A 72,089-nucleotide genomic window follows, 5' to 3' on the forward strand; every position below is an offset into this window, starting at 1 on the left:
TTGCCCTTCACACCCGCGTGTAACAAACCATTTGTTGGGGGTTGTGGATTTGACACCTCAGCATTGTGAAAGTGGGGAAACATGTTTCTGGCTGTGCATAAGATTTCTGCTTACAACTTAGAATCTCAGTTCTAAATGAAATTCAGATGTTTTTTAAGTATGGCTAATGTATTAATTGACTTCTAAGGCACGCACACACACACGCACACGAACAACAACACCAACACAGAGAAGAAGAAGAGGGGGTCGGCAGACTATGAATAAATCTACATACTCTGATATATGGTATGTGTTTTATAAAAACCTACTCTACACCAGCTGAGGAAGTAATTACGTAAACACAATGTTTTGCCAAGTTTCCCCTCTGGGAAAAAGTCTGTCTTCATTTATTCAGTTATTGTACTAATGTATGCACATTTCTATGCTATTAAAGGTACTGAAAAGCTTTACTTACACAATACTTTGGGTACTGAGTTGACTTACAACAAAGATTATGCTGAAATGCTGAAAAAAAAATTATATATATATATATATATATATATATATATATATATATATATATAATAAACTATATAAATAAAAAGTACTTTTAATAAATTAAATTATTTTTTCACATGAAAACAATATTTATATTAATAAATTCTCGTTTAACAGAAATCTCTGATAATGTTTGTGGTGTCAGCTTTTTCCTTTTCAAACTGTGCGAGAGAAGAAGTATCTCATGACATTCACGCCTAATGTGTTCAGCATATTCTGCACAGTCTGCATCGTCACTGGTACCTGTTTAAGGCTGACGGGGGGTTGAACAGCAGGCTCTGGACACGGACCCCAGTGAGGAACCTGAGCCCTGATGATGGGGAGGGTGAGTGCAAACACCAGAGCCAAAGGTAGCTTCATGGTAAAGATGTGGCTTTATTACCTAAAGAGAGTATGAAAGAAAAGCAGGTAAGGTAACACAAACCAAAAGAAACATGGCCAACGCAAACAAGATTACTGCTACATCAACTCAGGCAACATTTTTCTTGGCAGAAATAATCTAATATTAACTAATTTATAGTTTAATCCTTCGCATGTATCTCCACAGATTTCTCTTACCTCTGTGTTCCAGTGGTTCAGATATGTGCTCTGTCTTTAGAGATAGAGAGACAAGGCCGTGTGACCGATGGTGACATGGAACTGAATCTGAGCCCCAAAGAGAGAATAAGAGTTATGCTTTTGCACCATATTGTGTTTTCACCATTCTTTCATAGCAAGAAGAATGATTTTCAGTCAAATGATCCCTACAATCAGTATATTTAATTTCAAAATCAGCCACCCTGGAAATCAACCTACCATCTGGATAATTGTCAGATACTTCTTCCACCACAGGTACTTTTGGATCTTAGGTCCACAGGAGGCAAGACTGTAATACAGGTACATCAGGACATGGATCATCGCATTCATATGTGCACCAAAGAATGCTGCAGTAGAAGAAACAATAAGTTTTTAATTTTGTTCTGCTTACTATAGTTAAAAAAAATCTTAAACTGAGTTGCTCTGAACTCCTGCTGTCTGTATCCAATAAAAAGACAATAGTTGAGGGGGTGGGAGATACAAACAAGTGTAGGTCCAGGGGCCCATGAATCCAGATTAAACTATCCAAGCTACATATGACGATACTATGCTTGTGGGTTTCAGTGAAATTTGTCATCTAGCTTCCTCATCAGTGTTCAGACTCAGTTTACTCTCAGTCACAATCATCTACTTGCAAATATACATATAGCTGCACCTGTGTTTACTAATTAGCAAGTGATAGCGTGTTATCATGCTAAATACATACTGTGAACATGATAAACATTGTACCCAATAGTAAACTTCAGCGATTAAATGCTATTACTCTCAACATGTTGCCTTGTTGGCATTAGCACTTAGCTCAAAGTGCTCCTCTGCCTGTGGTATACCTTTACAGAGTTGCTAGCATGGCTGTTAATATGCAGATGCATATTATAAAAAAAAAAAAAAAAAGCTCAACAAACAACAATAATGAATACATTAACCAGTAGTGAATAAAAGGTTTATAGACAAGTAGCTCCACATGTTTGGTTTAGCTTCCTGAAGCATCCACCAAGGCATTTGTGTCTCTTCCCAGCCCTCACCCAGTATAAACCACAAAACTACAGAGCCGGTGAAGGCTTTATCAACAGCAATGCTGATAAATTCATATATATATCATATAGCTGATGTCTGCTGTGTTGTAAGCTACTCACACTGTCCTCCTGCCACCCACTTGATGCCAATCCACCAGAGCGTGAACATGGAGCAATGATGGTAGACGTGCAGGAAGGTGACCTGGTTAAATTTTTTCCTCAGGATGAAAAACACAGTGTCCAGATACTCAATGCCTTTGGAGATGAAATACCTCCACAGAGCTCCTGCCACCTGACTCCCGCAGAAATAAAGAAGGGGAAGAAAAAGACTGTTAACATATGAACATATATGATCAAGAGCTACATGTGTGTGAACTCTGATTTTGGAAATCCTAACCTCGACCCGAGACTGACTCACTTGTGGTTTCTGTTTCAAACTACGTCATAGAGCAACAGGAAGGAAGGTGAAACTGAACACCATTCAACTCCGGCTTGTACTTTTTTCTGATAACAGGCCCGTGCTCTAAATGTATGGATGCCTCTCATGTTTCTAAAAGCTCTCTGAGTGACGTGTCCCTGGCAGGCTGACTGTAATTTTCTGAACCATGGGTACAGTGGAGAATTATTAACAGGTAGGGATCTGGTTCCAAGGAAACTAATTATTGTAGACACAAAAGTCTTAAGATAGTTACATAAACAGCTGAAGTCCCACTACTATATTCAGAGTTTATCTGTGTGTGTGTGTGTGTGTGTGTGTGTGTGTGTGTGTGTGTGTGTGTGTGTGTGTGTGTGTGTGTGTGTGTGTGTGCAGTTGGGAGAGTTGGGGTATCCAATTTCCTTTTTTTTGAATGCCTTCTTGTGAACGCTGTCTGTTTTCCACATTCTGCAACGGTAAAATACGACTTAGAGGCGGATATTTGTTTTACCTTATGGGCAACAGTTGTCTGGCTTTGTTCTTGCTGTTGACAAAACTCGCCTCATGATTGACTCTGAGAAAAAAACTCTTTCCCACAGAGGGGAATAAACTTATTCGAATATGAGCTTTTTTCCACTAAGACTTGTTTTATGGGGAGATGTACGAAATTATTTACCGGGTTACAAGCAATGATAATATCGGATGTTGACTCCTCAGCGTCATCATTTTCTATCTATTGAGAAATCCCATTGTAAAAGTAATGAAGAAAAAAACTATTCTGCCGTCTCACTCCTCCTTGACCCGCGGTGGGTGTGTGTGTGTGTGTGTGTGTGTGTGTGTGTGTGTGTGTGTGTGTGTGTGTGTGCGTGTGTGTGTGCCTTCTTGCGAACGCCGTCTGTTTTCCACATTCTGCAACGGTAAAATACGACTTTGAGACGGATATTTGTTTTACCAAATGGACAATTGCTGTTGACAAAACTCGCCTCATGGTTGACTCTTTCCCACAGAGGGGGGTGCTTTAATAAACTTATTCGAATATGAGCTTTTTTCCCCGCTAAGACTTGTTTTATGGGGAGATGTACAAAATTATTTACCGGGTTACAAGCAATGATAATATCGGATGTTGACTCCTCAGCGTCATCATTTTCTATCTATTGAGAAAACTTATTGTTAAAGTATTGAAGAAAAAAAACTCCTCCTTGGCCCGCGGTGTGTGTGTGTGTGTGTGTGTGTGTGTGTGTGTGTGTGTGTGTGTGTGTGTGTGTGTGTGTGTGTGTGTGTGTGTGTGTGTGTGTGTGTGTGAGTGAAACAAGATCGCCTGTCGCTGGTTTGTTTTTCAGTCTCTCAAAAGGAAAAGTAGTATTCACTAAGGGATAGTTATTCGTTTTTTACACATAGGCAGCCTGTAGGTTACAAGCGGATAGAAAGTTCTTCTTTTCATCACAAGCTATGGTGTATCTTAAAGGTTTTTTTACAGCGTCTGTATTATAGGAAAATAAAATACTATTGAAATCTCTACAGGAAGTCACTCTTTATTTCCATTACAAACGCCGGTGCAGCTTAAGAAAGTAAAATTACATCCGCTCTGTCTCTCTATACATCACAGAATCATCTGCTGCATCACCGCTGTGCTTAGGGAACATGACGCAACAGGTCTGAAAATGACTAGACACTTCCGGAGTATTTCCGGTAGGGTCATAAGGTCCGGATCGAGGCCTTCCATAGTAAATATGCTGTATTTGAATATGTCATATTCAAAGCCTTCTTCTTTGGGAGAGCAGATCTCATCGGACACAGGAACGCTGCGGGGCTGCAGAAGGAAATCCATCTTGCGTCTGGGCCTTAGAAATTGTGACGGACTCCACCTCTCTGCTTTTTTATTCCCCTCCAACAGATGGCGCGCTTCCGGAGGTTTCCCCCTCCCTCTAAAAACTTTTTTTCCCAACAACAGATGACGCGCTTCCGGAGGTTTCCCCCCTCCCTCTAAAAACTTTTTTTTCCCAACAACAGATGACGCGCTTCCGGGGTTCACCCCCCCCCCCCTTCTCAGGATGCAATTCGACACGGTTAGCAACAGATGGCGCGCTTCCGGGGTTCACCCCCCCTTCTCAGGATGCGATTCGTCACGCGGGGGGTTTCCCACCCCCCTTCTCCGGATGCGATTCGTCACGCTCATTACACGCTTCCGGGGGGGAGGGGCGGGAGGTCAAAAGGTCGTGATTAGGGCCATCAATCACTTCGGATCAAATTTTGTCATAAGCTGTATGGGATTAACTCTCTAGTGTGGAATTTCAGACCAAACAGACTTTTAATAGCAGTGTGTGATAAAGTAGATAGACGTATCGAAACATTATTTATTGGAGCATTTTCAGGGCAGATCCTATATGTTTTACAGACACCGCATAAGCAACTGAACTGGAGAAACGCGTTAGCAAACGTTATGTGTTGTATATCATTGTCAAATTAATTCTTAAAGCCTGCTGTAGCCTAATTATCCCACTTAAATGAAACCATGGTTGAAAGGATTGCTGTAGCCTCTATTTTCCTGCGGTCGGTCTGTGTTGGTGCATCTCTAAATTAAGATCACATTTCCCATAAAAATTCATTACTTTTTTCAGCAAAGTGGCGCTGCAACTAGTCACTTCTCCTCCTCCTGCCTAGCATTTCCCTGTCCCTGTTTTTCTGCTTTTTTCTTTTTAATGTTTTTGGTAAGAGGATGAAGGTGTTGGAGGCATTTCTAAGCTTTTCATTCATTCTGACATCTGCATATTAAGTTCAGCTTCTCCCTCCGTCAGTTGTGTGCTGTAACATGATGTATATAATGGTGTGCATCCACCTTTGTATTTTCTTTATTTTGTAATATAATGAATTAGATCTAAAGTATTTTGTGTTGTATAGTTGCATTTAATGTGCAAATGAAGTCTACTGGGTCCAGTGAAGAACCCTTTATGTTCACCTAGAAGTTGTTAACTTTGTATGTCTGTGTTTTGTTGCTATGATAGATTGTGTACCATCACTTTATAGCTTTTATGATTACCCCCCCTCCCCTCCCCCTCCCCCATGCATATTAGATAAGTCGAGGGAATTGATTTTACAAGATTAAAGTTCTGGAGCAAAGAAACAAAAGAAATTATTATCAAAAGGCACTTTTCAGGTGAGTAAATCTCTGCGTGTTCCCTTTCACATATAATCGAATATAAATATGAAAATACACATTAGTGCTGCTTCTGTTCTCACGCAGCCAAAATGTACTTTGAACATTTAAATAAAATATGCAAAGTAACTATTGTTTCAGCAGCATTTGTGTTTAATTGTCACATTTGCTTATGAGCTGTCAAACATTTCCCTCCAGTAATGTCACAATTAAATTAACATTTCATTTCTGCTGAACTAATGTTTTCATAATGCAGTCATGTCCAATTGTCAAAGACCGGATTTGCCATGGGAACTTTCAGGAGCCAATCAAACTCAGTTTGTGACAAAGCAAGAAAGAATGCAATAAATGCCAGCAGTCTTGATCGCATTTTGCACCCAACAATCTGTGTGTCATATTATTGATGACACAAAACGTGTCTTTTCTTTGACAGCTTGCTCGGTTTTTGAGCAAATGCAGTACAGCTTCCTCTGAAGATTATACAGTCATTTCTATGGTACATTCATCCTTGGATTCTGCTAATTCTACCTTTTTATCCACTTTCCAATTCAAACATTTTCTTTCTTCCTCGTGACAGCGATGTACGGAAGAGGATTAGGGCCACAGGAAAAAAAAAAAAAAAGAATTCTGACTTTAATCTCAGAATTCTGACTTTATTCTCAGAATTCTGACTTTTTTCTCAGAATTCTGACTTTAATCTCAGAATTCTGAGAATAAAGTCAGAATTCTGACTTTTTTTCTCAGAATTCTGACTTTATTCTCAGAATTCTGACTTTTTTCTCAGAATTCTGACTTTAATCTCAGAATTCTGAGAATAAAGTCAGAATTCTGACTTTTTTTCTCAGAATTCTGACTTTATTCTCAGAATTCTGACTTTTTTCTCAGAATTCTGACTTTAATCTCAGAATTCTGAGAATAAAGTCAGAATTCTGAGATTAAAGTCAGAATTCTGACTTTAATCTCAGAATTTTGAGGTGGGCACCTGCAGGCTTCCAGCTTCGGTGACAGCGATGTGTCCAGTTTGGCAGGTGGAGAACTAATTCACTAAATATGGTGGATATAAGTGACTTTTTGCGTGGCCGAGGGGTCCCCGAAGATGCTATTTTATTAATGGAAGAGCAGAAGGTGAGTAACAAAAAAGAGAAATAGTTTGGTGTCTCCTATTTTTACAGGAAAACAGTTACGGTACAGTTACGGTTAGCTGTTAGCATGCTTGTTAGCTTATAATGTTATATAGGAATGAACGTGTTTCACGATGTTACAGTATACTAGGTGAATTGACGTTTTAACTGTTGTTGATCGCAGGATCATCCCAGATGGGTTCGTTGCATTTTATTTTATTGTTCTACTATTTCAGAGTTTTTCAAGGCAGTTAAGCGGAGCTGTGTTACAGATGCTAGCCGCCTGCCAATATCACTGATATATTTGATGTGTACAAGTAAGTTACACTTAGTACAGCGGAGGAGAGAAGCTGTAATGAATGTTTATGCGGATATTTCACTCAGAAAAATGGGTGGCGTTCATACACAGCCACCGACACAGCCCCGGTTGTTGTTCTGACGGTGGCCGACTGACGATCCCCTCACAACATGTTAGCTAACACAAACTAATGTAGTGCATGTAACTGTGTATACGTTAGTGGTACAGTGTCGGAAGAAATGAGCAAACTGTTTATAATGTCAGAATGACATCATCTTTCTCCTATATATAAAAGTGCTGGCTGAGGAGCGCTGCCGGGTTGAACTTTGACCTCGGAGTGACGTGACGTTTGTTCGCACAACCAATAGAAGTGCAGAAAGTCGCAAATCAGGCATATTGTTCGCATAAACACAAAAATAAATAACGAAATAATCCCGATATTGTGCCAAAGACTGATTTACAATGTTACTTTGTGTTCTATGTGTAATACCTTTGCTTAAATGACTAAATGGACTGTGTATTTATGACTCTGCGTTATAGTCTTACATACATAAGTAACATTCATATGTACAGATAAAAATGTACAGAGCTATGTACACAAGCGTGTACACAAAAGTCTACTGCTGATCGAGCTGCTCAGTGGTCGTACAGTCTCATGCAGAGAGCGTGGAGGTGTTGTCCATGGTGGATGTTAGCTTAGACAACATCCTCTCCTCCCCAGTCTGCTCAGTGGACTTTAGCAGACCGCTAAAGCTGGCCCTCCCGACCAGTTTGTTAAGTTTCCCCCTGTCCCTCTCTGCCATTCCACCACTCCAGCAGACCACAACATAAAAGACAGCAGACGCCACCACAGTGTCGTAGAACATCCTTAGAAGACGTACTACCTACATCATAACCAATCAAGTCCCGCTTTTTTTTAAATACAGAAGAGGATTTATTATTTACTGAAAGGCTATGCCTTAGTTTGCTTCTTTCATTATTGTGTTTCGCCCTGCATAAAATAGATAGCTTTTCTGATAACTACAGTCAATACTCTCCTACTGGCATTAGCGGTGACCTAAGAGGCTTAACTTTAATATTGCTTTGCAGTGTAAATGTTGCAGAAAATGACTGTCTTTTCTTTCTTCCTGTGTGCAGATTGACTGTGACGTCATAGCGCTGATGGATGACGCAACTTTGGCAAACTACATTCCCTCGTACGGAGACCGAATTGCCGTCTTCAATTTCTGCAAAAGCAAGCAACCACTGTCAAAAAGAAAACTAGGACTTCTGCAAAAAGTTCACCTCTCAAAGTGAGAGAAACAGTGGCTGACATGTCAGATTTGGATGACTTAATAAGACTGTATTTCAGACTTTCTTTCAGTAACAAAGAAATACTTTCAATTTTAGCACATAGTCATCAGACAATTATAAGTGTTCGAACTCTAAAGAGAATTTGTAAAAGACTTGGGCTTTTTAGAAGGAAGAATCAATCAAACTTGGAGGAAGTGCTAGCCTTTGTCCAACAAGAGATCATGACAAATGGACAGATGCAAGGTTATCGTTGGCTACATCTACGTGCAATTCAACATGGATTTGTGGTGTCACAAGATACTGTAAGATGCATAATCAAATTGCTTGACCCTCAAGGTGTGGAACTGAGACGAGCTCGACGGTTGAGAAGACGACAGTACAGCTGCAGAGGGCCAAATGCTCTCTGGCACATGGATGGCTATGACAAGTTGAAACCATATGGTATTGCTATCAGTGGCTGCATAGATGGTTTTAGCCGCTATGTTTTATGGATGGAGGCTTATACTACAAACAGTGACCCTAAATTGATTGCAAGTTATTTTCTGAAAACAGTTTCATGCATCAGCGGATGTCCAGAAAGGTTACGTGCTGACCGAGGTACCGAAAATGGTTGTGTCGAACAAATGCAGATGTTTTTACGGAGAAACCACACAGACAGTTTTGCAGGTGAGAAAAGTTTCCTTTACGGAAGAAGTACGGCCAACCAACGTATAGAAGGATGGTGGGCTACCCTACGCAAACAGAGTGCACAATTTTGGATGAACTTATTTCAAACTTTTCAGGATGATGGCCACTTCACAGGGGATTTTTTGGACAAAAGTCTTATCCAATTCTGCTTTCTCAATCTTATTCAGGTAAAAGCATGTGCTCATGCTACGTAATGTCTTAGCTGCATAAATAGAAAATATAAATATGGTTAGAACATTTTTTTTCTTTAATAAGAAAATACCATCTGAATGAATTAGTCTTTCTACTAATTACTTACAAAAGTATTTGACTGTGCTGAGCTCTCACACCACACATGGTGCATTAAAGAACGTTTAAGAGCAGTTTAATTATAGTTTATAGATCTTAAGTAATCTTTCTTCATGCTTTTGCTGAAGGTTTCTGTCTTACAGCTGGAAAGCTTGGATTTGGTGAAGACAGCTCTGGATATGGTAGTAAACAGTGTACCTGTTCGTTTTGTTTTGTGACTGTATTATGTAAAACTCAAAATGATAAAAGAAAATGAAATATTAGCCAAAACTAGACTTCTAACAGAGATGAGAAACTTCTCTCTAATTAAAAAAAGTATACTGTATAAGTTCAAAATACATAAAAATACATATTCCTAACATCTCTTTACAGTTATGCTCTAGTGTGCATGAGCAGTTCAAATGTAGCGCATTGCTGTGAGAGTCTAAACAATGTCCATCACCCAGACATTACTTTCAAGAACTGCATTAAATTCAGAACGAAAATCTGGGAAGTTTTCATAGCTGTTAGCTAGCTGCAGAACATTCCCACACGTGCGTCCGACTGGTCTTCTTGTAAACTCTGTCATATCTTGAAATTCCACATAAATACTGTTTGTTACTATAAGGTCAGATCCGGTGCAGAAACGCATAAATTTCTGAAGTTTAATGTTATCCAGCTCTCTGATGAATCTTTTGAGATGATTTTTCACTTCTTTTTGTTGTGGAGTCAAATCCACAGCAAATTTCAGCAGCTGGCACACTTTTTTTGAAGTTGGTTGCAGTTCAGAGAATAACTTGGTCAGTCCCTCCGGACTGAGGGAGATATGGGGGTCGATGATCTCCCGCCAGCAGTCAATAACAAACATTGGTTTTTGGACAAGCTCTTTGTGTGCTATTTCATCAAGGATTGTAGGAAGAGTCTCAGCAGTGATTCTTTTTCTACAGCCATAACTGTCAAGAATTTCCACAAGATCATCCAAGTCAACTGCAGAGAAATCTTTTACTGCTTCCATCAAAACATCACATTCTTGGCTGCTGACAAACTGTAGAAAGTGTGCTTTAAGATCACTGTAAACACCACTGAAAAGCACTTGTTCCATAAAAGGGATTGCAAGTTTATTTGGAAAATACTGACATTCTTGGTAACCTTTCAGGAGTATTCGCCCAACTGCCTTCCATTTTTCAGCAGGAAAATCATGGCGAATGAATGGCACTTTAATGGTTGCACCTAGGGTGCATCGCTCATAAAATTCATGCCAGAAGCATGTGAGTACATCTCTTAGTATTCCTGATCCAGTGCCTGGTTCTTCTGTGTTGTCTGGAAGTATGCGCTTCACATTCAGTGTTTTGGTCAAAATCTCCTCATCAGAGAAAGCAGTAATCATGTCATGTAAAGTGTCAGTATGACGTATGGTGATTGTTATTATGTTCTCTGAATTAGGTGGACTGAGGGGTACAAGAAAACCCTCATAGACTAATGTGTCTTCTGTATCTTCTTCAGCATCAAAAATTGGACCAAAAGTAATTTCTGGATCATCTAAAATTTCTGAACCAGCGATGACTTCATCAAAATTACCCCTGACTTCCCCCACTTGCAATGGATTAATATCACTGCCACTGCTTTCTGAGACAAACACCACTTCAGATGTCTCGCTGGCATCTTCTTCAGGATCTTTTGGTTTTGTTGCAATGTAGAAGCGTAACATTGTCAGTCTCGCTGCCTCATACATATTGCCAATAGACTGGCAGGTATCATCAGTAAGGTGGTTCTGTTTAAAGTCCCAAACCTCAAACTCAAAATCTGTTTCACATCCCTTAGGAGATATGCCATTAGGAAAAAAAAGTTTCTTTCCTTCCTGAAGAATATCTTTTAATCCAGCATCAGTGGCCATTTGAATTTTTCTAGTGCCACCTCCCTGCTTCGCTCTCACCTGTTTGGCTATTTTTCCATCACAATGTATCCATCCTATCTCAACATTGCGTGTTGCTTTTTGCTTCTTTGTCTGTCTTATTCCTGCATCTGTATGTGAAGTGTTCTCCTTTGGACTTTCTTTTCTGGTTTTCATTTTCTCACGAAGTTTTTGCAGAAGTCCTAGTTTTCTTTTTGACAGTGGTTGCTTGCTTTTGCAGAAATTGAAGACGGCAATTCGGTCTCCGTACGAGGGAATGTAGTTTGCCAAAGTTGCGTCATCCATCAGCGCTATGACGTCACAGTCAATCTGCACACAGGAAGAAAGAAAAGACAGTCATTTTCTGCAACATTTACACTGCAAAGCAATATTAAAGTTAAGCCTCTTAGGTCACCGCTAATGCCAGTAGGAGAGTATTGACTGTAGTTATCAGAAAAGCTATCTATTTTATGCAGGGCGAAACACAATAATGAAAGAAGCAAACTAAGGCATAGCCTTTCAGTAAATAATAAATCCTCTTCTGTATTTAAAAAAAAGCGGGACTTGATTGGTTATGATGTAGGTAGTACGTCTTCTAAGGATGTTCTACGACACTGTGGTGGCGTCTGCTGTCTTTTATGTTGTGGTCTGCTGGAGTGGTGGAATGGCAGAGAGGGACAGGGGGAAACTTAACAAACTGGTCGGGAGGGCCAGCTTTAGCGGTCTGCTAAAGTCCACTGAGCAGACTGGGGAGGAGAGGATGTTGTCTAAGCTAACATCCACCATGGACAACACCTCCACGCTCTCTGCATGAGACTGTACGACCACTGAGCAGCTCGATCAGCAGTAGACTTTTGTGTACACGCTTGTGTACATAGCTCTGTACATTTTTATCTGTACATATGAATGTTACTTATGTATGTAAGACTATAACGCAGAGTCATAAATACACAGTCCATTTAGTCATTTAAGCAAAGGTATTACACATAGAACACAAAGTAACATTGTAAATCAGTCTTTGGCACAATATCGGGATTATTTCGTTATTTATTTTTGTGTTTATGCGAACAATATGCCTGATTTGCGACTTTCTGCACTTCTATTGGTTGTGCGAACAAACGTCACGTCACTCCGAGGTCAAAGTTCAACCCGGCAGCGCTCCTCAGCCAGCACTTTTATATATAGGAGAAAGATGATGTCATTCTGACATTATAAACAGTTTGCTCATTTCTTCCGACACTGTACCACTAACGTATACACAGTTACATGCACTACATTAGTTTGTGTTAGCTAACATGTTGTGAGGGGATCGTCAGTCGGCCACCGTCAGAACAACAACCGGGGCTGTGTCGGTGGCTGTGTATGAACGCCACCCATTTTTCTGAGTGAAATATCCGCATAAACATTCATTACAGCTTCTCTCCTCCGCTGTACTAAGTGTAACTTGTACACATCAAATATATCAGTGATATTGGCAGGCGGCTAGCATCTGTAACACAGCTCCGCTTAACTGCCTTGAAAAACTCTGAAATAGTAGAACAATAAAATAAAATGCAACGAACCCATCTGGGATGATCCTGCGATCAACAACAGTTAAAACGTCAATTCACCTAGTATACTGTAACATCGTGAAACACGTTCATTCCTATATAACATTATAAGCTAACAAGCATGCTAACAGCTAACCGTAACTGTACCGTAACTGTTTTCCTGTAAAAATAGGAGACACCAAACTATTTCTCTTTTTTGTTACTCACCTTCTGCTCTTCCATTAATAAAATAGCATCTTCGGGGACCCCTCGGCCACGCAAAAAGTCACTTATATCCACCATATTTAGTGAATTAGTTCTCCACCTGCCAAACTGGACACATCGCTGTCACCGAAGCTGGAAGCCTGCAGGTGCCCACCTCAAAATTCTGAGATTAAAGTCAGAATTCTGAGAAAAAAGTCAGAATTCTGAGATTAAAGTCAGAATTCTGACTTTAATCTCAGAATTCTGAGAATAAAGTCAGAATTCTGAGAAAAAAGTCAGAATTCTGAGATTAAAGTCAGAATTCTGAGAATAAAGTCAGAATTCTGAGAATAAAGTCAGAATTCTGAGAATAAAGTCAGAATTCTGAGATTAAAGTCAGAATTCTTTTTTTTTTTTTTCCAGTGGCCCTAATCCTCTTCCGTAGCGATGAAACAAAACCAAACAAGCTTTTTCAAGTCCTGGCCTACTACAAAACGGCATCTGTCTCGTCTTTGTCTTTTATGTACATCAGCAACAGGTGTTACGCATCAACTGAGATAAAAGACACCAGAAAATCTGCAGATGTCACTTGATACACGTGTATCTTTCTGTTGGTGTTTATGATAACAGCGAGCTTGTAATGTGCTGGAGACATTAATCTGAACGTGCTGTGAAAATCAAAGACCAGCAAAGAACATAAAAGCAAAAAGAGCTGCAGGCAAGCTCAAACTTCTACCTTGGGAAAGTTTAAATGATTAAAAAGCTCACAGCAGCCCTCCCTCCACCATCCCGTGGCTCATTATGCCTCATGTCCTACTATTGGACCTCATCATTTTCTGTAATTGCCCTCATTGGCCGGATTCCTATTTGGCCTATTTTGTCCCATTCTGCTGAGAAATTAAGGCATTCCTCTAGCGACCCTGACCTGTCCCAGGCTTTGTCATTTGACTGACAGCCCATTAGCGAATCATTGATTGGTTGAATCTTGGAATGTGTCAGCCAACCTAATTAGAACTGAGTCCCTCCTCTCTGAATGTCAATTGAGACCCTTGGAGGAAACAAAAGTGCAGGAAAATTAGGCCTTTCTAATCCTCTAGAAGGAGACTGTTTTACACAACCAGATTGGTTTGATTTACAGTACAGAGGCTAAAGAACAAACGTGTTTGTGGATACCAACGTGCAAATGCAGTCTTGCAGAATTTAATGTGGAAAACAGCATATTATGCACATATTAATCACTTATATTCATGCATGCAGCTGCACAAACAATAATTCACCTGGGCAGTGAGTGCATATTTCCTCTGTCTTGCACAAATATATTCACTGAAACCTTTCCAGAGGTCCTGATTAACACTTCACCTCAATCACCTGTACAAACCCTCGGTGTCTCACAGGGAGGTGATTAAGCGGATGCCAACACAAACACACACTTAATTACACACATCTATGCATACATTCACATAAGAAAAACGCACATTCCCACACATCTCTTCTCTCCTGAATACACAGATGCTCAGATTTTGATGTGTGTTAACATGTTTAGAGACACACACATACAAGCTTAAACACACACTGTCACACTGAGTCGGGATACATGTGTGCATGTTTTTCTGGCAGCTGCTTATGCCCACAGCAGGTTGGGAGACTATTTGGGCTAATCAGTGCAGCTCTCCACCACAGATGGTCCTTGACTGAATCTACTACTATCCTGCCATTAGTCATCCTGAGGAAACTCAGAATTCATGAACAACAATAAATAAATATTCTTCTTACCTTGAAGATCTGGGTTTTAATGTGTTTGTGAGTTCGATCATGAAAACTGAGCCACATTTGTTGTCACAGGAGGGCTGAAGATGTCCTTTTTTTCCCTCCTTTTTTTAAAACCTCAGGCAAGATGCTAATGAGTTGTGGTGTTGGTGAGGGATTTGTTATGAAAAACTGGTGGCAGCGTAGATGACAGTTTATTAGGCTGGCTTAAGATAAGATTGATATTTGTGTGGCGGAATATCACTTTACTGTGATTCTAGATTATATTTGCAGGAGTAAGTGATTATTTTTGGAATTCAATTTCTGTGCAGAGCTACAGCTACAGTGAGTGTTTTCTTTTCTTTTTCTTTTGTTCTGTTTCTGAGGGTGCAAGGTCTTTTAGAGGACACAAATGTATTCTGATTTGCTGATCAGCCAAAATTCTCTTTGGAAAAGAACAGAGGGATAGCAGACCAGAAGGCACAATGGGAAATGCAAACTTAGTGTGATGCAAAAACAAGTGTAATTCAGTTCTCAGCTCATATGTATAAAAAATGTACACCTTTTGTAAAATATGCATGAATTGAAGTATTTTCAAACTCTGCTTCTGCATACTTCAATCTCACATTTAATCATTAAAATCTTTTTAGTGTGAAATAATTTACTACTTAAGAGCATTTCCTTGTTTGGATTTCTTATGAAACAACAACAGAAATCTTCATCCTGACTTGGGTAAGGACAGAAAGTTGATCATGCTGATCTCTAATATTGTCTTGTTCATTGTTTACTTTAGCTAGTATTGGCTAATTAACAATAATCACAAAGCCTTGTTAACACTGATGTGAATGCCACTGTTTTTGCAGGTATTTAGACAGAAACCACATTGTTGCACAAATAAAGTCTTGTCTCAGTGATTGTCATGGTCCTGGGTCTCTTGACCCAGCGTTTTAAGTTTGAGTTTATTTTGTTCATTAGGTTATCTAAGTTCATTTGGTTATTAGACTCCTTGTGTTTTCTTCCCCTGTATTTAAGCTTCCCCTCACCCTTCGTGTTTCATGCTGCGTGTCTTATGTTATCAAGTTTGTATTATTATGCCTAAGTGTTTCTAGTTATTATTTTCCCCTCGTGTTTCCAACCATGTTAAATCTCCCCTGCTCTTCATGCGTTTCATGTCTGTGTCTTACGTTGTCAAGTTCGGGTTGTCATGTCTATGTCTCATTATGTTTCCTGTTTTATTGTGAAGAGGTCTGGTGTTCTGTGTTCATCATGTTCAGTTTTACTCTCCCACTGTGACGTCATTATGTTCATGTGTGCCAGCTGTTTCCTCATGTGTCTCCACTTCCCCTAATCACCTCCTGTGTATTTAAGTCCTCTGTTTTCAGTGTGTGATTGTCAGGTCGTTTCTTGTCCACGCCATGTTTCCTATGCCATGCTTCCAAGTTTCTTGTCTAGGTTTTTCTTATTGTTTGTTTAGATTTCCCAGTTTAGGTTTGTGTTAATTTTGCTTCAGTTTGCCTTGCCCTTTGTTTGTACCTTTTTTACCAGCCATATTAAACGGCTCACTTTTTGTTAACATTCAAGTTTTGTTCCCTGTTCCTTGGAGTCTGCATTTTGGGTCCTTTTTCAATTCATACAGTCTGCCCTCGCCAGACTGTGACAGTGATGTTACTAGATAAAAAATTAAGGCATCTCCATGGAACGTTTTCACAATTCAGCCTGAGGGAAGCAATATTTGTTTGCCCCCAAATGCAGTGCGAACACTCCATGTAAGTGTATTTCATAACATTACCGTTTCTACATTTTTGTCTAAAAAAGCCCACTGAAGTAATTATAATCTAGAGGTTATCAGAAACATTTGGCATTATAAAATTATATAATTATGAATCATAGCTGTGGACTGAGTGAACAAAAGCACTGACATACCAATACAGAAATACCCAGATGTTTGAAAAAAAAAAAAACAACCAGCAAATCTCAGCTGCTTTAAAGATAAAGATTTAGACTTTTTAAAGATCTAGTGTTTTCCATATATATTCACTCACTACTTTGTTAAGTACACCTGTTCAACTGCTTGTTTACATAAATAACTAATCGGTCAATCACATGGGAGCAACTCAAGTCACTTTGGCAGACAGGCACGCTCAAGAAAACCTGCTGAAGTTCAAACCATTCCTCAGAATGGGGAAGAAACTTTGTTTCTGTGACTTTGTATGTGCTATAGTTGTTGGTGTTTATTTGGATAGAAAATATCCAGTGAGTGGCAGTTTTCTGGGTGAAAATGCCTTGTTGATGCCAGAGGGCATAGAAAAATGGCCAGACTGCTTCAAGTTGATAGGGAGGCAACAGTTACTCAAATAGCCTTTTGTTACAACCAAGGTATGCAGAACAACCTCTCTGAATGCCCAGCACGTCGAACCTTGAAGAAGATGAATCCTAGTTTCTCTGTGCATTCATCAGAGTCTGAATCTGATGAATATATCAATGTTAGATAGAAAGCACTTAGGCATAGAAAAAAAGTACATTCCTGAACGTGTGTGTGAATTCGTGAATGAGACTTGTACTATAAAGCGATTTGAGTGCTTAAGCTGAGTAGTAAAGCACAATATAAAAACCAGTCCATTTACTGTAGGAAGGCAAATTTGCAGCAACTGTGTGTGAGGCTATCATGTCAATATGGACTAAAATCTCTGAGGAATGTTTCCAGCAACCTGTTGAACCTGTGCCGCAAAGAGTTAAGCCAGTTCTGAAAACAAAAGGTGGTGCAACCTAACATTTGCAAGGTGTACCTAATAAAGTGTCCAATGAGTTTACATATAAATGTATCAGAATATATATTCATGACTTAAAATAAACCAAGAAAACGCATTCACAGAACGAAACACGCATGCACACACCCACACACACACACTATGTGGATTTGCCAGACATGTGCAGAATGTTGCCAGACTGTACACATATACGATTACAAACGCAGACACACTCACTTTTTAAATAGAGGCACACACACACAGACACACACACTGGGCGTACATACACATGCAGAGTGCTTCTGTTGCTTCTAGATAAGTCTCTCTCCATAGACCACTGTCTTTGTACAGTGGAGAGAGCAGAGGGTGAGAGGAAGTCAGAGAAATGAACTCATGTCATTAATTTGTTTCAACTCCAAAGACACAAAGCATGCCAAGCCCAAATCTCACGTAAACATTCGCACTTCTCCACACTTGTGTACTCCCTACAGCCTTTCCAGCTTTGCTACAATCGATTGTCTTTATTTTTTCTGTTGTATTCTTTCTTCTTTTCTTTCTTCTCCACCGTTCTTCTCCTCTCGTGTCACTGTCTTGCTACTTGTTTGTGAATATTGTGCTAAAAGGTGATATTAATGCCTTTAGAGCTGTGCCAGGAATACTAACACACAGCTTCCTAGCATTTCAGCACCCTCTGTGCTACCTGGGTTTGTACTGCCAGATTACTTAGGATTACATTTGCACACAGTCACACAATGACACACTGACACACACACATGCATAGACATAAACCATTTCTCCTCACAGAAGAGCACTCACCCTTACTCAAATTGGCAGTCGTTGTTGGCTCACCCCTCAGTTGAACCACTATGTTCTCCCGCAGTCTTTTACTAGTGTAATTGAAGTTTCGGTTCGGGAATGAATCATTGATGTGGTTTAATAGTGCGGGTTGTATGTTTGGGGGCAAAATGGCAAATTTGCTGTCTACCTCAAAGAGACATGAAATTTGAAAGGAAGAGTAAGGCAGTGGGAGGAAAAGATCAGAGGAAAACCAGGATGAAGGTGAAGGCAGGAGGAAATGGGTGGAGCTGGATAGATAAACGAAAAGGAAACGGATCAAGAGCGGATGTGTGCACATTTAAAATGCAGAGACAGAGGGTTTGGTAGAAGGAGGGCCAGAACAAATAGAGGGCAGTAGGTGTTGAGCGAACAGGAGAAGCGATCTCACACTGTGAAACAGAGACACAGCTCCGCTAGCAAAGATGAAGGGGTGCTTAATTGGGTTTCTGATTCCTGCTTAATCCTATCCTCAATATTAATCCCTTACAATGTACATAATCATAATAAATACATCCACAGGGAGAAACTGTTAATAGGAAACCGTAATGCAGATAAAGAGTGCATGTGGGACACCTGTATACAACCTTTGGGGACACACTGAGGACATGTCTCATTCATCTTTCCCCCCGTGCAGTGTTTTGAGCACCAAATAGAGTTTGAAATCACACTTGAGACTCTAAATAACATCTTGCCCCAGGAACATATCGTGCTGATGAAATATAACTGTATCACTGTTGTATTCTTTAACAATGGTTTATATCCATGCAAGGCAGCAACAAGTGGAAATAAGTCAACTTGCCCCAAAACAAAAATCCATTTTGGGGACCTTGTTTATCAGCTCTGCTTGTGCCAATTTTGAAAAAATACTCTTTCTCACTCATGTTCCCAGTGTTTTAGTTTGTCATGTTGCCACTTACTAGCCTCTAGAGTGTTCTATACCTAGAATTCATGTAACATATTTCACAGTTAATTATTTTTATTCAGGTTTTGGATTTAATTCGTGCTCGTGTCTTTTTTTTGAATGATCAAGCAGGTCTTTCAATAAATTTTTAGAGTGGTTTGTGTATTGTATTTAATTTATTTTGCCCAGCTTGTTTAACGAAATAAATTCTAAGGTCTTGCGGTAAAAATGTTGTACATATAAAAATACAATATGACCATGTACAAATCATCCCAGTATTGGCACAAATCCAAGATTAAACTACTTTTAAACGACTATAACGAATACACATCAGCTTTATTGGTGTTTGATTGACACATCATGTCACGATCGAACAGGGAGGATTCAAACACAGGACTCTGAATAATGCAATTAAGTGAGTTTATTTACAGGTAGACAGCAAATATGGTGGGGGTGGGAAGAAAGAGAGCTCCAGGGAATCCAGGGAAGGGAACACACATCCAAACTCACTCTACACAGATGTCCACTCACACTCATGCTCGCTCGACAGGGTTTGAGAGGAAACAGGAGGGGTTCCAGGAGGGTCTGCATAGGAGAGGAAACACACATTAGAGAATCAGCATAGCACGATGAGGGATTCAGGAATTACAAAGAGAGCTGAGGCTACACTAACTGTGATAAGTACAACGATCCAGTGAAGAACATCACCCAGTAAGCCCAAATGAAGATGATGAGCAGCAGGTGAATAAATTGCAGCCAGGTGTGTTTGCCAAAGGTGGGAAACTGCAAAAAAGAGTACCCCCCAGGTGGGGGAGGAGTGAGGAGGAGAGAGAGAAACAGAAGCACAACAACAAACACTGACAGGGCAGAGGAGAGGACTGGAGGACCACACTTATGGGATGGGCCTAACTAGGAAGGGCATTTATTTGTACCACCCCTCCCTTAAAGTTGAGAGACTCCAGTTCCTCTTTTTCCAGGTAAATAACAATTTAACCCTCCTCAATGCATCATTAATAAGACTATATGATAATAATATAAAATTCTGTCCTGGAACTTTTTTTTTATAACTATACATGCAAAACAATACATTTTAAGCTTTGAAAAAGGGAATCCTCCTCATATGACTTATTGTGGTTTGGTCCAGTTGCAAAGATGAGCTTAAAATTCAGGATGTGTGCGACATTGTTGTTTGCTACTAACTCTCATGAGAATAAAACATATTTATGCTTGTAGCCAGCCTGCATTTTGTTAGCTTCATTACCTCCCAGTTGAATCGAGTTTTTCTTATTGTTACCAGGCAGTCATGTCTCCCAGTGCATGTTTACAAGGTAGTAGGCGCATAGTACTTGTATACAACTGCACTTACTGAATTTTGACCCATTTTATGATTTTTGTGTTTCAGCCAAAGTGAGAAACAACCCTAGGAACATCCCTGGTCTCGTTTACATATGGTATGGCAAAATCTTCTCCCAGCATATTATGTTTCCCTCTTACTTTTAAATTGTCTATAATGTTGTAATGCCATCATAGTACTCAATACATTGCAAAAAGTAGATGAAGGGATAAAGTTATAGAGGGATAAAGTTAATGAGCCATGCCATGAATCTATGGGAAAGAGTTGTTGAAGCTACGTTACAAAGAGTGGTGATGCTCAGCAAGCAGCAGTGTGGCTTCATGCCAAGAAAGAACACTACAGATGCAATGTTTCCTTTGAAAGTGTTAATGAAGAAGTATTGAGAAAGTCAGAAGAAGTTGCACTGTGTCTTTGTAGAGCTGAAGAAAGCATTTGATAGGATGCCAAGAGAGGAACTGTGGTACTGCATGAGGAAGTCAGGAGTGGCAGAGAAGTATGTGAGGATAGCGCAGGACATACATGAGGCAGCAGTGAGGTGTGCAGTAAGAGTGACAGAACAAGTTCAAGGTGGGGTTCGGCTCTGAGCCCCTTCTTGCTTATAAGAGTGATGGACAGGTTGACAGATGAGGTAAGGCAGGAGACTGTGATGTTTGCAGACAACACTGTGATCTATAGTGAGATTAAAGAGCAGGTGGCAGTGAGCCTTAAGAGATGGAGGTATGCACTGAAGACAAGAGGAATGTCAGTAGAAGCAAGACAGAATACATGAGTGAATGAGAGGGAGACAGGTGTAACTGTAAGGTTGCAAGGAGTAGATCAAGTGTGAGTGAAGGAAGATGAATTTACACACCTGGGGTCAAAGCAACAGGCAGTCCAGGCAGAGAGGAGTGGGTGGAGACGAGTGTCAGGGGTGATTTGTTACGGAAGGACAGCAGCAAGAGTGAAAGGGAAGGTTTACAAGATGGTGATGAGACCTGCTGTGATGTACAGTTTGGAGATGGTGGCTCTAATAAAAAGACAGGAAGCAGAGCTGGCAGGGTTGAAAGTGTTAAGTTGTTTTGTTGGGAGTGACCAGAATGAGCAAAATTAGAAGGACAGATCAGGTTGAACAATTAAGACACAAAGTTAGAGAAGCAAGGCTGAGATGTTTTGGACATGTGCAGGGGAGGGATAGTGGATCTAATGGACAAAGGATGTTGAATATGGAGCTGTCAGGCAGAAGGAAAAGAGAATGACCACATAAGAGGACAGTGGAGGTTAGGGTGCTAACAATAGGGTGCGATGAAGGATGATGAGCCACTGTGGTTGGTGACACCTAACAAGAAGATTGTAAGATTTTTTTTAAATTATCCAAATTATTTACTGTGCATGTTTTATGTCATCAGTTATATGTCTCATAAGTGCCAAGAAGCCATACATAATCAAAATATAAAATAATTTTTAACATTTCTTTTTCTCTTTTTATCTAATGCACATAACTACAAATAGCCCTAAGTAACAATGTAAAATGAAACCAAAGAAAAGAGAAAAATGTTTGCTCAAATTGATAATATATCATTTGGTTACATAACAGCTTCAACACCCTGGTCCGCTCAGATTTCCACATTATAATGAACTCGGTTTCCAGACAAACATTATCACATTTCACTACGTAAACAAACAGAAATATATTTGGAAAAACGCGTTTTTCCCTCTCCTCTGCCCAGCTTCAACAGGTACCAGAGGGAGAGTGTGTGAAGAGTCATGCAAGTTTAATGCTGCCGGTTTCTGCCGTACAACAAAGCCCACAGTGTTGGTTTTCATCTTTCCTCTATTTGGAGCAAGTGGAGCATGAGGCGAAGGAGGAAAGGTAAGGAAACACTCTTTTCCCCAACTGTCTCATATTTGTCAGTAAATCGCACTGGTATCACATCAGGTCACCCAGTAGGCTGTGAAATGACTTGTTGATCCCGGGAATATGTGTGTGTGCGTTAGTGATAGACAGTCAGCGAGAGGCAGTGATACTTTTATCTGCAGGTTCGCCAAGGAAACCTTTTCAAGCCAGACCTCACAGTGAAACGGCCCTGCAACTTCACCCCATGCCAAAGCCACAGAGAGTGAGAAAGAAAGAAAAGCAGAGACGGGACATTAAAGGCATCACTGGTGTTTGACAAACAGGGAATTATCAGAAAAAGGGTGTGCGGGGACTATGAGAACTCAGCACCACCAGCCCAGATTTCACCCGGTGGACACAAAGATTTGCTGAATGTTCCGCTCTAACGATGGCAAATTAGATCCGGGGGACAGAGAAGTGAGTGCAGAATGAATGAAAGGAGTACTGAGCACTGTCCCTTGCATGAAGCCATATTAGCATGCACAGTAGATCTCTTTTATGGCATTGGCGCTGTCCGTGGTGCTGAAAAGACGTGGTTACACAACGGGTAATGTTCTACTTGGACCTGGCAGGAACATCGCGATCCGGCCTGCAGAGGTGCTTAAAAGTGGCATATTACATCAGAAAATGAATGGCCACCTTTTCAAAAAGGATTCAATTTGAAAAAAAAAACAACAACTTTCAGTCCTCTTTTTGCTTCGAATCAATCTTTATGACACTCACAGCAGTCTAATACTTTTTGTGCTCGGAATTTGTGCATTTCCGAAAGATCTTTGCCATCAATAGCTCTCTGTACAAATCTAAGTCATCTAGAAGCAGCAAACTTATTTCTGTATTTGATTGTCTGGCTGGCTTAATACTATTGTAATACTCTCTCTCTCTCTCTCTCTCTCTCTCTCTCTCTCTCTCTCTCTCTCTCTCTCTCTATTTAACGGCAAATTTTCCCCGGGACCCGAAGAAGCGGAAGAAAATGTTACCCGACGAATTTTCATTAAAATTCAACAAGAGGCAAGCTCCGTGAGAGGTTAGATTATTGGCGGGCAGGCTCTCTGCGCGCGCGCGCGCGCACACACACACACACACACACACACTTGGAGAGACGCTCACACACACACTTCACAGCTGGTGTGCCTTCCTCCAGCAGAGACTGACAGAAGCGGGGCGACCGCACTAAGCTGTGAGCGCTCTTTTCTCCTCTCCTCCACCAAGCGCGTCTTTTACTGTTGACATAAAAACTTTGAAGAGGTGAGAGTCGAAACGTCAAAACGCCGACAAATCACCGTCGACAGCGCGCATCAACAAAGAAGAAAGGGGGAAAGAAAAGAACCATCAAGTCTGAGAAAAGCGGTGGAGCCGGGAGAAAGAGGGAGCTATGCCATCTCCCGCCGAGCAGAGCCCAGTCCTCCAGTGTTGTGTGTCGGAGCTGCAGCATGGTGTCTCTTTCTGGACTCTGGACCTACTGCCTCGCCCCGGGGAGAACTCATCTCCTTTCCTTCTCTGCCAGAACGCTCCTGCTGCTTCTCTTATTAACCGTCTCTTCCTCCCCGGACGCCTGCTTCCCTCACCCACAACCTTGCCACATTCTCGCCCGGATAGGACACACCGTGCGTCTCGGTGCGCTCTTGCCTACCCGACAGCCGGCACGGATACAAAACGCGCTCAACCGCGCCCTGGCCAGCCTCCGGCATCAAGGCGGAGGGGCAGACTCCTCCACAACAACCTCTCAGCCACCTCCTCTGCTGCCCTACAACCTGAGCTTGGAAATGGTGGCTCGATCGCCCGCGGGAGGGGACCCCGAGTCATTGTCCCGTAGTGCCTGCCAGGACCTGGTGGTCAGGGGTGTGTCAGCCGTGCTCGCCTTTCCCCGCTCCAGGGAGGAGCTGATCCAGGTGGAGTTTCTCTCCTCTTTCCTGGAGATCCCCTTCGTATCTATCCTGGAGGACACAGAACCCCTTGTGACTAAGGTAGGAATTGACGCTGTGTGTCTTTCCTGGCCGTCACTGTGCACCTGTAGCAATCATCTTTGAAAGATGACAGTGAAAAATGGTTATGTGTGTATATATCATGGCTTTCATCTTTCCAGCATCTTGCACTTCAATTAGCAGCATGCCATGACCTAACATAATTTCATCTGATTCCAAGAGCTGACATTCACCAGTAAGTCATTGACTGACCCATTAGCCTGTGGCATGGATTTTGTTATCTGAGTTGGTGCAAAATGCTTCCTACTAGCCAGATTTTAAGGCAGGCTAAAGGCAAATGGACAGTGTAAAGAACTGTGATCATCAGAGCAGTTACACTAAAGAATGATTAAAATAATACAGACAGAAATGGTGATAATGTTACATGGATAATTAATTTTAAATAAAGAGACATTTTAGTGTATCAGACTTTAACTTCTAGCACTGTTGCCTTCTTCCAGCAATGTCTGCTGTTCAGACTGATTTTAACTGAGCTCTGGTGAACCTGCAGGCCCTTAACATGCATGTTTAATATCTGGTCACTCTGACTTGGTATTGGACTGAACCCCCGAGCGAGGTGAAAATTTCTCTCTTTCTAAGCTCTTTTCTCTGTGAATCTATGTGCGTATGTGTGTGTTTGTGCCAGAAAGGATGTGTGTACTTAGAGATTGCTTCTGGCACCTTTCTGAGCCCATTCCAGCAGTTGAAATACTGATAGACAGATGTCACGGAGAAGTGTGGCTCACTCTATTAGTATGATCACATATATGCTATGTTTATGTGTGTACGTGCAAATTAGGTAGACAACACAGATCTATGTGTGTGTGCAATGTTAGTATTCCCAGCAGAACTGCCAGTCAGTCAGTGCAGCTTCTGTCACATTTGCCTACATAAAAATGTCTCTATCCCACTGAGCAGCCAACTGCATCTCTAAGTCACCACAAACATATGAATGCATGCACTTTGCACACACATATTTAACTATCACCATCATGTGGGGTGGGGGTAAGTCTAAAATCTTTGTCCTGCCACCTCTCTTTGCCAACAATGGATTGCTTATTTCAATAAAGGTTGCATGAATGAGAAGTCAAACCACTTGATGAATGTGTCGGCAGAGCAGGGAGATAAGCAGAGGAGAGTAAAAGGAGAGAAATTTAGGAGATATGAAGGGGGGAATAGAAGGGGTGAGCTGGAAGAGAGAACAGGGTTCTTTTTTTCTATAGAACTGTGCCAAGCAGTCAGAGGGCAAACAACAATCATCACTCTCTTTCTTTGTCTCTCTGTGTTGTAGCGCTCCAGTATTTTTAGCCATAATTTCAAGCGGCATTTGTGAAATGAAAGCCTTTTTTGGTTAATTTTTGTGTTTAATGCTACACAAAAGCTTCTCTTTTTTCTCCTTGGTGTCAGACTAATCTTTCTTTTTTATTGAAGATAATGTCCAATCTTATGATGGCTAACAGACAAAAAAAGGACCAGAAAGTGGAAATTACTCCCCAGAGAATAGTTCTGAGTACAGCGTGTGACCAATAAGTGCTCTCCAAAACAAAAAAAGACAAATACAGCCATTTTGAAACACTTATTTAAAAAAAACCCTGCATCTACTTCATGTAAAACATTTCTACCTCCTTTATGATCTTGTTTTTTCGAACTTTCATGTCAATTGGGTAGACTGCTGAAAACATTAGCTCGTTAGTTAATAGCTGGTTTCTTGTGATTCTTCTTTTCTTTTGTGATTTCATGTTTTTATATATGTGTTCTCATTACTGTCATAGATTTTGGACTGTGGGTGGACAAATCAAGCAATTTTAGGAGACTGTAAGAAATCTTAAAGGTCAGATTTTCAAATTTCCTGAATTATGAGACTAAAATCAGGATAATTTCACCATTAAAAAATACAGTTGGTTTGGTGACGATAAAATAGCCTTTAGTCACAGCCCAAAAACAGTTTGAATTTCAGGAGAATGGCCTGTGAAGGAGCGTAGTGTGTTTTCTTTCTCTCACACCCTAGGGTGCAACTCTATAGAAAGGGAGCAATGTGGGAATTTAAAGGACGCTGGCAGGAGGTGGGACAGGATCTTAAACACACACAGAGAGGGCAATGACGAGTGGGTTAGGTCAACAGGGAGGCAAATTGTTAGCCTGTACAAACAGGGAACAGTGCACAGGTTTCACTGCTGATAGGGGGAAAACACCCAAATCAGAAGATATGATTCTAATTAAAGATGCTATTTACATTCTAGCATCAGGAGGGCGGAGAGCTCCAGAGATGGGGGAGGTGGGCTGGAGAACAGCAGAGACAAAACAAACGGCTTGGCCAAAAAAAATAATAAAAAATCTGTCACAGATTGATCCAAATGAGAAGGGGAGGGTTTTTGTTTTTTCAAAAGAGAGTCTTTCCTCCTGGGGTTTTTAAATTGTGGAAATTCTGCAGGCTACTGGGAATTGAGCCCATGTTTTTCTGGTGAACAGATACCTTTCCTGGACATCAGAGAGGGATAGAAAGACACAAAGAAAGAATAAAAGAAAGAAAGAAAGAAAGAAAGAAAGAAAGAAAGAAAGAAAGAAAGAAAGAAAGAAAGAAAGAAAGAAAGAAAGAAAGAAAGGTTCATGCACATTTAGAAAAAAACCCAAAACTAATTCTTCCCTTTACCTGCCAAAAGAATACTACATCAATCTTAAAACACCACAGAAAGCTAAAAGGCGACTTGTTGACTTGTTTTCCTCACAGGCTAAACAGACTTCCTCAAGGTCAAAGAAAATGTCAATGAGGGGAAAGAAAATACAGTCTTTCACAAATTAATTAGTGTGTGGCACAGTTTTATTTTTCTTTCGTGACAGCTAATTTGCCATATTTCATGTTTCATCTGACGACAATAACAAAAGAAATACTCTTCCACGTCGGGGGCGTCATGTAGCATGCGTGACATTTCTTGGAGGTTGTGACGATAGATTTTCCTGACTACCTTTAAGTGCGCCCAAAAAACTCAAACCAACCAGATGCTGAGGGGTTGAAGGGTTGTCATCATTATGCAAATTTGTCGCACAAATTGTCACATGAAATTCTCTATTGTCAATTATTCCCATGTCACAAGACTGAAAAATATTTGGCACCACTGATGAAACAGAGACATGAAAGGGCACAGACAGACACGGGGACAGAAAGACAGCCAGAGACAGGGGTCGTCTGTCCGTCTGCGTTCTCCTCTCCCTTCTTAGTCAGAAAGAGCTCTGGGACTATGTGATGTGTCTCAGTAAGGAAGTGCTTATTCTTCCAACCTACTTAAGCTAATTAGAACCACTGTATGACCCCTAACTGTAAATCTCTCTCATCCATCTATGGCATGCAGAATGGGAGGAGAGGAGCAAGGAAGAAGGGACAGAGAGGGGTGGGGAACGAAAAGGAAATGGACTTCTAATTCCCATTAGGGCCATTATGGGCATTTTGGAAGCTGATTTTTTCATCAGTTGCTTTTCATTGATTCAAAGTAAGTAATGAAATTGAGCATATTTGATATTTAAGCAAAAAAGTCCAAAAATAGCTTTGATTAAACCATTATAAAATGGGATGGGGTTTGAAATCGGCATTCTATGGATATGTTGGGGTGTGTTGGTAATAGTAACAATTTAATTCTGTTTTTTTTTTTGTTAAAAGTTGATGCAATTTGCCAACAGACATAATTGAAAAGAACATCTATGCATTTTTAATGTGGCCAGCCTTTTTTCATGCACAGTACTACCAAACAATTCTGGATTTGCTGATGATATCACAGGAATTATTTAGTGAGATCATAATTTCTTTTTTTGAAAGTGTATTAGCGGAGAGAGCCGAAGGAAATGGTTTTGCTGATTTCTGAGTGTGATTAGGTGAGAGGGGTGGTATGAAGTGAATCCATTATTTGTCATTCTCCACAATTGGAACTGAGTTCCTGCAGCTCACTTTACTCCCAGTTGCCATTGAAATAAACCTTGGATTTTTTTCCCCCATAAGGTGGAATGTACAGAAGTCTATTTCACAGACTTTAATCCTGACTAACATTCATATTTTTCCCCTTTGTAGTTCCTTTACCTCAATTATTTCCACAAGGCATTCCTCATATTATTATATTCCTTTCAATAAAGAACGGTGTTTTATTCCTATTTCATAAAGCCTATTTTGTACTAGCCTTGTATACATGCATTATGAGTACAAAGGCATATTTTGCTTGACCCAGCTTGCACCTGTTACATTGCCGGTGTGTTTAGTGATGCTGATAATTAAATCTCAATCTGAACTGAGCTGCTGAACCTCAAGTCCCACAGAATCGCAGCATTAACAGAACGCCATAACTGCAAATGCTGACTATCCCTAAACTGTAATTACCACAATACACACCACAAAGTAATGCAGTGTATTATTCATGAGGTCTTTACTGTTTATGATTTGAAACAACCTTTATCGTTCTGTTGGTGAACTACTTTCCCTTCTGCAATCCATCCATCCCACATTCTTTCATTAAGTCTCTTCTTTTTTTAATGACATACCTCATTCTGCTTAGTAAAATGAAGATTAGTACAGTAAAAAACCCAATTTGCGACTTTGAATGAAATTACATTTTAATCCTGGGACCCTGCTGAATAAGACGCATTGTGGCTCAGAGCTAGCCCTGCTCTCAGAGGACACACATGCTGCAAACGCGTTCGCACACACATCTGCACTCCCGCATGCACATCTGCAGAGAAATGCAAGTACTGGCCTCACGCAAAAAAAAATGTATCTTGCATTTATGAGATTCATGCACGCACAGAGAGTCTGCCCTGTGCTCACTAAAGGTTATTAAGCCTAATGAGGCTTTACAAGGCCATGCTGCCTTTAGTGTTTTCTTTGAGATGATGAGGGGATTTGTGCCGTAAAACCACAGTGGAATAAACGAGTGGAAAGAGAGGGACAAAAACTTGTGCCTAGCCAGCGCTGCAGGGAAACTGACAGCTTGGGACAAGCAGGCCACTTAATGCAAACAGCTCAAAGCTTTTTCTTTATTAGTACTATGATGACAGTTCAGCGCGGTCTTGACTGAGCCAGATTAATTGAGCAGAGCAGAAACAGCGGAGTATGTATTACCAAAAGGACTCTGGGCTTGTTTGAGCTGCTCACTATGGCATTCAAGTTAGTGTTCTAATGTTTGTCTTGTGTTTTTGCCTCTGGTAAAACAAATGTCTCCAGTAGTTCCACAACAATTTTATGTTACTCAGTGGAGCTAAAAAGTAAATGAAGTAGACCAGTGATGGATGGAAGCAAAAAGCACCAGAATGGCTGTATATATCAGCAAGCAAAGGAGATGTGGTTTTCATTATAATGAGTTAATAAAGGAACTGATGGAGGTATATAGGGATAAAGAAAGCAGGAATTGGTCCATTCTATACTCAGAAAGAAGGGAAAACGTTGAATGGGAGAATATGGAAGTAGGGGAAAGTGGTAATCAGGTGCTAGGAAATATGAGAATGGACAGAATATGCGGAATTAGAAATCGCATGAAAAAACTACGCATCAAGCAAAAATTAAGGAACATTTGAAGGATGAATCTTGGAAAAAGGGAAGTATATTTCAGAGAATAAGAACGTGACTATGGAAAAAGGGAGGCACCAGGTAGAAAACAAGGAAAGTAAAGAGATAAGGGAATAAACTTAGTGTAAATAAACAGGAAAGAATCAGGAATGAAAGAATGAGGCATGGGGAGAAAGTAGTTATTTAGAAAAAAGGGAGGGAAAGCAAAAGGAGGGAAGTGGGATAGAGGAATAAATAGAAAAACTAGTGAAGGGTGGAAAAAAAGAAGAGGGATCAGCAGAGGAAGGAGAGTTCAAAGGTTGCAAGAAATGAAGAAGAGAGGGTGGAGGTGCTGGGAGGGAAAGTGGTAATGCTGGGGAAGGCTGACAGCAGTCCCACGACTTGTGTTTTCTCTTCCTTTGCACAGTCTGATGGAGGCAGTTTTATCTACACTGTGCTGGTTCATTAGAGGATTAGTGAGTGATAACTAAAAGTTATCTGTGATTGAAAACACCTTCACTCCAACACGTGCACACACGTGGACATGCACACATGTACACACACATTCTGTTTACACACGAACACACACTGTGCACATATAGATTGTACTCATGCAAACTTATTCAACTTCCCAAACTTATTCCATTTAGGGCTGGGCCATATTATACCGTTCACGGTAATACCGGTATAATGTTAGGCTACGATAGGAAAATGAAATATCGCGATAGAATATGAGTAAAATGCGCATGCGCAGTGCCTTTGTTTTCATACGCACATGGCCGATTGTTGAGTGAAACAGATGAACCAGAATTGGTTTGTAAAAATGGTGCAACTTCAGTGATGTGGAACTGGTTTGGTGTTTTTCCGTCAGATACACAACAAAGCACATTTTTTTTGCAGAACATGCAAGCGGCCGTCGGACTAAGATGCCCTTAAATCTGGGAGTAATCTGGGTCCTAAACTCCGTATGCTTCAGGTCAAACGAACACTGCAGCATCACTAAGAGTTAAAAACTGTCTAAATTCTTTCATCTTTAATAAAACGATCAGCATTGCTGCTTTACCAGGTGTAACTATGAAGTTTAACTTCCAGGCATCCATGAAAACAAAATGTATTACATTTAACGGAGTTAGAAGCTAGCAGGAAGCTAGCGGAAGTTAGCTCGCTAGTTTCGCTAGTTACCTAAGCATGATATTGCATGTTCTGACTGAGAGATTTCTGAAAAAAATCAAACGTACAGCTCTGCTATCACTTCCAACATAAATGAAGACAGGAAACTAAACAGCAGTGACGTTTGTAGGGTTACTGAAGTTGGGCTAGCTGGTATATAATTATGTGCTACGTGATCGCTAGCGACACAGCTATGTTAGCATAACATAAACAGTGAAGCTGGAGGACAAACACTAACACTTTCCCACTTATAAAAGTTAACGTTAAGGTTCCTCATGGTTAGAGACAAATGCAATCGCATGGCAGGATGCTGTAAAAGGACCAATCTTCAGTCAGGAGAACAACTGAGATAATCCATCCACAATACGAGGTTAGTCATTAATATACTGCAACAACATGGGAATAGAGCAGCTGCCAGAGAATTCAACATTAATGAATCAATGGTACAGAAGTGGAGGAAGCAAGAAGAATGAGTTTAATAAAGTTTGATTTATCTGACTGCTTTGTTTCGCTTAATGTGCCTTATAATCCCGTGCACCTTACGGTCCGAAAAATACGTACTGCACACTGCAGTTTAATGTTGCAAAGCACCTCTTTTTAACTTCAGTGGATATTATACATGGTTATGCTCAGGATATGTCAGCCCATTTCTACTGGAAATGCCTTTTGGTTAAACTTTCAGCAAGGAATTTGCATTTGCACTGTTACATTTTTATAAAGCTTTAATGTACATAAAAACCAGCTTCTTGTTTAAGTGAAAATAAATGATAGGTTGTCTTTTTGCGCTAGTAATGTTGTGGAGTTGTATTTTGTCTCGCATCAATTATATCGTCAGTTATATCGTTATCGCAAATTTTCAAATATATATCGTGATAAATATTTTTGGCCATATCACCCTGCTCTAATTCCATTCACCTAAAGTTAGTGCCATCTTTCCCGTTCTGCAGAACCTGCGATTGTGCAGCAGTTGTTTGCCTGCATACACACATGAGAATGTGTGTTATAGTTTTTCATTATGTGGCAACTGAGGCAGAACACCACAAATCTAGGCCAGGTGGGCTTCAGTGATAAGGGCACATCGGGAGACAACACACACACATTTTAGGACCTCCTATAGGAGATCCCATAGGCATAGGTCAGGGGTGAAAGACAAGCAGACGGGAGAGGCAGACCAGTGGCGAGACAGGGGAGAGAAGGTGAGAAAGACATGCGCTGATGTGAGATTAAACAGATGCTGACAGATGGCGTTGGGGCATAGCTGAGCCACTGCCAGAGAGACAGGTTAGCCAAACACAAGATGAGAAAATGGGGTAAATGTCCAGAAAGGGGTAAGACAAAATTCAAGTAATAAAAGCAAAAGAGTAGGAAAGAGAAACAGATAGAGAACCAAACAGAATTAGACAGATAGCAATTCCGACAGGGTGGGGTGGGAAACAAAGAAAGATTAAAAACTGAGAAAGAAATAGCAAAGTGAAGTGAGCAAGTAAGTTAGAGATAGAAAAGGAAAGGGGGGACCAGGCGGTGTCAGAGAAAGTGTGACAGAGCCAAGAGCTGTCAGGGATGAAGTTATTTGAGAGGCGGGTGAGGCACAGACAGAAGATTGAAGGATGGTAAACCCCAAGGTAACTTCTGTGTTCCTTCTGGGATATTTATGTTGGGAGTTGGCAAGAAAACAGGCATGATTTAGAGCCCATCTGGTTAGGTTTCAACACCACCTGCCCACAGAGGAAAAGCTGTCTGTAAGGAGACATACAACAGTGCACCAGTGGCACTCGTGTACACACTCAAACATGCTTCGTTACATCAGTTACATGTGTAGAAATGGAACCATTTCCCTCGATTTGGCTGTCCTCCAGTTTTGGCATTTTAAATTTGAGTCTAAATGCTGGGATTTAGGGCAATGCACAGGATCCTAAACATAAACGATATCATAAAGTTATATTTTGGTCCAATTTAGTGTATGTTTTGGATGCTAAAGATAAGAGTAAGGGCAAAATGAAAATGGTTGCATAGCAGGTCACAGCACTGAAAAAAGAGAAACCAGTTATGTTTGTGGATGGAAAACTTGATCGCCTTGTTTAAAGGAATAAAAATCTTTATGTAATGAGGCATGACCATAAAAACTATAAGCCTACTACCGCTTTAGCCAGATCACAGAATAGAATGATGATTATGGAAATCTGGAATTTGTGCAGCGTTTTTGTTCACTACACTCTGACCTCGCCACTCCCCACAAGGAAACACTCTACTCATCTCAGCAGGGAGAAGGGATTTGTGTTGGTGTGTGCAGGCATGCAGCAAAAGAATGAGCAGAGCACTGACAGCTTAAGTACACCGCTGTGATTGAAAGGGTTTCTTGAGGTATGTGATCACTGCCTTTTGCTTGTCAGTCTGTTTGTCAACAGGAAAAACTACAGAACTGGATTTTATGAAACCTGAAGAAGTATATGGAGCACGGCCAAAACTGAACTTTTAAAATTAGGCATAAATCTGGATTATCTTGTTTAAAAATTACAAAAATCAGGGAATTGGCCTTGGTTGAACATGAGCTTGAAAGGGCCCTTTCCATTTGGTTGTGTGTTGCTTTTTTAAATGCAGCATCTAACTCAAGTGGGGCTCCTGTAACTAGCTTGCAGGTTTTAGTTTTTAATTTTTTAAGTGGAAAATTTTGTTAACGATATTTGTGAACACAGTTCACAGTTCAGCACAGCTAATATTCCAGTGCATTGTTTTGAATAATGGATTGTCCATCAAACTGGTTTGGGCCAATGGGCAAACAACGGTTTTACTACAAATCCTGAATAGACTTGGATGCTACGTTTAGTGCTCTGTATGTTCACGGTGTCAAACTACCATTAGCTCGCTTTCTTCAAATCAGTTTGTGGTGTTTGTGGTCAGACTGCAGAAACAACAAAAAACTAATACAGGTTAAATTGTACTAGTATGTCTCAAGAAATTAAAATATTATGAAAATTGTTTTTTTGTTAAATTAATTAAAAAGGCAGACCTTTTCATATTTTACATTCATGTGACATAAAGTCAAATATTTCAAGTTTGCTGATTATTGCTTTTAGCTTGACTGTAGTAAAAATGTAAATAACTGTGGTAGGACTTTTCTTTATTAAAGCCTAGAAATAATATGGTAAAGGTGGAGTAATACGGTTGGAACAAGACTAAGGTCATAGAATGTTATTACCATGTAATTACAATAAAATGATTATATATATATATATATATATATATATATATATATATATATAAACATTTAATAGCATTCTAATGTGTCATGGTGTCAAAGCATCAGTGTAGAAAAATTATCATTTCCCTCAGTTTCTGACCTGTTATTAATGTTATTAATTAACCTGTTATTATTCAGTCGCTTTAATTTTAAAACTGTGTATATACTGTATATTCTGTGTATTCATTATCTCACTCTTATTGTCTGTTTATGCCCTGTCCTTATCTTCAATGTCATGCTGTTCTGTTGTATCTTAATTGCCCCTTGGGGATAAATAAAGACTTTCTGATTCTGATTAACCATGTACATAGAGTTCAGTGTAATATTACTCAGGTAGAACCACTGTTTGTGCACAGTAGTCACTTGGGATCACCATCTATTTGGGCAATTAAGTGGTAATAAACTACTATTTCCACATTCTTGCCTTTTTGTTTCCACTTTGTTGTTCCCCTATTACCACATTATCACTGGAAGCTGCACTAGAAAGTGCAACCAAAAACAAATAAATCGGAACTGCATGTCTGACGTGAGTGAAAACACCCTCAAATTAAAGCTATGTAAACTTGGCTCTTGTTTCAGCGGCAAATGCAAAATTACGGCACATGCTTCGGACTTTTCTAAAACTCTCACACAATTCCACATTTACATTAATATTGACACGATCTCCCCGTAAAACGCATGTCCTATCCCGTGATTGCAGGGACCTACTGATGCAAATCAATACATAAACTCTAGTGTTCAAACGCCACGACAGTCGCAGCCACAGCTCTGCCCCACACATGCGTGGATAGGAATGCCTCAGTCAAACTGTATCTGGGACCATCCATCACACACAAGCAGTTGTCATTTCTTGGGAAGTCATGTTTCTCTCACCTTCTCGCTTTCTGTATTGACCTCTGCGTTTGAGCTGGCTCCATAAAGCAGAGCAGAGCGGAACGACAGATAAATCCTCGTCTGACTGCAGGTGCAGGGGAAACGTCAAGATGATCTGATATTCATTTGCACAACATCTAACACATAAATACTATTTATTGGATGAGAAGAGACATGCAGACATGACACAACAGAGCAAGTCACTACAATATACAAGGTAGCAGGGAAAAATTTAAAAGGGCGAGTATTGAAGGCAAGTGATGTGTGAATTTCAAAGTGAGTTTAAATGGGATGACCCACAAGAAATAAAGAGATGGAGAAATAAAGAGCTAAAAAAGTGCGATAGAGAGAAGAGAAATAGGATGTGATCAATTTTCCTTCTTCATTGTCCTTCACTATAGAGGACAGTCCGTCCTCCAGATAGCGCTAAAGCAGCTTCCCTGTCGCACTTATCTCCTGCCAAGTCACGCAAGAGAGCGGTGCAATATTTCACTCTAATTCAGGTAGTAGCATGCATATATCTTGCATCTAGCTGCTCATTTTCTTTGTTGTGGTTGAGGGACAACTGAAGAACACCATAAAATTACTATTTGTAAAACCTTTCAAGATAAATTGTATGACCAAAATGTGGACTGTTTGGACACTTATTGAGATAAAATGACAAATAGCATGACAAGAAAACAAATCACTTTTATGCCTGACTGCCATATTTTCCCGGTACAACAGTGTAGGCGTGTAGGTGTGAACAGTCAACTAACTTCACTTGGGTTGTCATGTCATAACATTTTTATGCTGTATAAAAAACAGATTCCCTGAGATGTAACAAGGTTGTTGCACCGGCAAACAGTACAAGACTGAGCAGAATCAATAAGTTGTGAAGTACCTCAGGCAAGGAAACGGAGTCAAGATTTTTTAATTGAGAAAAAGGGAATGAACAAATATTGAATTGTGTTGTTCTTTGTTTTCTTTCTTTTGTTTAAAAAAAGAAGCAGCTTGTGGCATTGTTTTTTTCTGTGTGTTTCAGCAGTAGAGTGGCCGTGAGGTTTTGCTGGAAACCAACTGTTTATATTTTCCCAACTCATGACACCAGAGTGAACTGGCACTGAGGCATGCAGGTGGAATGGTTTGGTAGAAAGATCCTTTTCAGGCAGGACAGCTGGGCAAAATGGTTGGGTGGATATATCTTTTTCAGGCAGCCCGCCGTTGACTACTGCTGACTGGGACTTGTCAGGTATTAAATTGGACTGGAGGAGCGATATCTCAATTTTAGCTGAGATGCCCGCAGAACGAGTGGATCGAAATCTGTCCTTTAAAAATGTAAAGTCTCATTTAGGACGATTGGCATGCGACGTGTGATAATGAAACACATTTGAAACGACTGAACTGTTTCAGAGTAGAAGCATTTTATGTCGCCTTTTGTCACCTAGCTGGGTATGAAAAGCAAAGGAAGGCAGTGCAGTATCTGAAAATATGAATTCCTTTTTTAGTGCAGTGCACAGAAGAAGAAAATTAGCTTTCATCAAATGACTCCTTCAACAGAAAAAATGGGAAAGGCATAGAAGTCACACTTTGTCCTTGTCCAAAAGGCTCATTGTGCTTGAATATCAATAGCAATCTAAAATTATACATCGAAATAATCAATTGCAGGCTTACAGCTTCCAAATTAATTAAATGATTATGAAACAGCAAAGTTGGGCAAAGGTTACATAAGGCATTATAAATGTAATCCTCTGAAACTCGCAAACTTAAAATACAAGTCCCACAATTCTCCTGCTGGACAAATGGGGTTCATTTTGCAAGAGAGATTAAGTGTTGAAATTACAGTTTTGAGTTTTATTTTTACTCATGCTTAATAAATAGTTGGATTTACATGCAAGTCAAGAAGGAGAAATGGGACTTTCCTGCCATCTGTGTTTTTTGCTTTTCTTTTATGGCGCAAAGAAACAAAGCATAGCTTATGAGTCAGCAAAGCAATTGTGGCATTGGACATTCCCGCAGCAGTCACTCTCAGACTTTGTTTAACAGTGTTAATTTTCCAAATGGCACCATAGTACAGATGCAGAGTTCATTGGCACGCTTTTCAGCTGTAGTTAAAGGATGCCTGATAGACCAGTACGTGCTTGAGCTGTACATTCCACTTCCTTGTCCACTCTGTCACTCTCAATCCAACCATCGCCGCTGCATCAACAGAGAGGGTTACAAGTTGACTGCCAAGGCAGAAGCTCTGCCAATAGCACTGTTTGTGCGCCTGTGTCTTTTGTTGTTATATTGGGTGTGAAAATGTTTGTTGTGTCAGCTTTGGCATGAATGCGCTGTCCTCACTTTACCGTATAAACAGTTGAGTTTGAGCTCAGGTTTTATTTTAGTTTCACACGAGCTTCCTCGGCAGATTTTATTGCCTGGATCTTTTGAAATAATAATGTTTACTTGTTCATTTCTGTGAGTCCTTTATAGATGTCGTGTTCATTTTGGATTTAAGGCTGACTTTTACTTTTGTTTCTGAAAAGATTGATTTTTTTAGCCACCCAGAGAGATAGGAACAAGCTGAAAATAAACACCGAGTTGCCCAGCAGACACTAAAGATCACACTTAGCATTTATCTGGATTAATGGCTTTTTAACTAATGCAAGCTTAACAGTCACTCTTTGCATACATGTAGTTTGATCTTGTTTGGAACAAGTAGTTCCAAATTTAATTTGCTTGGCATTTGGTGATGGACAGGTGGAGTACAGTGGGTTAATCAGAGTCTGTTTTCAGCGTCTGGAAAGGAAGATTTATCAAATAAAGAGTTGGTGTTAAATGGGACTAAAAATTCAAAGCGTTCTTATTCCAGGATGTTAAAATGTCACCGATGTTCTGTCACTTGTGCTGGTGTTCCGGAAATACAGCGAGATATGCTCTGTGATGTCTGTGTCTTAGACACAGAGAGATAACGGTCCTCTTTTAAAGAGTGATGCCAAGTTACTTGTTTGCCCGCCAGGGTATCGCAATTCACAGCCTATTAAGGACCTAAGTGTTTTGCATTTTGTTTTCATATGCTGATTCATTGTGACTGTTGCTTGCTTTTTTACTTGCTTCCACTCACTGCTTGGGCACCAAACACTACTTCAGTGTTTCCCCTAGGCTGGCTGCATTGGATGAAGGGAACACTGTGCTTGGTTAGGTTAAGGAAAAGATCAAGATGTGGGTTAAAATATATTGTGTTAAAACATAAATCCTGCATATTATTGTAATGACGTGTATGCACAAGTTCAATAAGGAAGGAAGATATTTCCTAAGTTTTTGGCTGCTAGTCTGTTCTCTACATCACTACCACGTTCCCATGCTGTCAGTCTCAGTGCTAACACCATTACCCTAGTCCAGTCATCTTCTTGCCTGCCTTCATTGAACCAATCAGCCTCCACTCTGCATGGTTTAAATTTGTGCTCTCCGTCACTCTCCCTTTCAGAATTGTGCAACCCACCTCCTCCCATCTCCACCTCAACCAAGTCACCCAGAGCTCCATCCAAGCCTCAGTCTTCATCTTCACCACACCTCTGCATCTAGGGGGTGTCCTGTCCTGTCACCCCTGGGATATGGATCTGCCATGATGGGTCATCGGATTCTAATCACCAAATACATTCATACATTTCTCTGTCTCAATAAATCATGTTCAGTTCTTCCATATGACCTCTCCTTACTGAACTGGTCGTGCTCTACTGGTGTCTCTTGATGTAGTTCTTTGCAAGCATCTACAGTGGCTTGCAAAAGTATTCGGCCCCCTTGAACTTCCCCACATTTTGTCACATTACAGCCACAAACATGAATCAATTTTATTGGAATTCCACGTGAAAGATTAATACAAAGTGGTGTACACGTGAGAAGTGGAATGAAAATCATACATGATTCCAAACATTTTTTACAAATAAATAACTGAAAAGTGGGGTGTGTATAATTATTCAGCCCCCTGATTCAATACTTTGTAGAACCACCGTTTCCTGCAATTACAGCTGCCAGTCTTTTAGGGTATGTCTCTACCAGCTTTGCACATCTAGAGACTGAAATTCTTGCCCATTCTAATGTGCAAAACAGCTCCAGCTCAGTCAGATTAGATGGACAGCGTTTGTGAACAGCAGTTTTCATATCTTGACACAGACTCTCGATTGGATTTAGATCTGGACTTTGACTGGGCCGTTCTAACACATGGATATGTTTTGTTTTAAACCGTTCCATTGTTGCCCTGGCTTTATGTTTAGGATCGTTGTCCTGCTGGAAGGTGAACCTCCGCCCCAGTCTCAAGTCTTTTGCAGACTCCAAGAGGTTTTCTTCCAAGATTGCCCTGTATTTGGCTCCATCCATCTTCCCATCAACTCTGACCAGCTTCCCTGTCCCTGCTGAAGAGAAGCACCCCCAGAGCATGATGCTGCCACCACCATATTTGACAGTGGGGATGGTGTGTTCAGAGTGATGTGCAGTGTTAGTTTTCCACCACACATAGCGTTTTGCATTTTGGCCAAAAAGTTCCATTTTGGTCTCATCTGACCAGAACACCTTCTTCCACATGTTTGCTGTGTCCCCCACATGGCTTGTGGCAAACTGCAAACGGGACTTCTTATGGTTTTCTGCTAACAATGGCTTTCTTCTTGCCACTCTTCCATAAAGGCCAACTTTGTGCAGTGAAATCTTTTTGTAGCCTAAGCCTGTTTTAAATGTCTCAATAACTTTATCCCTGACCTGTCTGCTGTGTTCTTTGGACTTCATGGTGTTGTTGCTCCCAATATTCTCTTAGACAACCTCTGAGGCCGTCACAGAGCAGCTGTATTTGTACTGACATTAGATAACACACAGCACCGTGGAGGGAACAGCCATCCATCATTTGCACTATGAGTTTAGTGCACTCTATTTAGTCATTAGCACTCATCAGGCAATGTCTATGGGCAACTGACTGCACTCAGACCAAAAGGGGCTGAATAATTATGCACACCCCACTTTTCAGTTATTTTTCTGTAAAAAATGTTTGGAATCATGTATGATTTTCATTCCACTTCTCGTGTGTACACCACTTTGTGTTGGTCTTTCACATGGAATTCCAATAAAATAGATTCATGTTTGTGGCTGTAATGTGACAAAATGTGGAAAAATTCAAGGGGGCCGAATACTTTTGCAAGCCACTGTATATTCATAGCAAGTGGGCGACCGTGGCTCAGGGGGTTGGGACTCGCATCTGTAACCGGAAGGTCGCCGGTTCGATCCCTGGGCTCTCTGCCCTGGTCGTTGTGTCCTTGGGCAAGACACTTTACCCTACTTGCCTACTGGTGTTGGCCAGAGGGGCCGATGGCGCGATATGGCAGCCTCGCTTCTGTCAGTCTGCCCCAGGGCAGCTGTGGCTACAACTGTAGCTTGCCTCCACCAGTGTGTGAATGAATAGTGGTATTGTAAAGTGCCTTGAAAAGCGCTATATAAATCCAATCCATTATTATTAAGTGGAAATGAGAGATCCATCTATCCTTTATTTATCACCGATTGCAATATTCATGGCTGAAGTGTACCCTGCTGATATTTATTTTTTCCTGATTCTGATTTTCTTTTTAAAAACTCTAACGTGCAGCATATACGGAGAAAAACATTGTTTCTTCAATGTAAAATATTTTTTTCATAATACAAATTACAAAAATAATTAAACCTTACAATTTTAGCCAAAATCTCAGGTACCAGATGTCCTTTCACTGGATAATAAAGAGCTCTGCTACAGGAAAGAAGTACAAATAATTCCCTGAATATGAGTTCTTGTACACCCACATTTACCTGACACGTTTTACCTTACCAAACAAGAAAAGGTGCAACAAATTATATTACAAAATGATATAACTAAATAAATGTCATGTACTTGCATAATTTTAATTTTTATAAATTAAATTTTCACCAGATAAAGGACATCAATCCTTTTCTCTTTATCACTTGTCTCCACAGCTTTAGCTTTAGCCACTTTTCTTTTGTTAGCTTTTATTAAAATCTACATGTTAAACCTGGTGAGGGTGAGTTAAGTGTCTAATTACATTTGCTATTACAAACATTTTCACAGTGTTCGAGTCTTCATTAACAACAAAGAGCTTCCACATTAATGACGTGTTCTCATGTGGTTGTGAGTGTACACCTGAGTTGCTGTGTGCATGTTGCGCATGAATGAAATAGACATTTCGCTAGAAATCACAGATTATGGTTCCTGGTTGGTCAGTTATCTTATCACTATGTCCAGGTAAAACTCTCATTGAGATTAAAAATCTCTTTTTCATGAGTGACCGCCAAGAGGAGCAGAGATCTAATATTGCAATAACCCAGTGTGTTGCATGCACATATCTGTGACACAGCAGTTTTTAAAAAAACACCAGTATTTGATGCTCCGTGAGAATGAGCATCAAACGAGAATAGATTTGAGTGACAATTCTCTTTCGGTTTGTCACTACAAGTGACAGCTTTCACATACTAATTTGATCCACTGCTGATAATGTTATTTCTAACTTGGTTACAATTGTTGAAAGCCAAATGTATTCCATGAACGATTCAAAAGTATTCACATTTAACAATTAATTTCAGCTCAGAGTTTTGAACAAATGTGATTTCACCTGGCTCCTTTCTGCTTCAACAACAAAGTCAGTGCACATATTTGTGGATATATACGTACAGCAGGCCATACACTAAAAGAAATGCTGGTCAATTCTTGTTCCTTGGTGGCACTTAAAGAATGAGATATTGATTGCAACACACACAACTTATTTTCCAGCTTTACGTAAATCAGTTTGTGATTGACAGTTTCTGGACCCGGAGCTGTCCATCCCACTGACTGTTGATACCTATATCCACTTTCCAGCCTACCAGAGGTTTAACCCTGCTTTCAAACTAGCATCAGTTGCTTCTCCAAGAGCTTTTATTAACAGTGGACATTTCCAAAACCTAATAATATTGCTGGTTTCTCTCTATAGCATGCCTGGGATTGTACAAGCCTAAGTGATTAGTTTTACAGCAGCACAAATCGCTCTGAAGTAGATTGTCAGCGGTGAGTGCAGGAGGTCCTCCAGAGGGAAAACATTCAGTCCTCTAGCTATTTAATTATGAGGGCAACAGACCCTTGGGTCCATGGCTTCTTTCTCTCACAAAAGAGGCTCACTAACAAACTCCGGTGAATGCCTTTGATTGATCTTCAGGTGGCCATGAAAAGAAAAAAGACAGTTACAGAAGGAGGGAATGGGAGAGGAGGAGAAGAAGAAAGCAGAGAGAGAGGGGGCTGGAAAGAAAAAAGATGGAAGGAAAGCAGAGAGAGGGATATCAGCAGGGAGGGAAGTACTGTATGGAGCCAGGAAGAGAGAATGAGGGATGAAGGGAAGCAAGGCATGGATAGATGGCTGGAGGGATGAGTAGAGAGAAAGAGGAGGGGATGTTGGCGTCTTTTCTGGCACGGCAGTTTCCTGCACACACAGAATCCACACAACTAGAGACAGACCCAAGAGGTGCATTTGCACACATGCTGACACAAAAACACACTTTGTTAAACTGGTGTTAGGGCTTCCACTGTATCATGGGAACAGAGATGTGGATGTATTTGCATAAGTGGGTATTATACTCTGAGCCAGTGGACAGTAGCGATGGCTAAAGTAGATAAGATAATGCTTTCATTCTCTCTTTCGCTCCCTCCCTTGCCCGGTTGCCACACACAAACTCTCCATTTATTGCTTACTGACTTTTTTTCCCCCTCTTTTTTTTACTCAAGGCAGAAAAAATTTCTTCCTGCTCTTCTTACTTTGTCTCCCTCCCTCTCACCAAACAAACACATTCATCCTGTATATTTGTTGTGCAGTTAACACTTTTCACACCCTCCAACTTCTCCTCTTATCTCCTTTACTAAACTCCCAGTGTGAGAACTTTTTCAATTATCCCTGCCTCTACCTCTGAGGGTGAGGGACGAAGGCACTGTTTTGGCAGGATAAAGAGCCCGCAGAGGAGAGAGAGGGGAGAGGGGAGGGGAAAGAGAAGGGTGGAGGCAGGAGGGGTGGGAGGAAAAGAGAAGTTAAGGGAGAGATTCCGCAGTGACTCCGTTCCAACAAGTCATCTTTCATTTTTATGACTTCAATCAAGTGTCCTTGAAGCCTAAATACACCCAGATCATGCACTCTTATCCTGGCTCGAAGACTGGGATACCTTTAAGTATAATAATACCTGCACTGCCCACTGTGTGCACAGATTTTAATGACTGTCAGTCTAGCCCTGTCATTTAATAGCAAATAGTGTCCTGTCCCTGCTGTGCTTGGGCACAAATACAAAATGTACCCCATTTACTTTCATTTTTTTCTCTTTGTCATTGCCTCTAAGTGAGCCTCACTCTCTTCTACTCCTTCCCACACTTTTTGCTCTCCACATCCACCTCTCATTTCTATCACTCACATGCACACGTCTTTCTCTTGGCAGGACACCACTGCAGTTTGTCACAATATGGTACTGGAAGCAGTGAGAGTACCTTTGTTTCTCTCTATCTGTGCGTGGGTGTGTGACAGAGTCTGTGTGAGGGTGAGAGATAGAGAGACATGTGTAAACTTGCTGAGGATGTAACCTTGCCCAGAGAACTCTGGCTGCAGAAAGTCAACTGTCACCTTTGTGTGTGTTCCACTACAGTTACAGAGTTATAGGAGTGTGTAATTCCATCTGTCAGAGTCTACCTCAGTCTGTGTGTGTGCGTGTTTTACGTGTGTGTCCGCGCACGAGCACGCACAGCAGGACTCTCTCCTGTTCCTTCGGGCATTCCGATTCCTCGTCCCATTTTCATCCTTCTCTTTCTTATTAAGACTTGTCTTCTCACCTCTCTGTTTCTCCGTCTCTCTCAGTTTCCTCTCCATTTCCTCATTCCTTTCGCAGCTTCGTTTTTCTCACTTCTTCTCCCCTCTCCACCTCTACTTCTCGGTCTATCCATCTTCTCTACTCTCCCTTTTTGTTTTTGCCTCACTCACCCTTCCCTCCTGCTTATCGCTTTCCTTTCCCCTATTTTCCTCCTACTCATTTCCCACCTGTATGGGACTGCTGTTCAGAGCCATCGAGCCGAGCGCTTGTAATACCCTGACCAGAGTTATTTAGCCGTGATATGACAGGTAGGGAAATGAAATCACCACTTGGGTGTGTGTGTGTGTGTGTTTTTCGTTTTGTTCCCCTTTACTGTTTCTCCTTCCCATTTATGAGACCCTGCTGCAGGGCTATTTTTAGTCAGCTGCCACCTTCTCACTGGCTTGTAAAAGCCGTCCACCAGACGTTCACTTAGGCAGAAATTCTCTATTGTGATTGCGGGATTGATGAATGTTATCTGCAGTGGTGTTTTGGAATGAATTTTAAAAAACACCTTCCCCTCTCTCTCTCTCATCGCTCCAGCATTGCCTGACATATATATTATAAATATTTTAAAACTGTTGTGTATCACATATTATATTAAGTCAACTCCGACTCTGCTTTTGGCTGACAAATGAATGATGATAAACGTATTAATTCATTTACAGGTTTGGATTTAGGGACTCATATACCACTGTCGTTTGGTTTTAGGATAGGCTTGGTTTCAGCTGGCCCATCAGCATTGTACAGAAAGAAATGCTGTCTATTACCTGACAGTGAATAGATTCACACTGTTTTGCCTCGAGGCAGCACTCAGGACCTTCTTGCCTCACAGCAAGAAGGTCCTGAGTTCAGTTCCACCATCAGGCCAGAGTCTTTCTGTGTGGAGCATGTTCTCCCCGTGTCTTTGTGGGTTCTCTCCAGGTACTCCGGCTTGCTCCCACAGTCCAATGACATGCCGTTAGTGGGAATAGGTTCATTCTAAGTTGCCCATAGGTGTGAATGTGAGTGCGAATGGTTGTCTGTCTGTATGTGTTACCCTGCCTCTCACCCTAAGAGAGCTGGGATAGGCTCTCTTAGGGTGCTAAAGTAGTGCAAACCCTGGATAACAAGGATTTTTCTGCTTTTCATGGGTTGTCTCTTATATTTCCTAATGATAATTTTAGCCGGACTGTGTTTAATGCGTTAATCACATGTCCACCTTTTTATGTTCTGCATTTTAACTGAGTTGCCCTGTCTTGTTAATTTGTATGCTTTAGAGTTAGCAATCTGATGTTTTTTAGTTTTTCCTTTTTGTATGGTGCAACATCAGCTTGTTACTAGGCTAGGCACTTTTGATAAGGTCCCCTCTTTACACTTATGCATGTCAGTAAGAACTCCAGGACACAAAAATAAAGTGCACCAGTAAGATTTGCAGTGAGATCCGTTTAGTGAGTAGTGGGTAGCAGCCCCGGGCACTCTTCAGTGCCCCAAGTTGGCCATATTGATTTGTTGATTTAGTGGAGCTGTTGTTTTTAACTATCTAATATTGTGATTGTAGATTAATTTTTAAGAAACATATTAAAATAAAGGAATAATTTGGTTTTAATTTAAATAGATTTTTTCTTCTTTTATGGCCACTCAGTCCTAATTTTGATTGACTGATTGTCTGTGTGTTTTACTGCCAGTTTGTAAAATAATTCAGCATTATTAGATTAATGTTTCATGGGGTGGAATTTCCTCGGGTGGTGGTTTTGGTCATTTTTCTTAAAACCTTTGTGTATTTGATCAAGGATAAAAAAGGACAGCTGCTCAGTTTGTAGCTATGCTATGCTGCAAACCAATGATACTAGAAAAAAACAGAGTCACAGAAGTAAAGTAAAGTAAATAAACCAGAAGAAGGGCTTTTGAAGTTGCATCCAAAGAAATTTTGTCTGTGATGCTCATGCTTTTGCCAAATCTCCGTTCTCTAGTGTTGTGCAGGTTTGTTTGGTAACAGACAAGTTGGTCACCCCAACTCATAAAAACAAAAAGTAGATTATGCTCCCTGTGGTGCCCCCAAACTCAGTGTTCGATAACCAAACAGAAAAGGAATCAGAGGTCCTGATTCTATTGCTTTTATACTCACTTCCAAACATTTCACACACTCTGAAAGGATCCCATGCCAGTCCTAGAACCATAAACACCCCCGTGGATCGATTTGCTCATGCTTCAGTAAAGCAGTAGGTGTACAACTCTTGTGGTCATGGATACAAGTTTGAATTGGACTGTTACTGCTTGGAAAAAATGTGTTGGGAGTAAAGTGTAAGGATCTTCTTAAGCAAAGTGGAAGTGGCGTGAAAGAGGCAAATTGAGAAATAGGGCGAACGTGACAAAGCTTGAATGTGGTTCCTGGATTAAAATGCAGTTAAAAAGAAGAAAAACTTTTCTGAAAAGGCTCTACTCACCACAACCACTCTTTTCTGTAAATCAGAAGAGCTGGCACAAAGTAGAGCTGCTTTTGCACACCATTTCCATCTGCATGATTTTTACCAAGCTCAGGGGCCCAACTGAGGTGACAGATCGCTCCCAAGGAAAGGACAGACTGCCTGATGTTCAAGAATGGAAGACTTGTGAATTTCTGATCCGTAAATGTCATTTTATCTCTTGGCTATCTTTCAAAAATTCATTTTCTGTCTCTCTTAAGGGTGTAGCCTTTCACAGACACACTTGCACGCATTCAATCTCTCCTCTGTCTCCCTCCCTTTCCTTTATCCGTCAGATGCTTAATCTGATATTAAAGATACTCCCAAATGCGAAGCTACCCTTCAGAGCTCCCATTTACCACTACGACACATGCATACCTGCCAATTACACTCCCTCTTCTCTCTTCCCTGCAACTGCTCTCTTGCTGAGTATTTTATACATATGGGGACACACCTGCCAAAGGCACTGATTTCTCCACCACCTCCTTTCTCATGTGCATGCACGCACACACACACACACACACTTTGACCTGCCAGTGCCACAAAGCATCTTTTCCCTTTGAGCAGACTCCCTAAATATGTCAGGTGGGGTATAACAGGAGGTGAAGGAAGAGGAAAGGTTGATGCTGGGGAAAGAAGGGAATTGAGTGAGAGATGCACACATCAGACATGAGGAGGATTTCACTTTTGCGTGAAATCACGTTATCAGACTGGTGCAGGGTATGCCAGCTGGGAGAAGAAAGCAGCAGGAGGAGGAGCTGAGAGACAGGAGGGGGGGAAATGTCTGAGACAACTGTAGGCTTTCATATCCTGGCTACAGAACATAACACATATTGAAAGGTAGAGATTTTTACATTGATGAATTATTACTAGAAGGACTTCCAGACAACCAAATGGATAATTTGGATGTGCACATGGTCGGACCAAAGGATGGCATGTCAATTTCATGGTTACTTTGTTTTGTATGCCAACGTAAGCTTCAAAGAAAAGTCTTAGATAAAAGGCGGTGCGTATAATCACCAGCACACTATGCGCTCACACATGCTCGTGCATACTATACCCAGTATTGGCATAATCTCCCCTGCTCTGGCATATGGCTGCACACTCAAGTGTGCAAACTTTTATGTATGTTTCACATTAGACATAGAATTTCAGTGCTTGAAGGGTTCAAATGTAAAATATGGTTTCAGAGATGTGGGACATATTTTATAGAAGTATGCACACAATCTCTCACCTACTGTACATTTACACATTCCGCCGTGTACTATTTATTATTTTGTTATTCTTCATTTTGTTTAGGTAATATTAATTATTCATTGCTACTGGCACCCACAAATATCATCCCAGAAGATTAATATGAAATTTATCCGTCCCACTTCCTCACCGGCATGTACTCATTCCCGTGGTGTACCTGACACTGAGCAAGAAGCCTATTTGCTATGCAGGGGAACCTCCGACAAGCCGAAGACCTAAAGTTGAGTTAATTAAACATTAGGCATTAATCAAAATGAGATCGTTAATCTCGACACGATTATCTGTGATATTTTGTAAATTATGTGCTCCTTCCCAGGCACACTGAGTCAAGGGTGTGCACACTGGGGCATGCACGCAAGCTGACAGACATATACACACAGTGGAGAGAAATTCACTTTGCCCAGTGTGTGTGTGCGTATGTGGGCCGACAATTCAGCTCTCATTGCTCTTTGATGCCCTTTACATGTTTCAATCAACATCAATCAACACTTGGAATGCGGCTCGTCATATTAATTGAGAATGAAAAATACAACTGCTGAGGGGGAGGGAGGGAATATTCACACATCAGTGAATATTGCTTTCCATTCACTTGCAACATAATAGGGTTAAATGTTGTAGACCAAAGTAACTTTGCTGACCTGCACACACCACACGCAGACACAAATCATTGAGACTCACAGCTGCTCCCTTTAATTGAACGATCACACATTGCAGAGGTGTTTGCCAACTAAGGAAATTAAGTTTGGCTCCTAAATGTCTATCTACTTAGAAAGATCTGACGCATGCAATCTTTTTTATGAATCTAAATTAGAGGTGACTTTGTAGAGTGTTAAACTCTGAGTTGGCATTTACAGAAAGATTATTGCCTTCTCTCTTTTTTTCTTCCTTTTCTTTTCTGCTCTTCAGCCTGAAGGAGCTGAGCTATAGTTATCAATGGGTTTTGTCAGGAGACAGGCGAAATTTCTAGCCCCAAGGCGTCTTATCTCTAGCTGACTTTGTTTCTGGATGTATCTACTGGCTTTCAGTATACACGAAAAATGACAGCACACACAGCATCCACGCAGTGCGCTGAGATCCTGTGATATAGTCACACAAATATTAAAGATAAGTCGCACACGTGTGGACATCCGCTCACTCAAGTTAACGCAGAGCTCACAAACATTCCTACATGAGAGCACATTTAGCTTACACCACCGCAGAATTTACAGCATAATCCCTTTATTTTTCTCTGAACTGACAATAGTTGCTTTGCACATAGCCGGCCACCCTTGTATCTGTGTTGATGATAAGTTATTTTCCTCTGCTACAATTACACCCCTTGGCTAGACGTACTAATGGCAGATAAGTGATTAGGACCTGGTGCAGAGATTTGTCCTATTTATTTGATGCAGCAATTAAGATGAAAACTGAGGTAAGAGAGAGACAGATTAGTTACTTAATTTTCCTGTGGCCCAAATGGAGGAGGCGAAATGGACAAAAATGGCACAGTGATTACATTTGTACCCTACAAATGGAGGGGGGGTCCTGTTGGCTCAGAATCTTGCTGATTGTGCCAGAACTTTCTTTTCTGTTTGTTCCCATTTCTGCATTCAAAGACGCTAAGTGGAAACACTAAAGGCAAGTGAATTTGGCCTGTACAAAATACAGAAAAGATGCTTGATCAATAGAAATTCCATTACAAATCATATATGAATTAAGACTGATATTTAGTCCGTGATCAAGACTGGAAAAAGAAAGGCAGGCTAATTCCACTCCCCTCCTCCCCAGCCTTCCGGGATTTTGTCCCACGTAACAGTTTGATATATAGGCTTTGTGGCAATTTGGGACTATTGTGAAAAGAATGCTGAGAAGGTTTGCGAAAATCTAGTTTTAGCGACTTAATCAGCGCAAGTGTTACTGTTCTAACTATGTTACCGTAGTGATTTTTTCCGAATATTACAACAGACCAGGTCTGTGCCTGTTTAAAACAGGCCTTTTACCCTCCAGTATTGCTGATAGCAGTTTTGTCAATATTATTGACTTACTGCTCATCCAAGCTTAAAACTACACTGACTGCTTGGGGTCATCAAGACGCTAGCATTACAACTCAAATTAGCTGACAACGAATAGCACAGCTCAGAGAGAAGGTTAAATATGACCTTCTCTCGACACATATAACATAGCCTAGAGCACCACCTAATGACTAGTTTTCCAACTTAATCTAACTGTTCTTTTCTTTTTAGTTGATTAATGTAACAACTGTTACATAAATTACAACTGTTAAAACATAGTGTTTATTACGTATTATAACCAATCATTTTGGTCAAATTAATCATAAAATTTAACATTTTTAACTTTTTTTGCAGTCATCCAATAATCCAATCCAATTTTCTTGTCACTGCTGTCATTCTATTCTAAAGTTAGGATGTGGGCAACATAAGGCTGGAAAAGTAAGTGGTATTAAAACAACTCAGTTAGGTTAACTGGTAAATTGGTTATTTAGCAAAGCTGGTTACAGGTTCTGAAAGAAACAGCATTAACAAATTGTGGAACAATTACAGAATAACACACGCATATTATCAAATTTGAATATTGACAAATAAAATTGAGAGAATCTGGAGAAATCTCTGTAGGAAAGGTTAAAAATCAATACTAGATCTTCAGGACCTGAAAAAGCTAGTTAAAGGTCTGACATGCAAAGAAGAAGCTATATGTGTACATGATCTAAAAATGCTGCTGTCTTCTCTGGGTCCAAGCTCATTTAAAATGGACTGATGCACCATGGGAAAACTGTTGAAATGTCAATTTTGGGGGTTTGGTCCTGTGAAAAAATTCACATTGAAGACTGATATTTAGTCTCTAGTCTGGAGGACCTCTTGTGAGAAACCATCCGACTTGTTGTCATCATCCAGTTCAAAGGAGCGCATGCCAGATGGTATGGGGGTGCATTAGTGCCCATTGGCAGCCTGCACATCTGGAAAGGCACCATCAATGCTAAAAGGTATACACAGGTTTTAGAGCAGCATGTGTCATAAGTATTTTACACAGTTTCCCAAATTGAGGTTTTAAAGTAGAAAGTTTACTGATTTAACATCACAGAACATAACAGCAGCAGAGCAGAATGAAGGTTGAAGAATTTCATACGGTATTAGGAAAAAATTAAATATCTTGCCAAAATTAAGTATGTTATGAGTTTTTCTGCATGGGAGTTGGTTTGTTCTGACTCTGTACGTTGAGGGTATGGATTCACAGCTATTATGAGCCCAGATGTTGCGTCTAATCTTCCTAGAAAAAGAGAAAAGTCATTGCAAAACCAAAACTTTATGCATTCTGTGCAGTGTGTGCAGCAGGTAGTCAACCATACTGGGACCCAGTTTCCAATGAGCCAAGTGCAGCAGCACGGGATGCCAAAGTCAGCAGTAGCAGAGAGAAGCTTTCCATCTGTTCCCCAGTCACATCCTGCCACTGCTGGCTTCCCAAGTCCCAATCCATTATGGTAATCCTTCAGGTCTTCTATGGCTTAATTGTTGTATTAGCAAACGTACATGCTATACAATGTGTGAATAAGAGAAAGGAAAACCAAAATTTGAAATAAAGAAATTTGGACTAATACTTGTAATACTTGAATAACATCTGGCATTTAAGTTTTTTTTTCATTTTATTGTGTTTTTTATAGACTTTTTATAACGTCTGTGTCTATCTTTACTGCTAGCTTATGACAGATTTCAGTTAAAATTTGCAATTTATCATTGGAGCAATGGCATGTCTACATATTCTCCTCACCATTGACTGATTGAGTAGAACTTCCTCAGTTTTTATGTATTTTGGCCAGTAACAGATTAGCATGAGAAAAATTGGTGCATGAGATCGTGCCTGAAGGAAACTAGCAGAAGCCTGACACAGACTCCTTTACTCACTTACCTTCCCTGCAGATATCAATCTTAAAGCATAATAAAATTTCAATGCAGGATTAAAAAAAAGAAAGACAGAAAGAAGAGAGGAAAATATTTTATAAGCAGTGCTGAAAATTTGGTAATGGTTCATTTTAACTCATATTGTGGGAACAGTCAAGCCACATTAAAGACTGGTATAATGTAAAAAAAAAGAAAAGAAAAGAAAAGCCAATCCAACTTCCTTCAGACTCAGCACTATACCCCCCACAGGGATACCTGGATAAACAGCTTAATCAAGTTCCACAACTAACTGGAAAATAAGAAACCAAGGGCAGAGATGAGATAACTCAAAATATAATGAAGCTGGCTTTTATAGGCTGACAGCCACGTCAAGTCTCCCATATTAAATGACAAAAGACATCGTTTGTCATCGCCCTGCATAATTACACATAGAGGTGTTGCTTTATCATTTCTCACTTTACCCACCCATTTTGTTAGAGATAATCATGTCAGAGGTTAACAGAAATCAGTTGTGTTTGTCAGGAGGAAACAGTCGACCAACATCCCCCTGTGCTGAAGTCTGATTTTTGTTAACCTCAGATAGTCACTGTACCGTGTCCTCCATATCTGTGAATCCAAATGAGCCTAAAGCCCCTATAGTAGGTCATTTAGCTCCGCCCCTAGTGTGTGCATTAACCACCATGGATGAATCAAACAAGGTTAGTTGTAATGATACGTCATAACTAAAGAGACAGCACTGAAATGTCCTTTTAGGCATTCTCCTTGGGGTATATTTCGTCTATGGTGTTTGCTGCAGGTGTCTTATAAATAAATCCATGCGCTTGCCTCTTTAAGGTTGCATAAAGGTCACATCTAAAGGGAACGATTGCTACAGACAATTAGACCATTGTATGCAGGATGAATCATCAAAATGACTAATGGCACATTCACAAGGAGAAAGGGGCTCAGGGGCTATGTTAAGTGCATAGTTCTTATGATATTACTTTTTTTAACCTCATTCATCTCTCCAGAGTATGCTAACTACACCACTTTAGCCCTGAAAAAGTCCTTGTTTATTTAATAGCTTCCCACAGTGAGCACAGCGACAGCTTCTAATACTGCTGAACTTCCACCATTTACATCTACCGTTTAGGATTTGGCTGCACCAGAATTTCTTTCCTCTGATAATGACATTATTTGTAGTAGGTGTTAAGTCTAATTGTTGAATGTTGTCATTGGGTTTCTTACATTTGTAAACTCTGAATTCAAGCTATAGGATCAAGACATTCCTTTGATCCTGACCACCTCTCCAGCCACTCTGTGCTGGAGAGGTTTTAATGTAGATATATCCTATCTGACAGATCTGTTTCTTCTGTTGTAAGCTTCCTGCTTTTATGACCCTTTTGGTCAGCAGGAGGTCACACACACACACACACACACACACACACACACACACACACACATTCTCACATGACACACACACGTTCTTGCACATGCACATACGTGCTTACACAGACACACACATGGTGCCTTGTCTTTGAACCATTGGGGGGGGGGGGGGGGGGGGGGTTACAGAGGGAGGTGCTTGTGTTGTAAAGTTTGTCAATAAATAGCTGCGAGGGAAGCTGCTCTTGGAATAGGGCTGAACGATATATCGCATTTGCGATAATATCGCGACATGATCAAGTGCAATTTTCTAACCGCAAAGGCTGCGATTATACTCTGGACATGTCCAAATTCATGGGCTGCATCCTCCTGGGGCCGCATTTGTAGACCGATTACGTCACAGCGACGCGCCGAAGGCTGTCCAAATTACTACCATATCCCAGAATTCATAGCGCGGCCCAGCCAAACTCCAGTTTCCAACAATGGCGGCCGCTACTAAGTTTTAAAATTACTCATACTAATCTTTCTGGGTCACAAAATAAACTTTTAAAATATTTTCAGGCGAGAAAGTAGTTGTGTAAACATCAAATATCTGCTCGGTTTATCAAGATATCCCATATTTGCAAAAGTGCTTCGACGTTTTCAGAGGCGTCTGCTACCCACCAGCTCGACAGCTAGCCGGGAGCTCGAGGGTTACTGATGCGGCCGAGAACGGCACAACTCCCGGCACATCATTTTCAGATCACCGCGGAGTTTCGCTGCTCGGGTTAAACGTGATATATAAGTCACTTAGACAACCTAAAAATGTTATTGTTGGGCTTTTTTCAGTGTTTTGTTTGTTCGTGAGTAAATCGGTTTGGCTGAGATTAAAGTTATTAGATTAGATAAAATAAAACTTTATTAATCCCCCGGGTGGGTTCCTCCTTGGTTTTCACACAGCTGACTAAACGTCAAACAGAAAACTTATTAAACAGAAGTATGAGACAGTCGAGAATTTACGCCAGTGTCTGGTTATATTTTAGATAGCAAGAAGCAGACGGCCGAGTTTATTAAACTCCACCGAGACAGCGGTGACGCTAATCAGAAGGCTAGACCGTCCAATTTCACGCCTTTAAATTTTAAAGGCGTGTTTGTGTGTGTGTTTATACAATTGCTATTATGTTTGCACTTTATGTGTAATGTTACTGACTGCAGAGATCAGTAAGATGTGTGTATTTTTTATTTATTAGTTTTATTTATTTAATATTATTTTTTAATTGAATGACTGTCTAGTAGTTCACATATGTCGAAAAACTGAGTGTGGTAAAGCCACTGATTTTGTTTATGTATATTTCTGCAATCTGCACATTGTACTGACTTTCATTTTAATGTTTACACCAGGGTTCCTTGTCAGCACTTTATGCTCAGATGTTTGTAAGCTAAAAATAAACTATTGTGTATGTTCAAATATACTGTTGTGATTGAAGTAGTTAAATAAAAATGTCAGTCATCAATTCATGCATCACCTCATGTCATCATAACAGAGGTCTGTCTTCCAGGAAAGAACAGTTTAAAATTAATGTAATATAGTATTGGCCATACTATATGATGTATTGCTTGTCTTTGTTTAATAATACAGAAGACAAAGACCTTAAAAAATAATCGCATATCGCATCGCAATCGCAATATTGGGGCAAAAAATCGCAATTAGATTATTTTCCATAATCGTTCAGCCCTATCTTGGAAGGATTTTGGGCATGAGACAGGTTAGGAGCGTGAGCTCCAAGAGCTGGTTCTTGACCAAAAACTTCCCTCGTTAGCGAGTGAAAAAAACGGTTGAAGATGTTCTGTTATGTCTTGTTTTCTTCATGATGAATAAGTCTCTAAGCTAGCGGGCATGTAAACAAAAACCAGCTTTTACATCTGTAGAAATCTTTCCATCAAAATAAAATATACATTTTAATAAAAATGCACCAAAATTTTGCACAACATTAAATCAACAGACCACTGCTTTCACCTATAGATTGAGCTGCCACTCTATAAATTAATCTTTGCAAACAAATAAGGGTGTTTGTTCACCTGGCCTGAACGCATCTGCTAAAAGCAAAATATAAAATCTTTCACTCCATTCATTGCACCTGCATGATGGTCGTGACATAAACATGTAGCAAATTACTGGAGAGGTGTGAGATCCCTGAAAGTAATCCTATACTGAGTTATCTAACACCTTTTAGAAATAATTGGCACTTTACACCGGGAATGAAAAGTGTAATATTTCAGAGATTCAAATATATGCTACTATGTAAATTATTGTTTTTGGCAGAAAATGTATTCTTTTCAATTGGATTAATGAAAAACCACCAACAATAACTCAGTGGTATAAAGAAATCTTTAGAGTTTTACCAATGGAAAGACTGAGTGCAAAATTAAGTGGCAATGATATTTTTTTTGGATATATGGCACCCGCTATTGGATTACTTACCTGATGATCTGAAGAAAACCATAGGGAGAGGGGCAGCCCCACTCCAATGGCGGGTTGAGTTTGTCAGGACAAATGTGTAAAGGAGTGGTAGACCGAATTATATATACTGTATTAGTTTTCCGTTTACATGTCTCAGACTGCTTATTGTGTTTGTTTGGGGGGTTTTTTGTTTGTTTTTTTCTCTGTTGTTGTTGTGGTAGTTGGTTTTTGTCTTTTGTTTTTTGTTCTTTGTTTTTTTGTTTGGGTTTTTTTTTTTTGTTTGTTTTTTAAATTTTGCTTTTTTTGTTAAAAAAAAGAAAAGAAAAAAAAGAAAAAACAACTGATCGGAGGGAAACCATATCCTTTGTCGTGAAATTTGTCTGCGTTATTCACCGTCTTTAGAGGACGCATATCTTTGCCCAAATGGAATGGGATTGCATTGGAGATTTCAGTAAGCCTTTGTGAGCTGCATGAATATCCTGACATGCTGTACAGGCTCACTTTTATGGATGTCTGAGTTGACGTTGAATGATTCACGTTAGCAAGCGTTGCATTGTTTTTCTTGGCCCTCATGCATTAATTATACTGTAGTGTATGGTGTATTCTCGAGGGATTTAATAAGTTGTGTTGCTTTGCAGTGCAGAGACACCTCGACAGCACTCTTTGCATATGGTTTGTTTCTGGTTAACATCACTTGTCCCAAGCAGCAGATGGTGACCTGCTTTGAGGGAGATGTTCTTCACCTTCTTACATTAAAATTTTGTTGTATATCTTTTAACATAGGATTACTCATTGAGTTTAGCCCAGGAAACTTCAAGCTGCATCATCATCGTCATAGCTACAAGCAGCCCAGGCAATGAGCAACCAATTCCCTCTAATCAAATCTAATTCAAAGTGTGCTTTACGCTTTATGCCTGCTGTTCCATCTTGCTTGATTTGCTTTTGCTTTGCATTCTACTGGTGAAGCATGCATTTTTTGTATCACTCAGTCACATTTATTTAATCAAGATTAAAATTCGATTAATTGTGTAGCGTTAATCTGTAGTCACTGGGGCTCTAGGCTCATAAATAAAATGCTAGTTTCTTTACAACATCACACATTTTACAAAAGCACCGTATATGCGGGTTTACTTTTTTCCTACAGAGATTTGACCTTGAAACCAAGAGGAGTAATCTGCATTCCTTCCTGTGTTTGAATGAGTAATCAAGGAACCTTTAAAAATATGACTGCTTGCAATTACCCAAAGGAATATGGAAGAAATATAGTATCATCAGAATTCAAGTATTTTTAGACATTGAATTTATGACACGGAATTTTTATCCTCCAAATTTCCCTGCAAAAATATTCACCTGCAAAAATTCACCTGCAAAAAATTCACCTGCAAAAATTCACCTGCAAAAAATTCACCTGAAAAAAATTCACCTGCAAAAAATTCACCTGAAAAAATTCACCTGAAAAAAATTCACCTGCAAAAATTCACCTGCAAAAATTCAACTGCAAAAGTGATGAACTTTAATGACCCAAGCCAGAGCAATCAGCACCAGATCGAGTCGAGTGGCTCTCAGCCAATTAAATTACGCTGTTTGATCACATGACACCGTTAGCCAGCAGTGTGTCTCCTAAAAGAGAGCTGTTTAAAGGTGAGTGATTAAGTTTTTCTCCTAAATAGAGATCATTACAGAACGCCTAGTCCTACTTAAAATCCCATTTATTATTATTATTTTTTTTATCATCTACTCGAACTAAGGAAAACGTTTGACTAACTCAAAGACAATTTCCACGCCTCCCCTGCCTGACTGCAGAGGCAGTTTTGAATTTAGGAGCGCCAAGATGGCAGCGGCAAACCCTGGCGGCTCTCCGGTGAGTATATATATTTTTTTATCTTCAAGTTTGTCTTTTGAAACCTTAATTTTATTTAAATCCGTTGCTCACGTATAAAGTACACAGACGGGGTCTTTGCTCAACTCGTCTGAGGCGTGTCTCACTAAGCGCTACATGCTAGCATCCTGCTAACCGAGCTACCCTTTACATGCTGTGCTTTAGAAAATAGGATACTCGTTAAAAAAAATACTCCGCAGATATTGATAGATAGACGAACACTGCAAATATAATGTTGGAAACGAGAACGGCCTTTGGTGAAGGGGTAAAATACACCATGAATAAAGCCATAGAGTGAATGGCTGCCATGGTTGCAGAACAGCCTGATTTAATGACAAGAATGGGGAAGAGTGAGGTGAAGTGAACCACAGCCACAAAACACGGTCAGACAAGGCGGCAAAAGGGCAGTGATCTGTCCGTCAGTATGAAGTTGGTGTGTGCTTTGGTGAACAAAAACTCCAGACTGGTAGCAGGAAGATGGGAGACTCGTGTTTCACTGGAATAGTGGTGAATTAAAACATCCTTTGTTGGGGACATTTCGGTGTAAATGCATCCATACAGGCAAGACAGAGGCAGACTAGACAGTGACGAAAACAAGGCAAACATTAGAAATATAAAAACGGAAATATAGGATGAGTCGGGGATGAGTTCCTGCCCCAAGTGGAGGAGTTCAAGTATCTCGGGGTCTTGTTCGCGAGTGATGGGAGAAGGGAGCCGGAGATCGACAGACGGATTGGGGCTGCAGCTGCAGTAATGCGGACGCTGCACCGGTCCGTCGTGGTGAAGAGGGAGCTGAGTGTAAAAGCGAAGCTCTCAATTTACCGGTCGATCTACGTCCCTACCCTCACCTATGGCCACGAGCTGTGGGTAGTGACCGAAAGAACGAGATCGCGGATACAAGCGGCAGAAATGAGCTTCCTCCGAAGGGTGGCTGGCCTCTCCCTTAGAGATAGGGTGAGAAGGTCGGCCATCCGGGAGGGGCTCAGAGTAGAGCAGCTGCTGCTCCACATCGAAAGGAGCCAGCTGAGGTGGTTCGGGCATCTGACAAGGATGCCCCCTGGGCGCCTCCTGGGTGAGGTGTTCCAGGCATGTCCCACCGGGAGGAGGCCCCGGGGCAGACCCAGGACACGCTGGAGAGATTATATCTCTCGGCTGGCCTGGGAACGCCTTGGTATTCCCCCGGATAAGCTGGAGGAGGTGGCTGGGGAGAGGGAGGTCTGGGCCTCTTTGCTTAGGCTGCTGCCCCCGCGACCCGGCCTCGGATAAAGATGGATGGATGGAAATATAGGATTAATATAACATACAATTAGGGAAAATGTAAGGAACACAATGTAAATGATATTGTAAAGTCATTAAAACAGCATACTCTGATTAAAAGAAACACATAATTGGGTAGGATAATAACAATAATAATGTTAAAAAACATGTACAAGATGGGTATGTATACTTGTAGCCAGAATACTATAAAGTTGTAGCATGCCAGACCATCTTGATTGAATGTAACTTCGCTCCACACAAGTTTTATGGTAGACATATTCATATTGGTATCTAATAAATGATTAATTCTTAGATTTTATCGAACGTTAATTTATAAATTGTTTCTGTCTTTGTGTTTGTTTCAGATTATGCAAGATGAAATTATTCAGTCAGCAAGACACTTGCTGCAGTTGCTGACATCATCCAACTGAACTGCTGCTGTGATGAATCAGAATACAAGATTTACTTTAGCAAGACTTATGAGTTAATGCTACATTTAACTAAATTGTTATATATTTTTTGTGTCCAATATTGTCTCCATATGATTTTTTTTTTTTGCAACATCTTGCAGAGAACAGAGTCAAGGTACCAGCTTGGTCAACCCTAAAAGACCATCTGTTCAATGACCAGGTGAAAAAGTCATAAACTAAACACTCTGCATGAGCATGGAATTTAGGATGCAACTTTATATCTTACCTGCTCTACACTCAGGGCTTGAATTACAACAACAGTCAATCACATAAAAAAATATACTTTTGGTAGTTCTGTGTCTCTGTTAGCTCGGTTAGCAGGATGCTAGCATGTAGCGCTTAGTGAGACACGCCTCAGACGAGTTGAGCAAAGACCCCGTCTGTGTACTTTATACGTGAGCAACGGATTTAAATAAAATTAAGGTTTCAAAAGACAAACTTGAAGATAAAAAAATATATATACTCACCGGAGAGCCGCCAGGGTTTGCCGCTGCCATCTTGGCGCTCCTAAATTCAAAACTGCCTCTGCAGTCAGGCAGGGGAGGCGTGGAAATTGTCTTTGAGTTAGTCAAACGTTTTCCTTAGTTCGAGTAGATGATAAAAAAAATAATAATAATGTTAGCAGAGCTGCTCTGGGCAGCGTTATGGCACGATAATCTTAAGGGAGAATAAAAAGTCGACACACATATCTCATTCCTGACGGAGGACTCTACCACTACACTTCTCCAGTGCATTCACAGAGTCGTTGCATGGTAAGACCTGGATGGGAAGTGGGCGGAGCCTTTTACCGTCATTTTATTACGGCGCAAAGTACAAACACCTGTGGACACACAATCCAACACCCCCACTTGTACACAGGTTGGGGAAAAACAATCCTCCGGAAAAAACATCTTACATTCCAAACACAAATACAGAGAATTTTTCTAACTTAGACTTTGAAACTGGTTTCGTCATCATATCTGCTACCATTGACTCAGTTGGACAGTAATCAATGAGCACTTTCCTTTCATGTACAGCTGACCTTATAAAATGATATTTCACATCAATGTGTTTACATCTTTGTCTGTTCACTGGATTTTTTGACAAAGCGATTGTTCCCTGATTGTCCTCCAATATCATAGGTATTTCATACTCAAACTCATCAAGATCTTGAATCAAATAAGTCAAATACATACATTCCTGAATTGTTGCTGCTAATGCCATGTATTCGGCTTCACAAGTTGATAGTGCTGTAGTTGTCTGCTTTTTGGTTTTCCATGATATCAAAGGACCATTTTCATTTAGGCTTACACAATAACCTGTCATACTGCGTCTATCAGAAACATCGGATGCCCAATCTGCATCACTGTATGCTTGTAGACCTAGTTTTCCACTTGAACATTTCCTAAAACACAGTTCTTTTCCTCGACTACCTTTTAGATACCTCAGAACATGTTTCACTGCTGTCCAATCATCAACAGTTGGCGCATTGAAATGTTGTGACAGTTTGCTGACAACATAGCTTAAATCAGGTCGCGTACAATAGCTCAGATAAATAAGACATCCTACCGCTTCACGATATCTCCTCACATCTGGTAATGTCTCGGATTTATCAGAATGAGTCCATTTCTGTTCACAGGGTGTTAACCTTGGCTTACAGTTTTGCATGTTAAATCTCTTTAAAATGTTCTCAATATATATTTTCTGTGACATTTTGACACATTCTTTTTCTTGAAGAAAATCTATTCCTAGAAAATGGTTAAGTTTCCCCAGATCTTTCATTTGGAATTTAGAAGAGAGCATTTCTTTCACGCCTGAAAGCACATTTTCATTGTTAGCTGCAATGAGTAAATCATCCACCCACACTATGATGATTACTTTTTCACTTTCAGTTTCTTTTGAATACACACAATGATCAGCAATATTTTGTCTAAATCCACAACTGCTTAAATAGTCATGTAAGGTTTGGTTCCAGTTACGACCCGATTGCTTCAGCCCATAAAGTGATTTCTTTAATCTGTACACCAGTTTATTAGTCTCACTTGATTCTGTCTCAAAACCTTCTGGTTGTTGTATATATATTTCTTCATTTATTGGTGCGTGTAGATAGGCGGTTTTTACATCCATCTGGTGAACCAACATATCATCCTGAACCACTTTCTGCATCAAAACTCTCACACTCGATAAGTTAGCAGTCGGTGAAAAAGTCTCCTCATAATCAACTCCTTTTGTTTGACTAAAACCTTTAGCCACAAATCGAGCTTTATATCTGTCTGATCCGTCTGAGTTCTTTTTAACGGCATAAACGGCATAACGGCATAAACCCATTTACCCCCCACTGCTTTCTTACTAGTGGTTAAAGTAAATGTGTCATTCTCCTTAAGGGATTGAAATTCTTCATTCATCGTTTTTTCCCATTCTTTTGATTCACTTGACACAATAGCTTCGCTAAATGATGTGGGTATTTCACACAACAATCTGTAGCAATAATCAACACTGGTTTGCATCTGTTCATTTTCACACTCTTTCACATCCGTGATATAATCACTCAAATAATCAGGTCTCTTTCTGATTCTGGATGGATAACGTGTGGCTCCAGCATCTACTTTATCATCAGTTTTAACCTCGGACTCAGTTTGACTGCTTTCACTACCATCTGGAATATCCTCATCCTTCGTCTGTTTGGGTTCACCATCTTTTCTGGATTCATAAACCTCATCTTCATACATCTGATCACTCTGTGTTTGTTGATCCATTGTCGCGGGATTTAGTATTTTTATCAATCTGTGCTTTTCAACTTTCCCGGTTTTTGGGAAATAGATCAAATATGCTGGACTATTTTTGTCATATCCCAAGAAAACACCTTTGTCGCATCTTGGATCCAGCTTTCCCCTATTTTGTTTATAAGCATAGCACAATGATCCGAATTTTTTCATTCTAGAAAGATCAGGTCTTTTTCCAGTTAACATCTTATACGCTGTCTGACCTGTGCGTTTGTTAAAACATCGGTTCCGAATCACTCCCGCGGTTTGTACTGCATATGGCCATAAAGACTTTGGCAATTCGCTCTCAACTAACATGCATCTCGCCATGTCAAAAAGTGTACGCCAGTTCCTCTCTGCTGTTCCGTTTTGATGAGGCGAATATGGCGCCGAAGTTTCCTGCCTAATGCCGTGTCTACTTAATAAATCTCTGAACTGTCTGCTTGTAAATTCAGTTCCATTATCAGAACGAATGCACTTGATTTTCCCATATGACGCCACCTCTGCAATAAATCTTTCAGTTGCTTGAGTTGTATCACTTTTGTGTTTCAGATTATATACAAATGTTGCACCTGAATAATCATCAACAAACGACAAAACATACTTAAACCCTTCTTTCGAGTTCGGCGTAATCGGACCAGCTAAATCCGTATGTACCAACTCTAATGCTGCCCTGGCCTTTTCATCTGGTTCTCGGTTCCTAGTTTGAGTAAACTTCCCTTGTATACAGGCTTCACATTGCATGTTTTTGTTGATTTTACCCTTAATTTCCATTCCATCAACGACATTTTGCAGATTTTGAACATCCTCATAATTACAGTGTCCTAGAATTTCATGCCACGTTTGCATATCAAAACATCCATTACATTTCTCTTCAAACTCTTGCACAGTGTTTATAAAGAACAGTCTCTCGTGTTCATATATAGGGAATTTTGTTCCATCAACATGTTTAAGAAAACTGTCCCCGTGTTTGAAAACCACAGTGGCTCCGTTACTAGTAGCTGCTTTTACTGACAAAATGTCCTGTGGAAACGATGGAATGTAGAGTGCTTGTTTCAATGTTACCTTGTGACTGCGTCCTTTACTGTCAATCATACTTATCTCAGCATCTCCTCGCCGCTTTGCAGCTCCTCTGCTCCGCCTTCCGTCAGCCAACTCTACACAATGAGCCTCGGGTCGAAATGTGTCATCAAAAGTCTTAAAACTCTCGATCTTCGTAAAGATATGTGACGTCGCTCCCGTATCCACCAGTAGCTGGTTATTCAGCATCTCTTGGCCGCCGTCCGGGACCCTCTGGGGTTCGGAGCCCGTCTTGAACGCGTAGTCCTTCTCCACAACCCCTCTCGCTTCATCCCGTCTTAGCTTCCTTCTACAGGTCGCATCTTTGTGTGTACTACTCCGGCAAAAACTGCACCATACTCTGGATCGGCACGTTCTTGCAGTGTGTCCCTTTAGTCCACATTTAAAACACACAATCTCATTATTCTTTGATCTTCGGTCATCTGCTCGCCATGAAGTAGAATCCTGGTCTAATTGCACTTTTGTCCTCATTACGTTGTCATCAGTTACAGCCGCATGCATTCTCTCGGTTTCTTCATAACTTCTGAGTTTTACTTTAAACTCTGAAAATGTGATTTTTGCTTCGCTCTGTGTAACGTGCACAATCAGGGGTTTAAACCTCTCTGGTAGACCTCTCATTATCATTGCGATCAGAAGTCCATCAGTTAATGACTCACCCGCATTTTTTAACGCTGTGATAATTGCTTCTGCTCGGATAATATAGTCCGTCACACTTTCATTCTTTTCATTTGTGAGAGAAGTAAGTTCGGTGTACAGACTTATGATCCTTGGCTTGCCCACTCCTGCATAATGACCTCTCAAAATTTTTAGGGCTTTCCGTCCGTCATCAACTGCATCTCTCATAACTAACGATAAACTTTTGTCATCCAGAAATTGTATCAACTCTGCATATGCTTCTGCATTTTTGTCATCATCTTCACCATCGGCTTCTTCATCACCCTCAGCCTTTAAGATGACATCTTTCAAACCTTGTAGTCTGAGATGACCAAGGAACTTCGTTTCCCATATCTCATATTTCCTTTCATCTCCATCAAACTGCAAACGGGAATATCGACTGCCCGACTCTGCCGTGCGTTTGCTCATGATGCACAAAAACGCTTACTCACTCAATCGTGCCAAACTTTTAACACCTGCCGGTAACCTGCGGCTTTCCAGGAAACGCTGCCCTTCCTTTGGCAGTTACAGGATCTCTAGGATCTCTTTCCTGCTGCTCTGGGCCCATAACCTGTTAGCAGAGCTGCTCTGGGCAGCGTTATGGCACGATAATCTTAAGGGAGAATAAAAAGTCGACACACATATCTCATTCCTGACGGAGGACTCTACCACTACACTTCTCCAGTGCATTCACAGAGTCGTTGCATGGTAAGACCTGGATGGGAAGTGGGCGGAGCCTTTTACCGTCATTTTATTACGGCGCAAAGTACAAACACCTGTGGACACACAATCCAACAAATAATAAATGGGATTTTAAGTAGGACTAGGCGTTCTGTAATGATCTCTATTTAGGAGAAAAACTTAATCACTCACCTTTAAACAGCTCTCTTTTAGGAGACACACTGCTGGCTAACAGTGTCATGTGATCAAACAGCGTAATTAAATTAGCTGAGAGCCACTCGACTCGATCTGGTGCTGATTGCTCTGGCTTGGGTCATTAAAGTTCATCACTTTTGCAGTTGAATTTTTGCAGGTGAATTTTTTTCAGGTGAATTTTTGCAGGTGAATTTTTTTTCAGGTGAATTTTTTTCAGGTGAATTTTTGCAGGTGAATTTTTTGCAGGTGAATTTTTTGCAGGTGAATTTTTTTCAGGTGAATTTTTGCAGGTGAATTTTTTGCAGGTGAATTTTTGCAGGTGAATATTTTTGCAGGGAAATTTGGAGGATAAAAATTCAGTGTCATAAATTCAATGTCTAAAAATACTTGAATTCTGATGATACTATATTTCTTCCATAAAGGAAAGACTAACATGACAAAAATACTGTAGAGACAAATGCTGTAGTTTGAAATCTGCATTTGACAGCTGCAGTGCTGTAGTTTATCTTTTCTGGTTTGCTCTCTGATGAAAACCATAGTGTAAAGGATATATAATTATAACACAGCTGTTAGTGCCACAAGCAGCTGGTGGCCAAGGTCACTGGTTGGAATCCCACAGTATTTTAGACTGGAAAGTGAATGCACACTTCTTGACCCTTGTGATGCGGTTGGGCTGTGCAGCTCTCTGTGTATGAATGTGTGTCAGCTGTGCTTTGCTGTAAAGGAACCTGCAGTCTCAGCATGCTCTGCAAATCATCCCTGGATAAATAAGGGCTTAAATATAGATATCGCAATTGTAGCTGTAGAAAAATGTCAACATCTATCTTGAATTAGCGCTATAGCAGGCACTGCAAGTAATCCCCTCTCGAAAGTTATTCATTAGAACAACATTAGCACAGTTTACTCACAGTTTATTGGCAGGCTGAGCTAATGACAGGCACAGATGCACAACATTTATGTGGCTATGTGCCTTATGTCTGCCCATGTGGCAGGATAGGAAAGCCGGTAAAGGAGAGCTCTGATTTCAAAGGAAATGCCAGTTTAATACAAGCTGGGTTGATCCCACTTGTTCAAATGTTCAGCTGTTGGACTGGCCAAATTTATGTCTAAGAAAAAACACATTTTTACACAAATTGTTACCCATACTTCCCATTTTTTAGACTAACTTACTGAATTAAACTTTTCAATGTGATATTTAGTTGTGGGCTTATTATACAATGAAAGATCATTAATGTCATTTTAAGCCTGCTTAATTTAAGTTTTACCAGACAACAGGGTCTTAGATACGTTTAGTTAAACTGTCAGTTTGTCACCTCTGTGTCTGTCTGATTGTCTTTCCTTCATCAGACTTTGTAAATGGGTTTCTGTGCTCCCCAATCTCAGACCTCACTTAGGAGAGCATTGTATAACTGACAGAACCGATAGGAAAAACCTGTAATAATCTGCAATTTTGCTTTTGAGCTTCCTTCTCTGTGTTATCAGGGCAACCATACTCTTTGAATTTTTATACGCATCGCCGTCCTTGTCCACAGTTTTCTAATATAGAGCTTATGTGTTTTAAAATTACTTTCTCTGAGTCATTGTCTTCAACTTAAAAATAAAGTTGACACTCAGAACAAATCACAACTCTCGAAGTCGTACCTCCGCGGGTAGGTTGGTGGGTCAGGTACAAGGACCAGAAGATTGGTTTGGATAAGCAAGGACATTTCAGCACCGGATGCATTTCTTTCTAAATTACTTTGTATTCATTTAGTAAACAAAACAATTTTCTAAGCAAAGGCATTCAGGTGACTCATGTTTATGGTAAAATTATTATAGTATAGAGGTGTCCTCTTTGTTTTCTTTTTCCAAATAGCCTATTTTCCTTTGCTCATTCTGCTCTCGCTACCTCTGAAATTAATACTGCGTCTGAACATGTAGCACAAGTGGTGGTGTGAGGTCAAACAGCATACTCATTTAGTGTTGTGCAAATGTCTTGAGCCATACCCCTTGTTATTTTTAAAGTAGTCTTGAGCAATAGTCCTTCAGATTTCTGAAAGTTTTACTTTGGACATTGACCCCACTTACTTTCAGTCTGGTCATTGTATCCAACCAGAAGAGTGGTTTTGTTTGTTGGCTTGTTTGTTAGACTCATTAAAACTAATGTATGAATCAATCAAGAATTAAAAACGCAATAACTCAAGGGTTGAACTAATGTTGTGTCTCCTAAACGGTTGATTCAGTTCATCTCAATGTAGCATTTTCAGTGGTCACATTAGCATTTGGAAGTCACTCATCCAAGTAACTTCTTCAGTCTCAGCAGACTGCAGGTTTCCCCAACCTTATAAACAGTGCATTTGCACAAAAACTGAAACCCATTCAGTGGGCTGGTTTTAGTTATTGTGCACTGAAACCAGCCCACTGAATGGACTGAATGAGACTGAAGAAGTCTCTTGGATGAGTGATGAAATGTTTCTCCCACTGAAAACGCTACATCCAGGTGAACAGAATCAACCTTTTGGGATTTACTTACCTGGATGATTGACCATGCATCAAGACATCAATGATAACCAGTGTAGGGACTAACGCGTTACTAAGTAACGCGTTACAGTAACTACATTATTATTGTGGTAACGAGCACAGTAACTAGTTATTATGCCAAAATCAGGAACGTGTTAATCGTTACTGGGATTTAGATAGGGTCGTTATTCGTTACTTCGTGTGTTGCGTTCGACTTACCTCGGAAATCGGAACACGGACCTGGGAATGATGTCACACTCGAGTAAACGGCGTTCTGGTTAGCCTCGTCAGAGAAGTCGGGATTCCAATATGGCAATGCCTTCGAAAACGGTTGTTTTGCTAGCCCTCTACAAAAAGAAATTACTACTAAACACATATGCAGCCATAGCTGGACTCGGTGGGCCAATGGTGATTTGTTGTTTTGATGGGCCAATGTTTTTTTTTCTTCTTTTTTTCCGTAACGGTATAAACAGTGAAAGGTAGTGGATTGGCCAGATGTTGGCAGATGTGTAAAAATAACTCAATTGTTTGGTGGTGGCTATCGCGGAGCTTCCACAGATTCAGTACACTCTAAAAACTAAAACTGACATTTACTTAAAATTTTTGAGGCAACACTTTTACACTTAAAAATATTGAGTAGATTGGAAACCAGTCAAATCTGTTCAATATACTTGATCAATTGAATAACTAAAGCTTAAAAATATTAAATTGAAATTAATAATTGTAGTTGTTACACAAACATGAAAAATTGAGTAAATAACACTGACATGCTTGGTCAATGTAACTGAAATATAGATGGTCAGTTAATCCAAAAATTTGTTCCATTTTCTTAATATTGTAAACTGAATGTAATCAAAATTGTACTTAATATTAAATATGGTAAATGGTCTGTATCTGTATAGCGCTTTACTTAGTCCCTATGGACCCTAAAGCACTTTGCACTACATTCAGTAGTGTGCATCATTCAGTCATTCACACACACGTTCGTTGGTGATGACAAGCTACATTGCAGCCACAGCTGTCCTGGGGAGCACTGACAGAGGCGAGGCTGCCGGACACTGGTGCCACCGGGCCCTCTGACCACCACCAGTAGGCAGTAGGCAACCGAGACTGTCGGCGCCGGGGCTCGAACTGGCAACCTTCCGATTACAAGACGAACTACCAACTCTTGAGCCACGATCACCCCCTAACATTCAAATAGGAATGTTATTATATTTCACTGGTCTGAAAAGTCTGAAAAAACAAACAAACTAATATGTAGTTATGTGTTTCATAATACATGTATGAAAAATGACCACATGTTAAACATTTTTCCAAACAAAAATTAAATTTTCATAAACATGGCAATAACTCGAAATAAACAAGCACTAAAAAGACAAGAGCCTTTTCCCTTTTGGCTCATGGTAGTCAATTACTCTAATAATTACTAAAAGGATATTCATAGATTTTATCAGGCTCATCTAACTTATATTCATAGTGATATTTACTAAGCCTCTGAATTAGACCCGAGGCGGCCTTCGGTCCGAGTGTCAGGGGAACTGATCTTCAGGTAAGAAGTTATGACCTGCAGTCTATCTGGGTCAGATATAAACCAAGTTTAGGTGGAGTTTATTTTCGTTGTGCTGACTTTTACAGTCAGTTAGAATAACTCGTACTGCGCACTAACTAGCATGACTGGGTGGGTGCTATGATGTTACTGATAGTGAACTTTATTTTATTCATAAGGTTAATTAGTAGAGTTGCCAACCGTCCCGTAAAAAGAGAAAATATTACGCGTTTCGTATTGAGGCCAAAAGGAACACAGTTTGTCCCGTACTTCAGCTAGAATGGAAAAAGACACAAAGCTGGAGTCCTTCTGTGTCTTTACGCTGCACAGCTGTTTCTTCTTCTCTCATTCTCTCCCCTCCCTCTCCTGCTGCTACTTCAATCATGAAACTGATCAATGATCAGCTGATCGGCTTTTCTCTCTTGTTTGTTTATCTCCCACTTTGCGCCAAAAAGAGGAAACCAGCGGATGTCGCGCTAAACAACAGCACCACATTTAAGCTTGATCAGCTGTTGTTAAAATTTTGTTAATATTACCTTTTAGTATCAGCTGATGTTTGCTGGAGCCAGAGCTGTAAAAGCTGCTGGTCATGATATCAGTTTGAATATGTGGTGAGAGGGAAGCATGAAGATGATACCAGGAGATGTCCTTACTGAATCATCACTGCTGAACAGGTGATGGAGAAACAGGTTTTTAGCTTTTAGGTGACATAAATGACTTGCAAGGAAGTTAGGAACTATTTCTGAGAGACAAATAACACCAGGATCCTTTTTTTATGTAGCTGACTACTGGTAACTGTGCAGGGGCGGGTCTAGCAAAGTTTTGCCAGGGGGCCAGGTAGGGCATTAACCCTTTAAAGCCGGTCGGAGTGGGCACGCTCCGTTTTGCGTAACTATTTTTAAATCCCTGTAGAACCAGAACCGTGGAAGCTAGCGCAATAATTTTTTTTGCATATGAAACCGGGGGAGTTGTACTTACATCTTATGCCATCAGCTTGTCCTAGGTCACAGTTTCCTTCCACATATAGCTTTGCAAAAATTGCATAAAAAGTGCTTGCAGGAACAAAAACATAATATTCCAGAAACATGCTTCGCCAATCTGATCAGCTGTTTGTAACACTTCCCACATTGAAACCGATGTCAGCGCGAACGATCGCATGTCCGCCATTTCCTGCCCGAAACCGGAAGTGACGTCATTTTCGCGGAAAATGTAGTTTTTTACCTTAAAAGCCTATACTGGTGTTTTTATAAGTCATGGTTGACTTTATGCTTTTCTGAATAGTTGCTGGGATGCTTAGAACTCGAATTGCACTGCTTAAAATAGTTTATTTTGATGCACATGCTGTTTTCTTTGCAGATTTGCATCATAGGATTGTTTTTCGTTTTTCCTGCAGTATATAAAAATTGGTGTATCTCAAAAATAAAACTATGAAGACACTCAAAATAAATTTGCTGTTGTTGTAAACTATTTTTTGCAACTTTTTTGTATTTAAAGTTTTGAGGGATAAGCCTCTTAAATTTCTCCAAGTAGAAATATATGTAAAAAAACAAAAACGATTTTAAATTTTTTTGTAGTTTATTGCACATTTTTTTGCAATTAATGTAGTTACTATGGACTTAATGCATACATATTATTAAAACATGGGCTGTAACAGTTGTATTGATGTATAGCAACTTGAAATGCTCCCAAAAATGGCACTACAGCATGTAAAAATATACAGTAAGCTCTGGCGGCCTTGGTTCTATGGTAGGTCTTAAAGGGTTAACAGGGAAAGGGGGGCACAAAGAAATACTTTTCTTTCTTATTCTCATTTAAAATATCTACTTTCAACAAATAATTATCTGAATCTTACAACAAACGGTTGATAGATTGATACATATATACCATCAAGACAGTGTACATCACTGTCACAACAGCATTTGCTTTCATTCAAAGGCTTTATGGTTTTTCCTATAATGGTGGGCCGGTCTCTAGTCAAAATGCCTGGGCTAATTTTTTGTCCCAGTCCAGCCCTGTATGTGGCTCATCTGCAGTCTGGAGTTACCTACATCTCCCTACTCGGAAGGCAGAATTTCCGAGTTCTGAGTACAATCGAAAGCACCACGACTGCAGTTTTTGTGTTGGATGTAAAAAGTGCACGTGACGCTGTGACGTAGGCTAGAATCATGGCAGCAGTCGACGACGGTCCAGGCGTGGGATTTCTCTCGTGGAAATATGCACATTATTTTTTTCCTTTCTGTTGGTAGGTAGCACAGTGCACTTGTGGCAGGATAGTGCTAACATGTAAGCAAGCTAGAAGACTGGCAATCTTGCTGGGTATCCAGTTAGGGAAGCAACACATTAACAAGAGAATTCTGGGTAAAACCAAAGTTACTTTCCCTAGTAACTAGTTACTTTGAAAGTAATGAGTAACTTGAAGTAACTGAGTTACTTTTGATAGAAGTAACTAGTAATATAACTAAGTTACTAATTTAAAGTAACTTACCCAACACTGATGATAACACATCTGACCGGCATGAAGTCTTTTTCTGTACCAACAAGGTGATTCTGGGCAGTGTGTCCTTAAAAACATTTGAGTAAACTTGGCAAGTGGAGGACAAAAGAAGTATGTACAGCATCTGAAAGTCATGTCATCAAGAATCAGGAAAAAATCCAGAAGAGACCTAACACAGGACATGAGAGATGCATCTGGCCTGTCAGTTGATCCATCTACTGTAGGAAGCTATTCAGACCATTTCTGATCAGAAATGGTCTGAATGGAAGGGTGGCTCTCAAGAAGTAATTCTTAAGGAAAGCGAAATGAGTGTCAACAGGTCTAATGGAGTGATACATCCAAATTTGAAATTTTTGGCTAGAAGAGAGCGTGAGTGTCTACAGCCATCTGTAAAACACAGGCTCTGTCATGGTTTGGGGTTGCATTTCACCCATTGGTGTTTGGGATCTTGTCAAAGTTGATGGAATTATAAATGCAGAAATGTACCATCATATTTGAATTGAAAATGCAAGACCATCTGGAAGGCATCTGACTCCTAGTGGTTTCAATTATGAGTATGACAATGATCACAAACACTGTGTGTTTGTGAAAAGAAAAAACATACCTGGATAGAAAAACACACAATGGAACACTATTAGTCATGGATTGGCCTCCCCAGGGCCTGGACCTCAACGTTAATGAAGCAATGAGGGATCCAACTAAGACTTTTATAATGTCCCTCAAGAATCCTGGGGAAATATTCCTAAAGACTACTTAAAGAAATTATTAGAAAGCCTGCCTAAGAGAGTTCAGGCTTTGCCAAAGAAAGCAGGAGGTCATGCCAAATACTGACTTTCAAGCTTGCTAGAATTGTGCAAACTCTGTTTTTGCCTTAGTATATCTCCATTTATGTTTGCGAATCATTCACTGAATCACTGCAGCTATTTGCCATTTTCCTGGAAAAATATAAAGAAATGTGGCTCAAGACTTTTGCACAGTACCCGTATGTGCCCCAAATCAACTCACCCCAAATGATCCCTTAATCGACTGGAACTCAGAGTCATATTAGAGAGGCACTTCTGGTGCGAGCAGCGTGTCATTTGTCATACATATTACTCAAGATTTATACTTGAGGCTAATAGTCTTTTTGTTCACTTCTGCCTTTGTC

The 72,089-nt window shown here is 40.3% G+C and overlaps 3 protein-coding genes and 1 long non-coding RNA gene across 5 annotated transcripts; 2 read left to right on the top strand and 2 right to left on the bottom strand.

The window, feature by feature from the left end:
- Window positions 1-786: 786 nt before the first annotated feature.
- LOC146646717 (very long chain fatty acid elongase 4-like) lies at window positions 787-2,423 on the bottom strand. Its single transcript, XM_085391810.1, has 4 exons — window positions 2,247-2,423; window positions 1,333-1,460; window positions 1,096-1,182; window positions 787-919 (listed from the first exon to the last, which is right to left on the bottom strand). Exons 1-3 carry the CDS (start codon window positions 2,293-2,295, stop codon window positions 1,132-1,134), a joined length of 228 nt encoding a protein of 75 aa, XP_085247936.1. The 5' UTR covers window positions 2,296-2,423; the 3' UTR covers window positions 787-919; window positions 1,096-1,131.
- Window positions 2,424-9,370: 6,947 nt separating this feature from the next.
- LOC146646718 (uncharacterized) lies at window positions 9,371-13,195 on the bottom strand. Its single transcript, XM_085391960.1, has 2 exons — window positions 13,010-13,195; window positions 9,371-11,582 (listed from the first exon to the last, which is right to left on the bottom strand). Exons 1-2 carry the CDS (start codon window positions 13,082-13,084, stop codon window positions 9,807-9,809), a joined length of 1,851 nt encoding a protein of 616 aa, XP_085248086.1. The 5' UTR covers window positions 13,085-13,195; the 3' UTR covers window positions 9,371-9,806.
- Window positions 13,196-23,614: 10,419 nt separating this feature from the next.
- LOC146646719 (glutamate receptor ionotropic, NMDA 3A-like) lies at window positions 23,615-39,756 on the top strand. Its single transcript, XM_085391126.1, has 2 exons — window positions 23,615-24,407; window positions 38,655-39,756. The coding sequence occupies exons 1-2, from the start codon at window positions 23,874-23,876 to the stop codon at window positions 38,916-38,918; spliced, it is 798 nt and encodes a 265-aa protein (XP_085247252.1). The 5' UTR covers window positions 23,615-23,873; the 3' UTR covers window positions 38,919-39,756.
- A 17,151-nt stretch (window positions 39,757-56,907) lies between these two features.
- On the top strand, window positions 56,908-59,351 carry LOC146646720 (uncharacterized). 2 transcript variants are annotated; one of them, XR_014908752.1, is made up of 4 exons: window positions 56,908-57,087; window positions 57,195-57,307; window positions 58,948-59,065; window positions 59,154-59,351. It is a non-coding gene; the product is annotated as an uncharacterized LOC146646720 (long non-coding RNA). The 2 variants fall into 2 exon arrangements; XR_014908751.1 differs by lacking the exon at window positions 59,154-59,351 and having other exon boundaries at window positions 58,948-59,130.
- The last annotated feature ends 12,738 nt before the right edge of the window (window positions 59,352-72,089 follow it).

Source organism: Rhamphochromis longiceps, linkage group LG19, assembly GCF_057381845.1.
Source record: "Rhamphochromis longiceps isolate RC_006_pf linkage group LG19, R_longiceps_female_GT1.1, whole genome shotgun sequence".
NCBI lineage: Eukaryota > Metazoa > Chordata > Actinopteri > Cichliformes > Cichlidae > Rhamphochromis > Rhamphochromis longiceps.

Excerpts from the sequence above, each read along its gene's own strand:
- LOC146646717 (XM_085391810.1), bottom strand. The coding sequence starts at position 2,295 with ATGTTCACGCTCTGGTGGATTGGCATCAAGTGGGTGGCAGGAGGACAG. Across the intron at positions 1,461-2,246 it reads GTGGGTGGCAGGAGGACAGT|CATTCTTTGGTGCACATATG; the intron begins GTGAGTAGCTTA and ends CTTCTACTGCAG. Across the intron at positions 1,183-1,332 it reads ATCTGACAATTATCCAGATG|ATTCAGTTCCATGTCACCAT; the intron begins GTAGGTTGATTT and ends TTTGGGGCTCAG.
- LOC146646718 (XM_085391960.1), bottom strand. The coding sequence starts at position 13,084 with ATGGTGGATATAAGTGACTTTTTGCGTGGCCGAGGGGTCCCCGAAGAT. Across the intron at positions 11,583-13,009 it reads TATTAATGGAAGAGCAGAAG|ATTGACTGTGACGTCATAGC; the intron begins GTGAGTAACAAA and ends TCCTGTGTGCAG.
- LOC146646719 (XM_085391126.1), top strand. The coding sequence starts at position 23,874 with ATGGTGTCTCTTTCTGGACTCTGGACCTACTGCCTCGCCCCGGGGAGA. Across the intron at positions 24,408-38,654 it reads CAGAACCCCTTGTGACTAAG|AATTGTGCAACCCACCTCCT; the intron begins GTAGGAATTGAC and ends TCTCCCTTTCAG.